The following is a 72,089-nucleotide window of genomic DNA, read 5'->3' as shown; positions in this document are numbered from 1 at the left end:
GCACTTGTGTTGGTGCAGGAAACCACTTTTGCACTTGTATTAGTGTGGAAAAAACACTTTACGCACTTGTGTTTGTGTTGAAAAACCACTTTTCGCACTTGTGTTGGTGCAGGAAACCACTTTTGCACTTGTATTAGTGTGGAAAAAACACTTTTCGCACTTGTGTTGGTGCAGGAAACCACTTTTCGCACTTGTGTTAGTGTTGAAAAACCACTTTTCGCACTTGTGTTGGTGCAGGAAACCACTTTTGCACTTGTATTAGTGTGGAAAAAACACTTTTCGCAGTTGTGTTAGTGTTGAAAAACCACTTTTCGCACTTGTGTTAGTGTTGAAAAACCACTTTTCGCACTTGTGTTGGTGCAGGAAACCACTTTTGCACTTGTATTAGTGTGGAAAAAACACTTTTCGCACTTGTGTTGGTGTTGAAAAACCACTTTTCGCACTTGTGTTAGTGTTGAAAAACCACTTTTCGCACTTGTGTTAGTGTTGAAAAACCACTTTTCGCACTTGTGTTGGTGCAGGAAACCACTTTTGCACTTGTATTAGTGTGGAAAAAACACTTTTCGCACTTGTGTTAGTGTTGAAAAACCACTCTTCGCACTTGTGTTAGTGTTGAAAACGACTTTTCGCACTTGTGTTAGTGTTGAAAAACCACTTTTCGCACTTGTGTTAGTGTTGAAAAACCACTTTTCGCACTTGTGTTGGTGCAGGAAACCACTTTTGCACCTGTATTAGTGTGGAAAAAACACTTTTCGCACTTGTGTTAGTGTTGAAAAAACACTTTTCGCACTTGTGTTAGTGTTGAAAAACCACTTTTCGCACTTGTGTTAGTGTTGAATAATCACTTTTCGCACTTGTGTTGGTGTAGGAAACCACTTTTGCACTTGTATTAGTGTGGAAAAAACACTTTTTGCACTTGTGATAGTGTTGAAAAACCACTTTTCGCACTTGTGCTAGTGTTGAAAAACCACTTTTTGCACTTGTGTTAGTGTTGAAAAACCACTTTTCGCACTTGTGTTGGTGTAGGAAACCACTTTTGCACTTATATTAGAGTGGAAAAAACACTTTTTGCACTTGTGTTAGTGTTGAAAAACCACTTTTCGCACTTGTGTTAGTGTTGAAAAACCACTTTTCGCACTTGTGTTGGTGCAGGAAACCACTTTTGCACTTGTATTAGTGTGGAAAAAACACTTTTTGCACTTGTGATAGTGTTGAAAAACCACTTTTCGCACTTGTATTAGTGTTGAAAAACCACTTTTCGCACTTGTGTTAGTGTTGAAAAACCACTTTTCGCACTTGTGTTGGTGTAGGAAACCACTTTTGCACTTGTATTAGTGTGGAAAAAACACTTTTCGCACTTGTGTTAGTGTTGAAAAACCACTTTTCACACTTGTGTTAGTGTTGAAAAACCACTTTTCGCACTTGTGTTAGTGTTGAAAAACCACTTTTCGCACTTGTGTTGGTGCAGGAAACCACTTTTGCACTTGTATTAGTGTGGAAAAAACACTTTTCGCACTTGTGTTAGTGTTGAAAAACCACTTTTCGCACTTGTGTTCATGCAGGAAACCACTTTTGCACTTGTATTATTGTGGAAAAAACACTTTTCGCACTTTTGTTAGTGTTGAAAAACCACTTTTCGCACTTGTGTTAGTGTTGAAAAACCACTTTTCGCACTTGTGGTGGTGCAGGAAACCACATTTGCACTTGTATTAGTGTGGAAAAAACACTTTTCGCACTTGTGTTAGTGTTGAAAAACCACTTTTCACACTTGTGTTGGTGCGGGAAACCACTTTTGCACTTGTATTAGTGTGGAAAAAACACTTTTCGCACTTGTGTTAGTGTTGAAAAACCACTTTTCGCACTTGTGTTATTGTTGAAAAACCACTTTTCGCACAGGTGTTGGTGCAGGAAACCACTTTTGCACTTGTATTAGTGTGGAAAAAACACTTTTCGCACTTGTGTTAGTGTTGAAAAACCACTTTTCGCACTTGTGTTAGTGTTGAAAAACCACTTTTCGCACTTGTGTTAGTGTTGAAAAACCACTTTTCGCACTTGTGTTGGTGCAGGAAACCACTTTTGCACTTGTTTTAGTGTGGAAAAAACACTTTTCGCACTTGTGTTAGTGTTGAAAAACCACTTTTCGCACTTGTGTTGGTGCAGGAAACCACTTTTGCACTTGTATTAGTGTGGAAAAAACACTTTTTGCACTTGTGTTAGTGTTGAAAAACCACTTTTCGCACTTGTGTTAGTGTTGAAAAACCACTTTTCGCACTTGTGTTGGTGCAGGAAACCACTTTTGCACTTGTATTAGTGTGGAAAAAACACTTTTCGCACTTGTGTTAGTGTTGAAAAACCACTTTTCGCACTTGTGTTGGTGCAGGAAACCACTTTTGCACTTGTATTAGTGTGGAAAAAACACTTTTCGCACTTGTGTTAGTGTTGAAAAACCACTTTTCGCACTTGTGTTAGTGTTGAAAAACCACTTTTCGCACTTGTGTTAGTGTTGAAAAACCACTTTTCGCACTTGTGTTGGTGCAGGAAACCACTTTTGCACTTGTATTAGTGTGGAAAAAACACTTTTTGCACTTGTGTTAGTGTTGAAAAACCACTTTTCGCACTTGTGTTGGTGCAGGAAACCACTTTTGCACTTGTATTAGTGTGGAAAAACCACTTTTTGCACTTGTGTTAGTGTTGAAAAACCACTTTTTGCACTTGTGTTAGTGTTGAAAAACCACTTTTCGCACTTGTGTTAGTGTTGAAAAACCACTTTTCGCACTTGTGTTAGTGTTGAAAAACCACTTTTCGCACTTGTGTTGGTGCAGGAAACCACTTTTGCACTTGTATTAGTGTGGAAAAACACTTTTTGCACTTGTGTTAGTGTTGAAAAACCACTTTTCGCACTTGTGTTGGTGCAGGAAACCACTTTTGCACTTGTATTAGTGTGGAAAAAACACTTTTCGCCCTTGTGTTAGTGTTGAAAAACCACTTTTCGCACTTGTGTTGGTGCAGGAAACCACTTTTGCACTTGTATTAGTGTGGAAAAAACACTTTTCGCACTTGTGTTAGTGTTGAAAAACCACTTTTCGCACTTGTGTTAGTGTTGAAAAACCACTTTTCGCACTTGTGTTAGTGTTGAAAAACCACTTTTCGAACTTGTGTTAGTGTTGAAAAACCACTTTTCGCACATGTGTTGGTGCAGGAAACCACTTTTGCACCTGTATTAGTGTGGAAAAAACACTTTTCGCACTTGTGTTAGTGTTGAAAAACCACTTTTCGCACTTGTGTTAGTGTTGAAAAACCACTTTTCGCACTTGTGTTAGTGTTGAAAACCACTTTTCGCACTTGTGTTGGTGCAGGAAACCACTTTTGCACTTGTATTAGTGTGGAAAAAACACTTTTCGCACTTGTGTTAGTGTTGAAAAACCACTTTTCGCACTTGTGTTAGTGTTGAAAACCCACTTTTCGCACTTGTGTTGGTGCAGGAAACCACTTTTGCACTTGTATTAGTGTGGAAAAAACACTTTTCGCACTTGTGTTAGTGTTGAAAAACCACTTTTTGCACTTGTGTTAGTGTTGAAAAACCACTTTTTGCACTTGTGTTGGTGCAGGAAACCACTTTCGCACTTGTGTTAGTGTGGAAAAACCACTTTTCGCACTTGTGTTGGTGCAGGAAACCACTTTTGCACTTGTATTAGTGTGGAAAAAACACTTTACGCACTTGTGTTTGTGTTGAAAAACCACTTTTCGCACTTGTGTTGGTGCAGGAAACCACTTTTGCACTTGTATTAGTGTGGAAAAAACACTTTTCGCACTTGTGTTGGTGCAGGAAACCACTTTTCGCACTTGTGTTAGTGTTGAAAAACCACTTTTCGCACTTGTGTTGGTGCAGGAAACCACTTTTGCACTTGTATTAGTGTGGAAAAAACACTTTTCGCAGTTGTGTTAGTGTTGAAAAACCACTTTTCGCACTTGTGTTAGTGTTGAAAAACCACTTTTCGCACTTGTGTTGGTGCAGGAAACCACTTTTGCACTTGTATTAGTGTGGAAAAAACACTTTTCGCACTTGTGTTGGTGTTGAAAAACCACTTTTCGCACTTGTGTTAGTGTTGAAAAACCACTTTTCGCACTTGTGTTAGTGTTGAAAAACCACTTTTCGCACTTGTGTTGGTGCAGGAAACCACTTTTGCACTTGTATTAGTGTGGAAAAAACACTTTTCGCACTTGTGTTAGTGTTGAAAAACCACTCTTCGCACTTGTGTTAGTGTTGAAAACGACTTTTCGCACTTGTGTTAGTGTTGAAAAACCACTTTTCGCACTTGTGTTAGTGTTGAAAAACCACTTTTCGCACTTGTGTTGGTGCAGGAAACCACTTTTGCACCTGTATTAGTGTGGAAAAAACACTTTTCGCACTTGTGTTAGTGTTGAAAAAACACTTTTCGCACTTGTGTTAGTGTTGAAAAACCACTTTTCGCACTTGTGTTAGTGTTGAATAATCACTTTTCGCACTTGTGTTGGTGTAGGAAACCACTTTTGCACTTGTATTAGTGTGGAAAAAACACTTTTTGCACTTGTGATAGTGTTGAAAAACCACTTTTCGCACTTGTGCTAGTGTTGAAAAACCACTTTTTGCACTTGTGTTAGTGTTGAAAAACCACTTTTCGCACTTGTGTTGGTGTAGGAAACCACTTTTGCACTTATATTAGAGTGGAAAAAACACTTTTTGCACTTGTGTTAGTGTTGAAAAACCACTTTTCGCACTTGTGTTAGTGTTGAAAAACCACTTTTCGCACTTGTGTTGGTGCAGGAAACCACTTTTGCACTTGTATTAGTGTGGAAAAAACACTTTTTGCACTTGTGATAGTGTTGAAAAACCACTTTTCGCACTTGTATTAGTGTTGAAAAACCACTTTTCGCACTTGTGTTAGTGTTGAAAAACCACTTTTCGCACTTGTGTTGGTGTAGGAAACCACTTTTGCACTTGTATTAGTGTGGAAAAAACACTTTTCGCACTTGTGTTAGTGTTGAAAAACCACTTTTCACACTTGTGTTAGTGTTGAAAAACCACTTTTCGCACTTGTGTTAGTGTTGAAAAACCACTTTTCGCACTTGTGTTGGTGCAGGAAACCACTTTTGCACTTGTATTAGTGTGGAAAAAACACTTTTCGCACTTGTGTTAGTGTTGAAAAACCACTTTTCGCACTTGTGTTCATGCAGGAAACCACTTTTGCACTTGTATTATTGTGGAAAAAACACTTTTCGCACTTTTGTTAGTGTTGAAAAACCACTTTTCGCACTTGTGTTAGTGTTGAAAAACCACTTTTCGCACTTGTGGTGGTGCAGGAAACCACATTTGCACTTGTATTAGTGTGGAAAAAACACTTTTCGCACTTGTGTTAGTGTTGAAAAACCACTTTTCACACTTGTGTTGGTGCGGGAAACCACTTTTGCACTTGTATTAGTGTGGAAAAAACACTTTTCGCACTTGTGTTAGTGTTGAAAAACCACTTTTCGCACTTGTGTTATTGTTGAAAAACCACTTTTCGCACAGGTGTTGGTGCAGGAAACCACTTTTGCACTTGTATTAGTGTGGAAAAAACACTTTTCGCACTTGTGTTAGTGTTGAAAAACCACTTTTCGCACTTGTGTTAGTGTTGAAAAACCACTTTTCGCACTTGTGTTAGTGTTGAAAAACCACTTTTCGCACTTGTGTTGGTGCAGGAAACCACTTTTGCACTTGTTTTAGTGTGGAAAAAACACTTTTCGCACTTGTGTTAGTGTTGAAAAACCACTTTTCGCACTTGTGTTGGTGCAGGAAACCACTTTTGCACTTGTATTAGTGTGGAAAAAACACTTTTTGCACTTGTGTTAGTGTTGAAAAACCACTTTTCGCACTTGTGTTAGTGTTGAAAAACCACTTTTCGCACTTGTGTTGGTGCAGGAAACCACTTTTGCACTTGTATTAGTGTGGAAAAAACACTTTTCGCACTTGTGTTAGTGTTGAAAAACCACTTTTCGCACTTGTGTTGGTGCAGGAAACCACTTTTGCACTTGTATTAGTGTGGAAAAAACACTTTTCGCACTTGTGTTAGTGTTGAAAAACCACTTTTCGCACTTGTGTTAGTGTTGAAAAACCACTTTTCGCACTTGTGTTAGTGTTGAAAAACCACTTTTCGCACTTGTGTTGGTGCAGGAAACCACTTTTGCACTTGTATTAGTGTGGAAAAAACACTTTTTGCACTTGTGTTAGTGTTGAAAAACCACTTTTCGCACTTGTGTTGGTGCAGGAAACCACTTTTGCACTTGTATTAGTGTGGAAAAAACACTTTTCGCCCTTGTGTTAGTGTTGAAAAACCACTTTTCGCACTTGTGTTGGTGCAGGAAACCACTTTTGCACTTGTATTAGTGTGGAAAAAACACTTTTCGCACTTGTGTTAGTGTTGAAAAACCACTTTTCGCACTTGTGTTAGTGTTGAAAAACCACTTTTCGCACTTGTGTTAGTGTTGAAAAACCACTTTTCGAACTTGTGTTAGTGTTGAAAAACCACTTTTCGCACTTGTGTTGGTGCAGGAAACCACTTTTGCACCTGTATTAGTGTGGAAAAAACACTTTTCGCACTTGTGTTAGTGTTGAAAAACCACTTTTCGCACTTGTGTTAGTGTTGAAAAACCACTTTTCGCACTTGTGTTAGTATTGAAAAACCACTTTTCGCACTTGTGTTAGTGTTGAAAAACCACTTTTCGCACTTGTGTTGGTGCAGGAAACCACTTTTGCACTTATATTAGTGTGGAAAAAACACTTTTCGCACTTGTGTTAGTGTTGAAAAACCACTTTTCGCACGTGTCTTAGTGTTGAAAAACCACTTTTCGCACTTGTGTTGGTGCAGGAAACCACTTTTGCACCTGTATTAGTGTGGAAAAAAACACTTTTCGCACTTGTGTTAGTGTTGAAAAACCACTTTTCGCACTTGTGTTAGTGCTGAAAAACCACTTTTCGCACTTGTGTTAGTGTTGAAAAACCACTTTTAGCACTTGTGTTAGCATTGAAAAACCACTTTTCGCACTTGTGTTAGTGTTGAACAACCACTTTTCGCACTTGTGTTGGTGCAGGAAACCACTTTTGCACTTGTATTCGTGTGGAAAAAACACTTTTCGCACTTGTGTTGGTGTTGAAAAACCACTTTTCGCACTTGTGTTAGTGTTGAAAAACCACTTTTCGCACTTGTGTTAGTGTTGAAAAACCACTTTTCGCACTTGTGTTGGTGCAGGAAACCACTTTTGCACTTGTATTAGTGTTGAAAAACCACTTTTCGCACTTGTGTTAGTGTTGAAAAACCACTTTTCGCACTTGTGTTAATGTTGAAAAACCACTTTTCGCACTTGTGTTGGTGCAGGAAACCACTTTTGCACTTGTATTAGTGTGGAAAAAACACTTTTCGCACTTGTGTTAGTGTTGAAAAACCACTTTTCGCACTTGTGTTAGTGTTGATCAACCACTTTTCGCAGTTGTGTTAGTGTTGAAAAACCACTTTTCGCACTTGTGTTAGTGTTGAAAAACCACTTTTCGCACTTGTGTTGGTGCAGGAAACCACTTTTGCACTTGTATTAGTGTGGAAAAAACACTTTTCGCACTTGTGTTAGTGTTGAAAAACCATTTTTCGCACTTGTGTTAGTGTTGAAAAACCACTTTTCGCACTTGTTTTGGTGCAGGAAACCACTTTTGCACTTGTATTGGTGTGGAAAAAACACTTTTCGCACTTGTGTTAGTGTTGAAAAACCACTTTTCGCACTTGTGTTAGTGTTGAAAAACCACTTTTTGCACTTGTTTTGGTGCAGGAAACCACTTTTGCACTTGTATTAGTGTGGAAAAAACACTTTTCGCACTTGTGTTAGTGTTGAAAAACCACTTTTCACACTTGTGTTAGTGTTGAAAAACCACTTTTCGCACTTGTGTTAGTGTTGAAAAACCACTTTTCGCACTTGTGTTAGTGTTGAAAAACCACTTTTCGCACTTGTGTTGGTGCAGGAAACCACTTTTGCACTTGTATTAGTGTGGAGAAAACACTTTTCGCACTTGTGTTAGTGTTGAAAAACCACTTTTTGCACTTGTGTTAGTGTTGAAAAACCACTTTTCGCACAGGTGTTGGTGCAGGAAACCACTTTTGCACTTGTATTAGTGTGGAAACACTTTTCGCACTTGTGTTAGTGTTGAAAAACCACTTTTCGCACTTGTGTTAGTGTTGAAAAACCACTTTTCGCACTTGTGTTAGTGTTGAAAAACCACTTTTCGCACCTGTGTTAGTGTTGAAAAACCACTTTTCGCACTTGTGTTGGTGCAGGAAACCACTTTTGCACTTGTATTAGTGTGGAAAAAACACTTTTCGCACTTGTGTTAGCGTTGAAAAACCACTTTTCGCACTTGTGTTAGTGTTGAAAAACCACTTTTCGCACTTGTGTTGGTGCAGGAAACCACTTTTGCACTTGTATTAGTGTGGAAAAAACACTTTTTGCACTTGTGATGGTGTTGAAAAACCACTTTTCGTACTTGTGTTCGTGTTGAAAAACCACTTTTCGCACTTGTGTTAGTGTTGAAAAACCACTTTTCGCACTTGTTTTGGTGCAGGAAACCACTTTTGCACTTGTATTAGTGTGGAAAAAACACTTTTCGCACTTGTGTTTGTGTTGAAAAACCACTTTTCGCACTTGTGTTAGTGTTGAAAAACCACTTTTCGCACTTGTGTTAGTGTTGAAAAACCACTTTTCGCACTTGTGTTAGTGTTGAAAACCACTTTTCGCACTTGTGTTGGTGCAGGAAACCACTTTTGCACTTGTATTAGTGTGGAAAAAACACTTTTCGCACTTGTGTTAGTGTTGAAAAACCACTTTTCGCACTTGTGTTAGTGTTGAAAACCCACTTTTCGCACTTGTGTTGGTGCAGGAAACCACTTTTGCACTTGTATTAGTGTGGAAAAAACACTTTTCGCACTTGTGTTAGTGTTGAAAAACCACTTTTTGCACTTGTGTTAGTGTTGAAAAACCACTTTTTGCACTTGTGTTAGTGTTGAAAAACCACTTTTCGCACTTGTGTTAGTGTTGAAAAACCACTTTTCGCACTTGTGTTAGTGTTGAAAAACCACTTTTCGCACTTGTGTTGGTGCAGGAAACCACTTTTGCACTTGTATTAGTGTGGAAAAAACACTTTTTGCACTTGTGTTAGTGTTGAAAAACCACTTTTCGCACTTGTGTTGGTGCAGGAAACCACTTTTGCACTTGTATTAGTGTGGAAAAAACACTTTTCGCCCTTGTGTTAGTGTTGAAAAACCACTTTTCGCACTTGTGTTGGTGCAGGAAACCACTTTTGCACTTGTATTAGTGTGGAAAAAACACTTTTCGCACTTGTGTTAGTGTTGAAAAACCACTTTTCGCACTTGTGTTAGTGTTGAAAAACCACTTTTCGCACTTGTGTTAGTGTTGAAAAACCACTTTTCGAACTTGTGTTAGTGTTGAAAAACCACTTTTCGCACATGTGTTGGTGCAGGAAACCACTTTTGCACCTGTATTAGTGTGGAAAAAACACTTTTCGCACTTGTGTTAGTGTTGAAAAACCACTTTTCGCACTTGTGTTAGTGTTGAAAAACCACTTTTCGCACTTGTGTTAGTATTGAAAAACCACTTTTCGCACTTGTGTTAGTGTTGAAAAACCACTTTTCGCACTTGTGTTGGTGCAGGAAACCACTTTTGCACTTATATTAGTGTGGAAAAAACACTTTTCGCACTTGTGTTAGTGTTGAAAAACCACTTTTCGCACGTGTCTTAGTGTTGAAAAACCACTTTTCGCACTTGTGTTGGTGCAGGAAACCACTTTTGCACCTGTATTAGTGTGGAAAAAAACACTTTTCGCACTTGTGTTAGTGTTGAAAAACCACTTTTCGCACTTGTGTTACTGCTGAAAAACCACTTTTCGCACTTGTGTTAGTGTTGAAAAACCACTTTTAGCACTTGTGTTAGCATTGAAAAACCACTTTTCGCACTTGTGTTAGTGTTGAACAACCACTTTTCGCACTTGTGTTGGTGCAGGAAACCACTTTTGCACTTGTATTCGTGTGGAAAAAACACTTTTCGCACTTGTGTTGGTGTTGAAAAACCACTTTTCGCACTTGTGTTAGTGTTGAAAAACCACTTTTCGCACTTGTGTTAGTGTTGAAAAACCACTTTTCGCACTTGTGTTGGTGCAGGAAACCACTTTTGCACTTGTATTAGTGTTGAAAAACCACTTTTCGCACTTGTGTTAGTGTTGAAAAACCACTTTTCGCACTTGTGTTAATGTTGAAAAACCACTTTTCGCACTTGTGTTGGTGCAGGAAACCACTTTTGCACTTGTATTAGTGTGGAAAAAACACTTTTCGCACTTGTGTTAGTGTTGAAAAACCACTTTTCGCACTTGTGTTAGTGTTGATCAACCACTTTTCGCAGTTGTGTTAGTGTTGAAAAACCACTTTTCGCACTTGTGTTAGTGTTGAAAAACCACTTTTCGCACTTGTGTTGGTGCAGGAAACCACTTTTGCACTTGTATTAGTGTGGAAAAAACACTTTTCGCACTTGTGTTAGTGTTGAAAAACCATTTTTCGCACTTGTGTTAGTGTTGAAAAACCACTTTTCGCACTTGTTTTGGTGCAGGAAACCACTTTTGCACTTGTATTCGTGTGGAAAAAACACTTTTCGCACTTGTGTTAGTGTTGAAAAACCACTTTTCGCACTTGTGTTAGTGTTGAAAAACCACTTTTTGCACTTGTTTTGGTGCAGGAAACCACTTTTGCACTTGTATTAGTGTGGAAAAAACACTTTTCGCACTTGTGTTAGTGTTGAAAAACCACTTTTCACACTTGTGTTAGTGTTGAAAAACCACTTTTCGCACTTGTGTTAGTGTTGAAAAACCACTTTTCGCACTTGTGTTAGTGTTGAAAAACCACTTTTCGCACTTGTGTTGGTGCAGGAAACCACTTTTGCACTTGTATTAGTGTGGAGAAAACACTTTTCCCACTTGTGTTAGTGTTGAAAAACCACTTTTTGCACTTGTGTTAGTGTTGAAAAACCACTTTTCGCACAGGTGTTGGTGCAGGAAACCACTTTTGCACTTGTATTAGTGTGGAAAAAACACTTTTCGCACTTGTGTTAGTGTTGAAAAACCACTTTTCGCACTTGTGTTAGTGTTGAAAAACCACTTTTCGCACTTGTGTTAGTGTTGAAAAACCACTTTTCGCACCTGTGTTAGTGTTGAAAAACCACTTTTCGCACTTGTGTTGGTGCAGGAAACCACTTTTGCACTTGTATTAGTGTGGAAAAAACACTTTTCGCACTTGTGTTAGTGTTGAAAAACCACTTTTCGCACTTGTGTTAGTGTTGAAAAACCACTTTTCGCACTTGTGTTGGTGCAGGAAACCACTTTTGCACTTGTATTAGTGTGGAAAAAACACTTTTTGCACTTGTGATGGTGTTGAAAAACCACTTTTCGTACTTGTGTTCGTGTTGAAAAACCACTTTTCGCACTTGTGTTAGTGTTGAAAAACCACTTTTCGCACTTGTTTTGGTGCAGGAAACCACTTTTGCACTTGTATTAGTGTGGAAAAAACACTTTTCGCACTTGTGTTTGTGTTGAAAAACCACTTTTCGCACTTGTGTTAGTGTTGAAAAACCACTTTTCGCACTGTGTTAGTGTTGAAAAACCACTTTTCGCACTTGTGTTAGTGTTGAAAACCACTTTTCGCACTTGTGTTGGTGCAGGAAACCACTTTTGCACTTGTATTAGTGTGGAAAAAACACTTTTCGCACTTGTGTTAGTGTTGAAAAACCACTTTTCGCACTTGTGTTAGTGTTGAAAACCCACTTTTCGCACTTGTGTTGGTGCAGGAAACCACTTTTGCACTTGTATTAGTGTGGAAAAAACACTTTTCGCACTTGTGTTAGTGTTGAAAAACCACTTTTTGCACTTGTGTTAGTGTTGAAAAACCACTTTTTGCACTTGTGTTGGTGCAGGAAACCACTTTCGCACTTGTGTTAGTGTGGAAAAACCACTTTTCGCACTTGTGTTGGTGCAGGAAACCACTTTTGCACTTGTATTAGTGTGGAAAAAACACTTTACGCACTTGTGTTTGTGTTGAAAAACCACTTTTCGCACTTGTGTTGGTGCAGGAAACCACTTTTGCACTTGTATTAGTGTGGAAAAAACACTTTTCGCACTTGTGTTGGTGCAGGAAACCACTTTTCGCACTTGTGTTAGTGTTGAAAAACCACTTTTCGCACTTGTGTTAGTGTTGAAAAACCACTTTTCGCACTTGTGTTGGTGCAGGAAACCACTTTTGCACTTGTATTAGTGTGGAGAAAACACTTTTCGCACTTGTGTTAGTGTTGAAAAACCACTTTTTGCACTTGTGTTAGTGTTGAAAAACCACTTTTCGCACTTGTGTTAGTGTTGAAAAACCACTTTTCGCACCTGTGTTAGTGTTGAAAAACCACTTTTCGCACTTGTGTTGGTGCAGGAAACCACTTTTGCACTTGTATTAGTGTGGAAAAAACACTTTTCGCACTTGTGTTAGTGTTGAAAAACCACTTTTCGCACTTGTGTTAGTGTTGAAAAACCACTTTTCGCACTTGTGTTGGTGCAGGAAACCACTTTTGCACTTGTATTAGTGTGGAAAAAACACTTTTTGCACTTGTGATGGTGTTGAAAAACCACTTTTCGTACTTGTGTTCGTGTTGAAAAACCACTTTTCGCACTTGTGTTAGTGTTGAAAAACCACTTTTCGCACTTGTTTTGGTGCAGGAAACCACTTTTGCACTTGTATTAGTGTGGAAAAAACACTTTTCGCACTTGTGTTTGTGTTGAAAAACCACTTTTCGCACTTGTGTTAGTGTTGAAAAACCACTTTTCGCACTTGTGTTAGTGTTGAAAAACCACTTTTCGCACTTGTTTTGGTGCAGGAAACCACTTTTGCACTTGTATTAGTGTGGAAAAACACTTTTCGCACTTGTGTTTGTGTTGAAAAACCACTTTTCGCACTTGTGTTAGTGTTGAAAAACCACTTTTCGCACTTGTGTTAGTGTTGAAAAACCACTTTTCGCACTTGTGTTAGTGTTGAAAACCACTTTTCGCACTTGTGTTGGTGCAGGAAACCACTTTTGCACTTGTATTAGTGTGGAAAAAACACTTTTCGCACTTGTGTTAGTGTTGAAAAACCACTTTTCGCACTTGTGTTAGTGTTGAAAACCCACTTTTCGCACTTGTGTTGGTGCAGGAAACCACTTTTGCACTTGTATTAGTGTGGAAAAAACACTTTTCGCACTTGTGTTAGTGTTGAAAAACCACTTTTTGCACTTGTGTTAGTGTTGAAAAACCACTTTTTGCACTTGTGTTGGTGCAGGAAACCACTTTCGCACTTGTGTTAGTGTGGAAAAACCACTTTTCGCACTTGTGTTGGTGCAGGAAACCACTTTTGCACTTGTATTAGTGTGGAAAAAACACTTTACGCACTTGTGTTTGTGTTGAAAAACCACTTTTCGCACTTGTGTTGGTGCAGGAAACCACTTTTGCACTTGTATTAGTGTGGAAAAAACACTTTTCGCACTTGTGTTGGTGCAGGAAACCACTTTTCGCACTTGTGTTAGTGTTGAAAAACCACTTTTCGCACTTGTGTTGGTGCAGGAAACCACTTTTGCACTTGTATTAGTGTGGAAAAAACACTTTTCGCAGTTGTGTTAGTGTTGAAAAACCACTTTTCGCACTTGTGTTAGTGTTGAAAAACCACTTTTCGCACTTGTGTTGGTGCAGGAAACCACTTTTGCACTTGTATTAGTGTGGAAAAAACACTTTTCGCACTTGTGTTAGTGTTGAAAAACCACTTTTCGCACTTGTGTTAGTGTTGAAAAACCACTTTTTGCACTTGTGTTGGTGCAGGAAACCACTTTTGCACTTGTATTAGTGTGGAAAAACCACTTTTCGCACTTGTGTTGGTGCAGGAAACCACTTTTGCACTTGTATTAGTGTGGAAAAACCAAAAATTTGGAAACGCTCTGCGACCCTCCAACAGGTCTGCAGGTGTGTTCCATTGTCAATAAACTTGTCGAGTGCTCGCCTAATTTTAAACACTCAAGCAAGCACTGCAAAGAAACGGTTGAGAAGGAACGGCTGGCTTGGCAAGTGACAGCAAGCTGATTGCTCATGGCAAATACATTATGTTGCAAAGCCTGGTCGTCGTTGAGGGCTCGAAGACGGCGTGGAAACCGCTCAGCCACGCTCCTCGCTCGTGTGGACTGCGTGGAAACCGCCAAGCCACGCCCCTCACTCAGCATGCACTGCGTGTAAACCGCTCAGCCACGCCCCTCGCTCGTGTGGGCTGCGTGGAAACCGGCAAGCCACGCCCCTCACTCGGCATACACTGCGTGAAACCGCTAATCCACGCCCCTCGCTCGTGTGGACTGCGTGGAAACCGCCAAGCCACGCCCCTCACTCAGCATGCACTGCGTGTAAACCGCTCAGCCACGCCCCTCGCTCGTGTGGGCTGCGTGGAAACCGGCAAGCCACGCCCCTCACTCGGCATACACTGCGTGAAACCGCTAAGCCACGCCCCTCGCTCGTGTGGACTGCGTGGAAACCGCCAAGCCACGCCCCTCACTCAGTATGCACTGCGTGGAAACCGCTCAGCCACGCCCCTCGCTCGTGTGGGCTGCGTGGAAACCGCCAAGCCACGCCCCTCACTCAGCATACACTGCGTGAAACCGCTAAGCCACGCCCCTCGGTCAGTTGTGTTTTTAATGAGTCGAAATCGATGAACGAGTGCAACTTATAAACGTCTAATTGCTTCACTGCGAGTTGTGTCGTCCTTTAAAAGGCTCAAATATCATATGAAAACGGAGGCGGTTTGATCGAGAAGAAGGAACGAGGTCAGAATACCTTCAAAGCATTAAATTAATTATTTAAGTTGTGATTTTAACAGATTTTGAGGTTGTTTGAAGATGATTAAAGGAAAGTTAATCGAATATTCCCTTTTGGAGAATTTCTCAAATAAATCCGGAATGAGGGAAACTCATGTGAGCTCCATGGGATGATGAACGGAGGCAAGGAGACGGTACAGAGCGGGAAAGAAAGCACAAACGTTTGGATGGATCAGAAAGGCATGTCCTCTATGAGGTCCGCCTTTTCGGCATATAACGCGCGCAGTTCAGCAACTTGATTCGGCTATTGAACGGTCACGACCTCGTTGTCTTTTGTTTTTCAATGCTCCCATGTGGGACTGTTTGTTTACATGTGAGGTGCGGGAACGGTCTGCCCCTCTCAGGCTCGTGTAGTAGTAGAGACCTGGGAGTATAGACAGGATTTCCCTCATCTTTCCCATGGGACTTACCCCTCCCCCCCTTCCCCTCCTCTACCCCCACCCCCAAAACATTAAAATAAAAACAGAAAAATGAGGTGCTCAGTATCTCTGCACCATGAACCCCACATTGACCTCAGGTTCTCTGCACCATGAATCCCACATTGACCTCAGGTTCTCGGCACCATGAACCCCACATTGACCTCAGGTTCTCTGCACCATGAACCCCACATTGACCTCAGGTTCTCGGCACCATGAACCCCACATTGACCTCAGGTTCTCTGCACCATGAAACCCACATTGACCTCAGGTTCTCGGCACCATGAACCCCACATTGACCTCAGGTTCTCTGCACCATGAACCCCACATTGACCTCAGGTTCTCTGCACCATGAACCCCACATTGACCTCAGGTTCTCTGCACCATGAACCCCACATTGACCTCAGGTTCTCTGCACTATGAACCCCACATTGACCTCAGGTCCTCGGCACGATGAACCCCACATTGACCTCAGAATCTCTGCACCATGAACCCCACATTGACCTCAGGTCCTCGGCACCATGAACCCCACATTGACCTCAGGTTCTGGGCACCATGAATCCCACATTGACCTCAGAATCTCTGCACCATGAACCCCACATTGACCTCAGGTTCTCTACACCATGAACCCCACATTGACCTCAGAATCTCTGCACCATGAACCCCACATTGACCTCAGGTCCTCGGCACCATGATCCCCACATTGACCTCAGGTCCTCGGCACCATGACCCCCACATTGACCTCAGAATCTCTGCACCATGAACCCCACATTGACCTCAGGTTCTCTGCACCATGAATCCCACATTGACCTCAGGTTCTCGGCACCATGAACCCCACATTGACCTCAGGTTCTCTGCACCATGAACCCCACATTGACCTCAGGTTCTCGGCACCATGAACCCCACATTGACCTCAGGTTCTCTGCACCATGAAACCCACATTGACCTCAGGTTCTCGGCACCATGAACCCCACATTGACCTCAGGTTCTCTGCACCATGAACCCCAAATTGACCTCAGGTTCTCTGCACCATGAACCCCACATTGACCTCAGGTTCTCTGCACCATGAACCCCACATTGACCTCAGGTTCTCTGCACTATGAACCCCACATTGACCTCAGGTCCTCGGCACGATGAACCCCACATTGACCTCAGAATCTCTGCACCATGAACCCCACATTGACCTCAGGTCCTCGGCACCATGAACCCCACATTGACCTCAGGTTCTGGGCACCATGAATCCCACATTGACCTCAGAATCTCTGCACCATGAACCCCACATTGACCTCAGGTTCTCTACACCATGAACCCCACATTGACCTCAGAATCTCTGCACCATGAACCCCACATTGACCTCAGGTCCTCGGCACCATGATCCCCACATTGACCTCAGGTCCTCGGCACCATGACCCCCACATTGACCTCAGAATCTCTGCACCATGAACCCCACATTGACCTCAGGTCCTCGGCACCATGAACCCCACATTGACCTCAGGTCCTCGGCACCATGAATCCCACATTGACCTCAGAATCTCGGCATCATGAACCCCACATTGACTGGTTCTCGGCACCGGTGAGGATTTTGCTCTCACCTCTATTTGTCTCTGATTAGTTTACAATTAGGATTAAAAAATAAACATCGCGTATTTAAACGTGAGTAAAACGTGAAACGGAACCCAAGTGCATGGATTTCTTAACCTCAGCCATGGCAGATATCGTGGTATTTGCATTGAGTGATGTGATTGGCTGCATCCATTTTCAAATCAGGTTAACAACTTTGGGTAAAAGAGAGAATGCAGAAGAGGCAACAAATGGGGAGGAGGAGGGGGAGGGGGGTATTTTGGGTCCTCAGGGACTTTTGGGTATTTTTGGTCCTCGGGTATTTTTGTGTTTACTGGGCCTTTTTGGTCCTTGGGGTCTTTTGTGTCCTCGGGGATTTTTGTGTCACCTGGGTCTTTTAGGTCCTCAAGAGCTTTTGGGTCATCTGGGCCTTTGCGTCACCGCAGATTTTTGGGTCATCTGGGTCTTTTGGGTCCTCGAGGACTTTTGGGTCATTTTGGTCTTTTGGGTCCTCGGTGACTTTTGGGTCTTCTGGGTATTGTGGGTCTGAAGGATCTTACGGGTATAAAAGCATCTTCAAAGGTCGACGGTGTCTCAGCAGTCTTAAGAGTTAAAAGGTGCATTTCAATAGTAGACCAGACGGATATTCTGAGAAATGTGAATGTTCGGTGCATTTTTGGGTAAAAGTTGGGAACCTCAGTTTTTAACACGAGAGAAATACCCGTGGAGACAGGTGGGAGGCCAGAAGCAAACAGGCAATGCAGATACGGTGAATGCTAAAGCATGAAACCAATAAATTCCACATTCCTGTAGCACCTTCAGTCGCAAATCATGGAGAGCAAGTTCGTGAAGGACTTCCATGAAAAACGTACCAGTTCGCAAGCAAACGGGTCCGTTCACGCACAGAAACATCGATCGTGGGACCGTGGCGAATCTGCATATGGCGATGGCAAAATATAAGAAATTGAAGGCTTTTTATTTTAAACGATTCATATAAACATCCGTTGAATCATATCACATGCAAATCATCAAAATCTAAACAGTATCTTGAGAATTTCAATAAAAGCCACATCATTGTTCATATCGGTAAATATTATTCCATCGTGTTTCAAATCGTGATCGATACACTATGATCGTGATGATCGTGATGGTGAATCGTGATCGATAATCGTGTTCACAATCGCTATGTCGTATGTACTCCCGATACGTGCACCAAATTCCCGATACGTGTAACTGTACCAAATCAACAGTTAAAAGGATTTTGAGCCGATAGGTGTTACGGCCTTGGCAAGATCGATGGAGACAGCGATCTGTTAGATAGGATCCTCCTTCATGCAGAAGTGCAGATCCTTCTTCATGCCACATCCGATCGATGCAGCCGTGCAGCGATCGGTGCAGTCGTTTGTGCGGCACACGGTGCAGCGATCGGTGCAGCCGTTTGTGTGGCACACGGTGCAGCGATCGGTGCAAATGTGGCCTCCCACACTGCCACATCCTGCTAATACTTGCTCCCGCATGACGTTTCGCATGACGGATGTTTATATAAATTGTTTAAAAGAAAAAAAGGCTTCAATTTCCAATATTTAGCCTTTTCATTTGGGCCTCCCAATTGAAGCCCCGCCCATAGGGCGGGTACCGTTGCTCGACGTAAGAAGACGTCACAATGAACGTCGTGCAAACGCGAATGTTATACGGGAGTCCAAACCTGAGAATGCTGGAGACTAAAGCTGAAATTGGGAAAACTAAATAGCCCATTTTACTCCTGTGGATCCCAGGATTACCCACCCAAAATATATTTGCAATTGTTCAGCAGTTTTTACGGTACCTTCGAACGGACAGACAGACATTTGGTGAATTATAGTAAGATGCTGAATTCGATTAACCCGGTTCCCAGGCCGAATTTCGAGTTTTTGACCTTCTAATTAGCAGGAACAAAATGGCCGTCCAATTGCCATTTTTGGACAATTTCTTTGAACAAACATTTATAGAACATGTATATACATTGTTACAGGTTCCTCTACGATCTCCTGGTCTCGGTAAACCTCCGAACCTCGAGAGGAGCCCCGGCAGAAAAATATGTTATTCTGTTTTAGAAATCAATAGTGAAACCACACCAATGATTATAAATGAACAGATATTGTATTAAAAATCACACACAAGAATAACGGTACAACAAATGGCAATTAAGACTGCACTCTATATACCGTATCGCTTCGGATGGTACCATCAACTAAAGTCAGATAACTCACTGCGCTCCCATCGAGTGAAAAGGACACTCCTCAATGTCTCTATAACCTTTTCCAAGGAGAAGGTGATTCGCTCCAGCGGTCGCTAGAACGATATCCAGTCGATGCCCGAATCTCGCTCTCCAGTCGAGAACCGAATCGCGTACAGATGGCAATGGCAATCGCCCCGCCGAAAACTGTACAAAGGCGCCCTCCAGAGGAGCACCTTCACCGCTCAATCAGCAAACCGCAACGTAATTGGAGACGAAGCGGTCGCACACACACACATCCCCGACAGACGGTAGGATGTTGGGGGTAAAGCTGACGTGAAGCAAAACCTTTGTAGGTGTCCGAAGCACGAGGTTCAAAATGGCCGACGGCTCTTACTTGAGTCGATGCGACTAGGTGAGGATTCGTCAAAATCACAGCGCCCAAACCTGACTACGCAGATTTCTCAATTCCAGCGATAATTACTATCGCTGGATGTCCTTTCAAGGAACTCGAAATTCCCTCGCGACTTTCGGTAGACCACGCTCGCTATGGAGGCTCGACGTCACGCGTCTTCTCCGACCATGCTCGCCACGCCTCTTCCTCTTCTCTGCCGTCGTCTTCAGGTTCGGTTTCCGGTATCATTTTAAGTTAGCCTTTTTAACTTTAGATAACTGTTCATGAATAATAAACCTTTTGAGAATAATAATAGTACATAACATCAGAAATATGTCAAGTGGGTGAAAACCACCACAACGGACGTTACGAATCCGTAACAACATGCAGATCTTTTACTTTAACTTTACAACTTTTACCCCAAAATGCACCGAGAAGCTGATACATGGCCTTTTTTCATAAATCAGTCTCGTCTATATTATGGTTGGCGACATATTGAAAGAGACATTCAAACTGATATTGGACACTATAAAATGGGAAATGGTTTTAATAAGACAATGTTTCGTACAACCATTTATTCTAAAATTAAGTATACATGACCATGAAGCACAAACATACAGGAATGTCACACATGTTGTTTTGCCAAACAACATCAAATTCATACAAGGGGTCTGATCATCACTCTGTTGCTGACAGTAGTAAGGGAAACATATGAAAATCTGTTAACTAAATTGTTACCAAAAAATTTCTTCACCAATATGTTTGTAAAGGTGTGTAATAACATGTGTTAAAATGTTGAAGGTCAACTCCCGTGGGAAACCCAGAAAAAAAGCTGTTGAATTCGGGTACCGAAAAATTATTTTCGAGAATTTTTATTTTTTTTAATCAGCCCTTAAGTAACTTATGAGGGGTCAAATAAGGGTTTTTCATGATTCTGAGTTGATTGTTAACATTTATATTTCACCACAGACACTCCTTTGTGGAAAAATAATTTCTAAATATATCTCATTTTCTACTTTGCAGGACATGGAGTCTAGCAATATGGATGAAGACGTTACTCCACCTGTGCTCAATTGCTTCATCTGTGCACGCTCGGATACACCAGCTGAAAGGCTCATACAGGCAACTCCAAAGGGATACTCAACTTTATTGAAACAAGCAGAAACTGTCGAAAATGTTACTGTTGTGGAACGTATGAAGGAGGCTCAAAACGAAGGAAAACTGAGGTACCACCAGAAGTGTAAAAATGATCTGCACAACAACTTTGTTGCAACCACCAAGAAGTCAGCTCAAGCATCAAAGGCAGAGAAAGAGTCATCAAAGTTGAAGAGAAGACGCACTACTTGTGAGTTCAGTTCATCAACTGGCTGCAGTTCTAGAAGATCACAGTCAATTGACCTCCTGTATAAGGATGTATGCATTCTTTGCAACCAACCAGCCCAGCTCTACAAAAATAATCCAGCACAAGCTAGAAAGAAATACAGAGTGCCAGATAATTTGACTACAGATACACTGAAGGCAAGATTGCTGAAGACAGCACGGAGTCGCGGGGATGACTGGGGCACTGAAGTCACTGGACGCCTGGAAGGGATCAACGACTTGGTAGCAGAAGAAACACTGTACCATTTGCGATGCAAACTTATGTTTGCGAGAGGTGACAGTTTGTCCAAGACTGATGAGGAAGGAAAAAGGAAGCGAGGACAGAGGAGTATTGATGAGGAGCGAGAGGCAGTTTTTATTGAATTCTGCGAATGGTTAGACTCAGAATTAGAGCATGGGGTAATGAACATGGACCAAGTCCATGAAAAGCTGCAGGAGTTTGATCAGTCACCAGAGAAGAGCCTTTCTTATTCAAAGCATTGGCTAAAGATAAAACTTCTAGAGAAATACGAAGACACCTTGTATTTCACAACACAGGAAAGAAGGGCAGATGTACTCTGTCTCAAAGATGGCACCGACAATATTCTGCGAGCGCATCATGCTAATCTTGACCATGGAGATGAGAAGACTCAGATCATAAAGACGGCACTCAAGTTCATATCCAATGATATTGCCTTGATTGATTTAGGTCCAAAGTCATACCCCACCACAGACAGTATGACTGACATCGATAGTCAGCTGACACTCGTTCCTGCAAGCCTTCAGATGTTCTTGAGACCGATTGTCAAGACAGACGAAAGAGTTGCCGTTTGGGGGCAGAATTTTATTAAGGCCTGTCGACCTCGGTCTGGAGTATTGCCACACCAAATGGGGCTTGCCATACAACTTGATCATAGATTTGGGTCAAAATGGATGCTCAACAAGTTCCACCGGCTGGGATACACTGAGTCTTACACGGAGACACAAAACTACAAATACTGCTTCCTTAATAGTAGGAGTGGAGATGATGTTCCAGATACTTCTGGCACTCTTGACACCATTGTGGAGGAAACCGATGAACAGATCAATGATGAGGTTGCGGTTGATGCTGCGCTTGAGGATCAATCAGTGATGACAGCCAAAGTGCCAGCCAGTGAAAGTGAATTGTCAAGTAATGATCAGGTGGTCTTTATGGAGGTTGGGGAAACAAACAATGCAGTCACTCAGTTTGTTGGAGACAATATAGATTTAAACATTGTCTCTATTCACGGAAACACTCCCTTTCACTCAATGGGTTGGATCGAAGTCACCTCTCCGGCACCACCTTTGCCAGATCCACAGACAACAGCAGCTTTCCCCCGGGTGAAGTTGAAGGCACTCGACAAAGCTAAGATCCTGAGAGGAACTGAAGTAAAGATTATTCCATTTACGAACAGGAAACAGATAGGAACGAACGCGATCATGTTTCTCCCCCTCGCTGAGCTTTCCTCCTCCCTGGCTCATGATCAGCCACTCCTCACTCCAGGTGACACACTCTGGGCAGCGGGGTGGGTGATCAAAGCCAACGATCCTGAGTTCCCACACTCCAACTGGAATGGCTGGATGAAGAGAATCCATGCTAATGATGCAAAGCAGAGCACACAGATCGACTTCCTCCCAGTTATTGAAGGAGACCCTAATGACCTCAACACCATCTTCACCACTCTGAAAGAGTGCATACGGCGCGCTGGGGTCGCTATAGTGACCTTTGATCTTCCGATTTGGCTGAAGGCTGTGAATATAATAAAGCAGGCAAATCTACCCGTCATTCCAAGGTTGGGTGGTTTTCACCTGCTGAAGTCTTATCTTGGATCAATGGGTAACATCATGGAAGATTCTGGACTACTAGATGTGAACCAGTTGATCTATCCTGGAAGTACGACAGCCAACCACATCATGGATTGAGGATGTTTTGACAAGGCAATCCGTGTTCACCTCCTCATCGATGCAGCCATCTATCAACACATCATGTTGATATGTCTGTTGTCAACTCTGTGAATGTCAACTCTGTTGTTCAGAGCATGTCTCTGAACCCCAGTGACTATGGATGGACAATAGTTGTGCATGGGTATGAGCCAGTTCCAACACTGGACGCCATGGCTCCTGAGGAGCTATTGCAGTTCACGAGCTGTAATTGTCATGGAGATTGCAGCAACCGGCGATGCAGCTGCAAGAAGAATGGGGTCACGTGCATCTCGGCCTGTGGAGTCTGAAATGGCATTACATGCAGAAACTGCAGTCATGATGTTGTTGAGTCTGAAGAAGACATAGACAATGACTGTTGAAACTTCTGACATTGTGAATGAGAAATAACTCTTGAGTATTATATATGTATGTGAAATAAAAGCTACTTTGTGTGTAAATGTAAAAGTGAAAATATAAATGTTAACAATCAACTCAGAATCATGAAAAACCCTTATTTGACCCCTCATAAGTTACTTAAGGGCCGATTAAAAAAAAAAAAAAATTCTCGAAAATAATTTTTCGGTACCCGAATTCAACAGCTTTTTTTCTGGGTTTCCCACGGGAGTTGAACTTCAACATTTTAACACATGTTATTACACACCTTTACAAACATATTGGTGAAGAAATTTTTTGGTAACAATTTAGTTAACAGATTTGTGAAATATCTCATAAAATGCCCTTACTACAGCTACACATTGATGTGCACCTCAACTCTGGGACACAAGTGCCAAGTTTTCACACCTGCGGACAAAGGTTTGCGCATGCCTTTGCAAAGATCTGGAAACCTACACGAGTGTAAGAGTTCACACGTGACATGAACAACGTGGATCACGTGATAAACACAACAAAAACAAGCTTTGAATGACGGGTGAAACCAATATAGTTACAATATGAGATACTCAAACAATTATTCGTTTTAAATGATAACAAAAGTATAAGGTACAGTTTGTACACCTGTGTGCCCACCTTCTTAGAAAACGGTTTTCAATAACAAAGGTAAACCTGTGCACCCACCTCTTGGAGAACCGTTTTAAGTCCTTTCTTCACCTTTCTATCAGGTTCGGAGAATCTTTCAACATTTGTTTTCCTGGAAAGGTGTGTGACGTTTAAACAAGCTGAACGTGGTATTACCTGTCACTGCCACGTGGTGGCTGAACATGGTATTACCTGTCACTGCCATGTGGTGGCTGAACGTGGTATTACCTGTCTCTGCCATGTGGTGGCTGAACGTGGTATTACCTGTCACTGCCATGTGGTGGCTGAACGTGGTATTACCTGTCACTGCCATGTGGTGGCTGAACGTGGTATTACCTGTCACTGCCATGTGGTGGCTGAACGTGGTCTTACCTGTCACTGCCATGTGGTGGCTGAACGTGGTATTACCTGTCTCTGCCGTGTGGTGGCTGAACGTGGTATTACCTGCCTCTGCTGTGTGGTGGCTGAACATGGTATTACCTGTCTCTGCCATGTGGTGGCTGAACGTGGTATTACCTGTCTCTGCCATGTGGTGGCTGAACGTGGTATTACCTGTCTCTGCCATGTGGTGGCTGAACGTGGTATTACCTGTCTCTGCCATGTGGTCGCTGAATGTGGTATTACCTGTCGCTGCCATGTCGTGGCTGAACGTGGTATTACCTGTCACTGCCATGTGGTGGCTGAACGTGGTATTACCTGTCTCTGCCATGTGGTGGCTGAACGTGGTATTACCTCACTCTGCCATGTGGTGGCTGAACGTGGTATTACCTGTCACTGCCATGTGGTGGCTGAACGTGGTATTACCTCACTCTGCCATGTGGTGGCTGAACGTGGTATTACCTGTCTCTGCCATGTGTGGCTGAACGTGGTATTACCTGTCTCTGCCACGTGGTGGCCGAACGTGGTATTACCTGTCTTTGCCATGTGGTGGCCGAACGTGGTATTACCTGTCTTTGCCATGTGGTGGCCGAACGTGGTATTACCTGTCTCTGCCATGTGGTGGCTGAACGTGGTATTACCTGTCACTGCCTTGTGGTGGCTGAACGTGGTATTACCTGTCTCTGCCATGTGGTGGCTGAACGTGGTATTACCTCACTCTGCCATGTGGTGGCTGAACGTGGTATTACCTGTCTCTGCCATGTGTGGATGAACGTGGTATTACCTGTCTCTGCCACGTGGTGGCCGAACGTGGTTTTACCTGGCTTTGCCATGTGGTGGCCGAACGTGGTATTACCTGTCTCTGCCATGTGGTGGCTGAACGTGGTATTGCCTGTCTCTGCCATGTGGTGGCTGAACGTGGTATTACCTGTCTCTGCCATGTGGTGGCTGAACGTGGTATTACCTGTCTCTGCCATGTGGTGGCTGAATGTGGTATTACTTGTCATTGCCATGTGGTGGCTGAACGTGGTATTACCTGTCTCTGCCATGTGGTGGCTGAACGTGGTATTACCTGTCTCTGCCACGTGGTGGCTGAACGTGGTATTACCTGTCTCTGCCACGTGGTGGCTGAACGTGGTATTACCTGTCTCTGCCATGTGGTGGCTGAATGTGGTATTACCTGTAATACCAGCACTTGATCTCTGTAATACCGGCACGTGATGTATGTAATACCGGCACCTGATATACGTGATACCGGCACCTGATCTCTGTAATACCGGCGCATGATCTCTGTAATACCGACACCCGATCTCTGTAATACCGACACCCGATCTCTGTAATACCGGCACCCGATCTAAGTGTCAGCCCATCCAATGCTTACATCTGTTTGTCTAAGTTTGGCCTTCTGTAGGAAGGGACAATGGGAGGTGTTGTCGTTATGGCCCAGGGTTTGCTATGTCTTTAGCGCAGATTCTTGTCTGATATTTTGCTATAAATGAAATGACTTTTTGCTTATTTTTTAGCGAGTGTCTTGAGAAATTGCCCGCTGCGTGTTAGGCGGTGCATTCTTGAGCCTCGCTCCACACTGTGTGTTTGTAATCGATCCCATTAAACATTGTTGCTCTGATTCTTCTTCTTCTTCCTTCCCTTGAGGTCTTCGACCGACAATTTTGGTGTCAGGAGTGGGATCATCCAAGTGTGCAGACGAGGTGGATCCTCACGTTCTAGGTCGGGAAGGAGGCCTGCCGGCACCTAATTTGGGTAAGCAATTTTTGCACATCGAAATTGAAGCCTCCTGCCTTGCTTTGGACGTGTGGACCTCTGTCGGCTGTACCACCTGGCTTGCATTCCGAACCATATTTAATGTAAACCAGAGCAGCAGTGGGTAATGAATCGATTATACAGGGCGCCCGAGATAAGGAGGGATATCCCTCAGGTAAGCTTCCTGCGTGGGAAGCAGGTAGACCCATATGTGGGTGATAGATAATAGGTGTTAAGTTACTCCGGCGTGAGAACTGCGTTTAAGGTTAGGAATCGGGGGGCGACCCGATCTTAGGACTACCAGGAGGGACTAGCCCAAGAAAGGTAGGACGATGAGTATTTTAAGTTAAGCTACGCACTGGATGTGTTGGAGTGAGCACAGGTATTTGTGTATAAGGGAATGAATGATCTGTCATTGCAGCGTGTATTTGTGTTTATGGTGTGAGTCATTGATGTGTGTCATGGATTGACAAGGAGTTCCCCAAATTGCCTACGGGCGTTGGGCAATCCGGATGAGTAAAATTGGGAGTGAAAGTCAAAAATGATAGGCTGTCAACCGACTGGGTGTTTATTCAACGGCATGGCCGGGGCTTGTATTTGGCCGACATGGGATGGCAGAATGCGTTGAATGAAGGCAAGAATGACATGTGATGCTGACGTGAGTCCAATCGGAAGGATGGATGGTTATGGTTTCACCCGGTCCGTTTATCTGTCTGTCTGTCTGTCTGTGAATGGAAATTGAACTGGACTTCGACAGAAGGCAGGTGGGTGGTCACCTGCTGTGAATTGTGGTGGAACATTTGTGACGTCCCCTAATACGAGGGGACGAATTGGTTTGTAAATGTGTTGAGCAGGTACTTTCTCTGTAGGTAGCCAAATTCTACCTGGGATAAGTTCAGGTGGAGAGGGGAGTTGTCTCTGATGCCTTGCTCCACGGGGCAGGAATATTGTTGTCAAGTCTCATGTAACCTTGGTTAACGTATATCTACGGACAAGAGCTGCACTTTATTTTAGTAAGTGACTGGGAAAGTTTGTTTTAAAAGGTGCCAGCGGAGTTGTTTAGAGTTATGGAGGTCACAACTCGCTGGAACCTCTTTATTTATGTTTGGCTGACTTACATTGGCTAGTGTATGACAAAAGGGGGACTGAAAATGCTTTGATTTTTTCGTGGATTGCCCATTGGGCATGTTTAGGATTTAATAGAGTGGTGGAGTTCTGTGAAATATAATGACGTTGTCTTATGGACACTTTGTGAGTGGCTAGACACGTGCCTGAAAAGGGAAATTGTATTCATAACTCATGTGGGTTGTGTCTGAAGAAAAGGTTTAAAAGGAAGTGAGAAGAAGGTCATGGAAAGTGCAAAGATGATTAAATTGGAAAGTCGAATCAGATGGATTACTTGTCAATGACAGGTGACTGCAGGAATTGATGAGAAAGTGGAGGAAAAGGTTATAAAAGTTGATGGAAAAGACAAGAAATAAAGAAAAGTGGTTAGTTATGGACTGTTGTTTTGTGATAAGAAGGTGATTGGGGGCTGGTGAAGATTGGATCACGGCTCTGCAGACCAGGTGAACAGAACTCCACCAGGTATGTGGGAATCACATCAATTAAATTATTGCTCAAAGGGAGGTGATAGAGCAAAATGAAGAAGATTGTCATGTGGACCGCAAGGCTAACCTCCGCTCTTGCAGGGAAATGGCTTTGGGAGGCTCGTTATTTTTCAGATAATTTTTCCAGTGGGTTTATACTGGTGTGAAATTCGCGTATCTAGGAAGGAAGGGAAAAAATGTCCAGGTATTGATAGGATAATAGTGAAATTTTGCAGTGTTAGTGTGTTTGTTGCGATTTTTGGGAATGGCAGGGTATTGTCGTACATGGATAATTGACTATGCGTTACTAGCAAAACCTCTGTATGAGGCGACGAAAAACGACCAGCCACGGATGGTGAACTGGACGGACAATCGAATACGCTGCTACGAAGGACTCAAACGAGCCCTGATAACGGCCCCAACCTTAGGCCTTCCCGATTATAAAAAGGCCTTCACACTTTTCACCCATGCAGTAGGGGGATTCGCACAATCCGTGTTAACTCAGACTCATGGAGATAGGGAACGTCCAGTAGCCTATTTCAGCAAAAAGCTTGATGCGGTAGAACAAGGCTTTCCGCGGTGTTTACAAGCCGTGGCGGCTGCCCGATACGCAGTTGAGCGGACGGCCGACATAGTTATGGGACATCCGGTCCTTTTACAGGTACCGCATTGCGTCCATACACTACTACAACAGCGAAACACACAGCATCTCACAGCCACTCGACTGATGCAATACGAAACGGCATTAATTATGGCACCCAACGTGACGGTGATGCGGTGTACCATTCTTAACCCAGCGACACTTTTGCCAACAAAGGAGGAGGGAATCCCGCACGTTTGTACGGACGTGGTGCAGTTAATATCAACAGTAAGGCCTGACTTACAGGACACACCGCTACAGGAAGCCGATCACACCTATTACGTCGATGGTTCAGCCAAACGGGCTTGGGACGGATCCCTGTTATCTGGGTACGCAGTATGCTCGGATACGGAGACGGTCGAAAGCGGCCGCCTCCCGCCCACCTGGTCAGCACAACAAGCTGAACTGTACGCACTCACGAGAGCGTGCGAAGTAAGCGAGGAAAAAGCAGTGACAATTTATACAGACTCGGCATACGCACACGGAGTGGTCCACGACAAAGGGGCCATATGGAAAATGAGAGGGTTCCTCACTTCAGCGGGAGCACTCATTAAAAATGGGGACTTAGTGCGAAATCTGCTTCATAGTATTATGCTTCCACGTGAAATAGCTGTAGTTAAATGCCGAGGTCACCAGCGTACAGACGACGCTGTGGCCCGTGGAAACGCCCGAGCCGACGGAGCAGCAGCACTAGCGGCAAACCAACAGGTTGGGTATAATATGCCAGTAGTTACGCGCAAACAGGGCGCTAAAGCGACTGCCCAGACAGACGTTCCGACATCCGCACCTACAGAGTTCGATGTAATACAATTACAAGCCGCGGCCTCAAACGTAGAACATCAAGATTGGATTAAATTGGGAGCTCAGCGCCCCGCAGAAGGACAAATGTGGACGATTAATGACAAACCCGTGGCACCGCGAGCTTTATTGCCATGGTTGGCACGCATGGCGCATCAAAATGGCCATGTGTGCCATAGGGGGGTGATGAGGCAGGTCACTTCCACCTGGGCAGCACCAGGCCTTTCGACTGTGGTTACCATGGTCTGTCTCTCGTGCGCTATATGTCAACGGTATCGGCGCCAGTGGATATGGCAGCCCTTGAATTACCTATCATGGATGACATGTTTTTAAAGTTTTGCATAGGTCTATCCCATGTGGCACGCAGCATACATGAACGCGTTCGGGAGGCCCTGCCGGAGCCGCAAGCAAGCCTATCCACACCGTCGAGGCAGGAGATTACGTGCTGGTGAAGCATTTCACCCGTAAGACTGCGCTCGAACCAAGGTGGACGGGGCCATACCAAGTTCTTCTGATCACACCAACAGCGGTGTTTTGTGAGGGCAAGTCGTCCTGGGTACATGCCACACATTGTAAGTTGGCCATACCCACAAACACAGACACCTCAAACGCACCACCACAGATCGAGGATGCTGCACCACCGCCTGTTAGGGGTGGCAATCACACTTAGTTTAATATACTGCTTTGCCAGCACTGGGGACATGAGGGCATGGGCGAACACGGAGACATATGCATATGGCGACCAAACCATTAAGGTCTACCGGCAGAGAGTTATCTGGGGTCAAAGGATAAATATACCCTGCTGCCATGTGAAGGAAGACGTATGGACACGGATAATGTGGAGGGCGTTGTACACAGACTCACATGGAAGGAAGACAGGTTTTGCTGCCCTCAGTCGTCTGAAGCAAGCGCCACGACAAGGCAGCGCACCAATAGTAAACATGGCCAGGCCAGGTTACAAATGGGGAAAGGACTCGAACAATTTAACCACGCATGTATTACTGAACAGCGGCACTACTCTGATACTACAATGTGAATTCATGACGTCACAAACCCCCTACGACTATAGGCCACCATGCATCTCATACATATTAATTCCGCACCGACGGATCGAAAGCAGGAAAAAGCCAAAGGAAAATACGTATTGGACAGTGACCCGTGCAATGGCGAAGGTACAGAACCGATCACGTTGTTGGATGTGCATGCATTTTCCCCACACCAGTACGACAGGGATAGAAATGGTAGTGCTGCCCCTGTCCCTACGAGATATGTGCTCAGGACCCTTGCGTACCCCATGTCTGACCACAACCTTGGAACTGATAGGCCCAAAATCCCCAGCAGTGTGTTCCCGGGAGTTTCGATATACCCCACCCATTAAGCAGGCTTTGTTAGACAAACCACCTGATCCAGTCTGGGTGACAGAGCAAAAGGGACGGGTGTGTCTTATAGGAAAGGGACACGTTCAGATGGGAACCTCGGAATGTACCCATACCCTGCCATCCGACACCAGAGGGAGAGAAAAGGGAGGCCCCCTTGTAATAACCATAGATGACCAAGCCCAGCATAACGTAACCAAGCTAACCATATCTTGGGGAGCACCAAGCGCCACCCGCGTTGAGATCGGTAAATGCATGGCCTCGGCCCTTATCCCACCCCATGGAGTAATGTTTATTTGCGGAAATAAAGCATATCCATACTTACCCGACCAGTGGGGAGGGACTTGTTATCTGGGATCCATTTTTCCCAAGGTAAATTTGGTAAATCATGTATTATTAGATGTAGGGAAGATGATTAAAAGGAAGGTATTTTCGGAAATTGGTGAAAGTAAATATGGCATTTGAATTTCCAGACACGACACAGGAAATGCGGCTATGAATAAGCCAACCATCTGAGAGATAAGGTAACTAAATGCCAATTGGTGGGACGGGGGGCTAGGAATTTGATCATGGTGTGTGTAAGAAAGTATTTTTCAGGATGGACGATGAAGAAACCGCCGTCGGAAGACCATGATCCTGACCACAAAGGCCGTCGACCTGAATGGGCCCTTCAACAAGGCAGTTGTGACCAGCGCTCCAGAAAATTGTATTGAATTTTGTGATGACTGTGATACTTGTGTTGATCCCATGTGGGAACTGGCTGCTGCCTGTATTGAATTTTGTGATGACTGTGATACTTGTGTGGAAAACCCCTTGCGTGTACTGGCTAACACCTCTTATGTATTATGAATGATTGGCTAATAGATAGTCTCGCATTAGTAATGGAACGAATTGGAAACGAAACCCGAATCGCAGAACTACAATTGGAAAACGAATTAGTGCATATGCGAACGATGGTGATGCAGAATCAAGTGGCTTTGGATATGATATTGGCAGAAAAGGAAGGAGTATGTGGGGAAAACGATGAACCTATTGATGCTTGGGATTCTGATAATGATGATTTTAGTTGGGATGATTATACCTGTGATTTAGAAAGTGTAGGTTCTTTTAAAGGTTATTGCTATTATGCCAGCAGTAAGGAGCGGATGGCAAACATGTATCCGGAAGAACCACCCTCACCACCACTTACACCACCCAGCAATCACATGTACAAAGCTTGATGGCATTGGACGTCGATTGTTTGCCCTAATTCGCGAGGACCACGCCTGCATAAAGAGGGCCCCAAATCTGGCTGGCAACTGGGTCGCACCTACGCCGTGACGAGGGTGGATTCGGAATCCAGCCGGGCGGCAGCAATCTCTTAAACCAGGCGCCGTCGTCGCGAATTATGGCTAACAATTCATACGTTGAATGTTAAACGGCCAGTTAGGGCCGATATCTTTCTTGAGCATGCGTGACGCTATGTCGTGCCTGGCATGTGACTAATTGGGATGCTGACCACTGGGGTATACGGTGTCTTTCCAAGGAGTTGTCTTGTAAAGACAAAGGGAGGAACTGTCAGCCATTAGGGTTTAAACCCCATGACTCAATTGAGTATAACATCTGAAATTATATATCGTGCTTCTGAAAAACTGATTTGAACTCAGCTGCAGGCAGAGGCGAGTGGACAAAATGTGGTTTCGAGGCTCGACGTGCAGGGTGGATCCTTAGCCCAGTAAGCAAGTCCTTGAATGTATGTGCCAAACAGTAGATAATATGCTCGCGACCCACGTACAGGGAAAACATGTCGCTAAACGCCTTCTTCGCAAAGGGAATAATTAATTATATATCTTTGTAGTTTCTAGTATGTCTCCTAAAAACAAAGACGTAACCAACCTCGGGAGAAATATAGACATTACATATCCTTGATTGTTAATGTATTCAGCACGTGTATCCAATCATTCATCTACCATTTAGCCTAGTGTATGAGAATATTTACTTCGGCCTGCGCTCGGGTCTGATATGTTTAGATAAAGAGCCAAAAAAGCTCAGCCCATCCAATGCTTACATCTGTTTGTCTAAGTTTGGCCTTCTGTAGGAAGGGACAATGGGAGGTGTTGTCGTTATGGCCCAGGGTTTGCTATGTCTTTAGCGCAGATTCTTGTCTGATATTTTGCTATAAATGAAATGACTTTTTGCTTATTTTTTAGCGAGTGTCTTGAGAAATTGCCCGCTGCGTGTTAGGCGGTGCATTCTTGAGCCTCGCTCCACACTGTGTGTTTGTAATCGATCCCATTAAACATTGTTGCTCTGATTCTTCTTCTTCTTCCTTCCCTTGAGGTCTTCGACCGACATAAGTAATACCGGCACCTGATCTCTGTAATACCAGCACCTCATCTCTGTAATACCAGCACCTGATCTCTGTAATACCAGCACCTGATCTCTGTAATACCGGCACCTGATCTCTAATACCGGCACCTGATCTATGTAATACCGGCACGTGATCTATGTAATACCGGCACGTGATCTATGTAATACCGGCACATTATCTCTGTAATACCGGCACCTTATCTCTGTAATACCGGCACCTGATCTATATAATACCGGCACCTGATCTATGTAATACCGGCACCCGATCGATGTAATACCGGCACCTTATCTCTGTAATACCGGCACCTGATCTATGTAATAACGACACCTGATCAATGTAATACCGCCACCTTATCTCTGTAATACCGGCACCCGATCTATGTAATACCGGCACCCGATCTATGTAATACCGGCAACCGATCTATGTAATACCGGCACCCGATCTATGTTATACCGGCACCCGATCTATGTAATACCGGCACCTGATCTATGTAATACCGGCACTTTATCTATATAATACCGGCACCATCCACAGTCCACACAATAGACCTCAGTGGTGGTGACTGCAGAAATCTGTTGTCGGATTGGCGCACACTCACACCCCGTTAACAAATAAGAATGGACAGGATTCTAACACTTTCTCCAGTTACCATCGTGATCGATGACGAAACTGTAATCGATAGTAATTTATCGATTAAAAATTTGGAAACGCTCTGCGACCCTCCAACAGGTCTGCAGGTGTGTTCCATTGTCAATAAACTTGTCGAGTGCTCGCCTAATTTTAAACACTCAAGCAAGCACTGCAAAGAAACGGTTGAGAAGGAACGGCTGGCTTGGCAAGCGACAGAAAGCTGATTGCTCATGGCAAATACATTATGTTGCAAAGCCTGGTCGTCGTTAAGGGCTCGAAGACGGCGTGGAAACCACTCAGCCACGCCCCTCGCTCGTGTGGACTGCGTGGAAACCGCCAAGCCACACCCCTCACTCAGCATACACTGCGTGGAAACCGCTAAGCCACGCCCCTCGGTCAGTTGTGTTTTTAATGAGTCAAAATCGATGAACTAGTGCAACTTATAAACGTCTAATTGCTTCACTGCGAGTTGTGTCGTCCGTTAAAAGGCTCAAATATCATATGCAAACGGAGGCGGTTTGATCGAGAAGAAGGAACGAGGTCAGAATACCTTCAAAGTATTAAATTGCTTATTTAAGTTGTGATTTTAACAGATGTTGAGGTTGTTCGAAGATGATTAAAGAAAAGTTATTCGAATATTCCCTTTTTTAGAATTTCTCAAAGAAATCCACAATGAGGTTAACTCATGTGAGCTCCATGGGATGATGAACGGAAGAAAGAAAGCACAAACATTGGGATGGATCAGAAGGGGGTGTCCTCTTCGAGGTCCGCCTTTCCGACATATAAAGCGCACAGTTCAGCCACTTGATTCGGGTATTGAACGGTCACGACCTCGTTGTCTCTTGTGGTCAAAGCACCCATGTGGGACTATTTGTTTACGGTACATGTGAGGTGCGAGAATGGTCTGCCCCCTCAGGCTCGTGTGGTAGTGGCGACCTGGGAGTATGGACAGGATTTCCCTCATCCTTCCCATGGGACTTACCCTTACCCCAAAACATTAAAATAAAAACAGAAAATTGCGGTGCTCAGGTCCTCGGCACCATGAACCCCACATTGACGTCAGGCTCTCTGCACCATGAACCCCACATTGACGTCAGGCTCTCTGCACCATGAACCCCACATTGACCTCAGGTCCCCGGCACCATGAACCCCACATTGACCTCAGAATCTCAGCATCATGAACCCCACATTGACTGGTTCTCGGCACGGGTGAGGATTTTGCTCTCACCTGTCTAGAAGCCGAGATAGCGCAAAATATGTATTTAATGGCGGCCATTTTGAAAATCCAAAATGGCAGCCATGCAGGTGTCTGTGCACATGCCAACATTGATTTTCGGATTCTCCATGCTGATTCCAAAAATGTACAGGTTTGCTGATCTCCCAAATTTTTGAACGAAATTATATTTGTTAACATAGTGAACTTGACTCGACATCAAGGAATCAGATCTTGGAGTAAAGTTTCTGTTAAGCAGATCACGTCTGGTTTGTCAGAAGCAACCTGTATAGAGAGATCAATCAGGTTTGCAATTCTTGCAAATTTGCAAACGATGACGTTGCAATTTAGATGGAGGCTTTATTGATCGGTGCATACTGCGAAGCCATTATGGTGGTCTCTTCTTCACCCCAATACACATGCCACACCCTCTAGTACTATTTACCTATATATTACATGGTTCTTGGAAGTATTATGAAGGCAATTTGTGTTCCAAGGTCTTCAATTATATGCATAATTTAATTTAAATAAAGGTGTAAAGCCATATAAATAAATAAATTCTGGGTTTTACCACCAATTTCCCCAGTGTCTATTACACCACCATATCAAACATGTTACATTAAGTATTCGTGCCTGTCGTTTGTGTCCTTGAAAACCGTTTATAAAGTTTAGAACCAAGTTTCGTGTTTGGAACTATTTTTATTTACATTACAAATACAACATTCGATTTAAATAATCTGTTCCTCGATCATAAACTGATAATACGGACAGACGGACGGCCATGAGCCAATTGCTTAATGCCGCATTTCACTTCGCGCGCATGGATAACCAGCATTTCCAATCCCAGTTCCAGAGTTCGGAAGCTCAGTAATATGCACCGGTGAAATCATCCAAACAAAACAGATTTGAAATTTGTGTGAAAATTTTATTTTTTCAAATGTTGGCCATTATCTGTCTAAAACTTCCTAGCATTACAGCATTAAATGATAAATGTGTGAAAAATACAATCGGAAAACTCCAAACGCCACAAACACCATTTGGAACACTTGCACATTGTTACAGATCAACTTTAAACGATAAAGTACAACCACATTGTACGATTATGATGGGTTGGGCAAAGCAGTTAATCAGCGGCCAACCGAAGATTACATACCGTGACATACCTCAAATCACCTGCATGTACTTATTGCAGAACATTTTGAACAAAATTTTAAGTTGGAGACCAAATCCAGGCATAAAAGCCTTCCATTTCACTCATTTCTCCTGAAATGTACAGACTCGTATATTGCGTCTGGCCTCGTTGCCTTTAAGGGTGTAGTACTGGTGAACAGGTGATGTGTTTTTTTTAATTAGCACAAGTTCTTGCATCTGTTCAAAATGTTCTGCAATAAGTACATGCAGGTGATTTGAGGTATGTCACGGTATGTAATCTTCGGTTGGCCGCTGATTAACTGCTTTGCCCAACCCATCATAATCGTTTATTTATGTGCGATCTCCAATGCTGAACATCAATCAGTTTGTCGTTTGTGTATCAGCAAGAACACAACCGCACGGTGCACTCGATTGTGGAAGAGGTGGAAATTTTTAGACCAATTTGGTTACTATCAACAACACGTTTATTTCATGAATAATTAATGTGGTGAACAGAAGAGGCAAAATCTACACAAGTCCAAGCAAAAGGCGCAGAAACCAGAGAAGGATTTCTGAACAAAGGGAGACGTATTAGTGCGAAAGATACATTGGGGGTGAAAACAAGGGCAAAATTGAGAGGTACTGACTGTCAATTGAAAATACAATCAGAAATTTCCAAAAATCTGCTTTTTCTTGCCCCAGTCCATTTGTGGTGCTGTTTTAATGTTGCGCTTAGCCTGGATCATTTCCTTGGCAGCTGCCGCACTCAATCCAAAAACCATGCCCACTTCTTCAAAGTCCTTTGGGGAGAAGGTTGGAGATGGGCTCTCGGTTTCCGACAAGCTGCTTTGTACCCCAGGTGAGACCGGCTCGGGGTCAGGACAAGCCTATGGCAAAAGGAAAATGGGGGTTAAAGCTGAAGGAGCTGAAGTTTGTCTCATTGGTTTGTCTGAGAACGACTAACCTCAATTAACAGTCTTGGTGCTGGTCAGACAGAATGACCTTAGCACACATTAAAATGCCTTGTGGTCACCAACAAAAATGATCACAAATATCAAAATCTTACATTTATTTTCATTTATTTCTTTCCAGTGTATTGAAGACTTACTATTTGCAATTGTTATTTTTAACAATTTTTTTTTTTCAATTTCACTTTTTATTACTATTTTCAACCAGTTGGCACTGACGACATAACACATTTATATTGAGCGAATACAGTACTTTTGAAACGATGTATTCTGCCCAGAATGCTCGGCGCGCATGCGCAGAAACCCCAGGCGTTCAGGACACCATAAAGTGTTGTCAGAGATAAGTATTTTTACTTCAAATAGCTCACAAAGCTTCTGAAATAAGCTGAAGATAATCAGAAAAGTACCTGAGAGAAAGGGCTGTGCTTCTGCATAACAAAACACTTGGGAAGCATCCCAAGCTTGCCAAACGCGCAGCTGCTCATAGTGCAAACTCACGACCATGTGGGCCAGTGCAAAGCTCAAGTGCACGGGCGTGTGCTATACAAACTCCCGACAGAGCGCTACCAGTCAATGGACTATCAGAAGTAGTTTCTTCTGAACACCAATGGGAAGGTCATATCTGGGGCTTGTGAATGTAGAGGGTAAGTTTAAAATGATGATATTTACTATGAATCATGTTGGGATGAAGAGTGGGAGCTATGGGAGCTGTGAGGGCCATTATAAATATCGATACGTCTATGGGGGTAGATAAAAGAATACCGGAGAGATAGAACTGTATAGGCAGTAGCATGGACCACGTGATGCGTAGTAGCATTTTGATGTATTAAGTAGGGAGATTGTAGCTTAAGGTTGTTTAATTGTGCATCATGCGAGGGGTGATGCCGTGCTAATTAGCTATGTCGTTTAAGGCTAGTTTTCCCCTGTGCGTCACACTCTCTAATTTTCCCCGAACGTTTTTGCTGCAACAATCCTTTAAATTACAATTACCACCGACAAAAGACAAGAACGAGCAGACTAAACCCCACCCCATGGACCCAATAAGGAAAAGGCCCCACCCAGTAGAGGCGGAGAGAGAGAAAGGCCGGCAGGCCACGCAATTATTGGCTTTTGGAGGTGGGAGGAAGAAGAGTGCACTTGGTTCTTGCTCGAACAAGACGCTAGCCATTTTGGTGTGCAGATTATCTTGGTATTCCCACTAGGGAGAGCGGTTTTTCTGGACCGGGGTGAGGGAGGTTTTGGCTGTGGTGTTCTTTGGAGGTGGAAGAGGCCACGAGCGAGGCAGTGGAGGAGAAAGGAGGCGGTCCTCACCAGCTTGCCACAGGCTCGATAGCGAGCGTCTGACGCACAGTGCTGCCACCATTTTGAGCTTCCCGCAAGGGAGGCTTTGAACATCGTCACCACCACCAATCGCTAAAAAGGGCCATTTGGGACACAGATAAGTGCTGGCACGAAAAGGGATTTAATTTTCATTTTATTTCCCCCTGTGTGTGTGGTTGAGACTGAGGAGGGGATCCTCACCTCAACCTTTATTCCTGAGCAAGATTTATTTTGTCATTAAATCATTTGTGTACATTTTACTGCCGTGTTTGCATGGTGTTGGTTTCAGAATAAACCTTTGTGTTCCGTTCAGTTCAGTTAACATCTCGCATCCCTTCATTCCCCACACGCACCGAAAATAACCGTCATCTTCGGAGGTCGCCTCGGAGTTAAAGCTGGTTCGACCATCCGTCTCGGGGAATATTAATCGCCAGAGACGTAACACTATGTTTGTTTGTTTGGTTCTGGAACAAGATCAATTATGCTAGCTTTTTGCATCTATTGATAAAAGTTGAAGTGTCCACATGTGTTTTTTGTTCATTGCGGCCACTAATGCATTAGTAGGAAATTATAAGAAATCAACAAGTTTGTCTATTCTACGGATATTTCTTGTGTTTCCTATATTTCAGCGAGTCCGATTTTTTTTTTTTTTTTAATCAAAGAACACAACAATTATGGTTAACCATCGTGAAATTGCTACTTTTGTTTAAATGCTGAAAATTATGTTGAAAAGACTATTTGAATTAGAGATTTCGTGTTAGCATCAGCAGGTTAAAAGTGCCCGGCGAGCAGAACCGAGTCAATGAAAACAGCGCATGCGCAAATGACCTCGTTTCGCATTCATATACAGACAAGGCATTTAATATGGAATATTTTTTTTGTGGGGGTGAACTTACTTTTCAAGATGTCTTAGAACCAAAAGTTCATTGGAATTATGTTGAAATTATTCTAGATTTTGTTAATGTGACCTTTAAAAGAAACAAAAACCACATTTGACATTTCGAAACAAATAAATTGATCCTTGAAAGTGATGTAAACTGATATCGAACTCAATTCATGGACAGTACTGTGTTAAACTTCTGTACGTTTTCCAGAGAAATCTCTTCATTGTGCACATTAGCCAAATTTTTTTTAACAAAAACAAAAGTTAAATTACGACTGGGATTACGGACAGTAAAAATTACAGTTCAGTACTTCGTGTAACCCCCACGAGCATTCAGGAGAGCACGTACACGTCGAGGCATGCTGTTCACGAGATTTGCCAAGGTTTGGACAGGAATCGCTTGCCATGCAGTGACAATAGCCTGCTGAAATTCACGCACAGAGGTCGGCTGCTGGTCCAAGTGGTCGATTTGACGCGGTAATTCTGCCCACAAGTTCTCTATCGGATTCATATCCGGGGACATGGCAGGCCACTCCATATGCTCTACACCACGGTCAGCAAGAAAGTGTTGGATCATGCGAGCACGATGAGGCCGTGCATTGTCATATTGGAAGACAAAGTTTCCTCGAAAGGCTGCATGAGCAAATGGAAGTAATGTTTCTTCCAGAATGGCCCTGTACTTGAACTGGTTCAGGTTTCCATTCAGAACAACCAGGTCAGTTTTGCCCCCTGCATGAAAAACATCCCAAAAGGTCACCCCACCACCTCCAGCTTGGACTCTTGGCACTATACAATCTTTGTTGTAGGCTTCATGCACTTGTCTGCGCACTCGGACGCGGCCATCTTGATGATGGACCAGAAATCTAGACTCGTCACTGAAGATCACGTGATTGCAGTGTCCTGGCTGCCATTGACGGTGCTCTCTGGGCCACTGCAATCGGCGCTGGCGGTGTTGTCTGGTCAGGCGTGGCTTTCTCAGGGGACGCCTGGCATGATAGCCTGCTTGAACCAGTCGTTGGTTGACTAGCCTTCTGGATACAGGCACATTTGTCAGTTGCTGCCACTCAGCCCTAAGCCGATTAGCTGACTTGGTATGGCTATTGCGGACTAACCGGTGCAGCTGGCGATCATCCCTCCTTGTGGTTCTGCGGGGACGTCCTGGCCTCGGTATTGGAGTAGGGACACCCCTCTGAGCATTTCGTTTCAGGATGAAGACACCTGACCTCGAGTGATGCCATACTGCCGAGCAATAGCACGCTGTTTCATGCCGTACTTTCGTATAGCCACCACTCCATGACAAACAGCATTGTCGAGTTGACGGACCATCTCCAGAGGAAGCGGCAATAACTTTTGGAGACGTGCAGCAGTTGTTTTCCACTAATACAGAACGCAACAACCCTTGTATACCCGACTGTGAAGCCAATCATCAAATGCACCTGTCCGTACATTTTGCCACGCCACCTGTGATATAATCCTGTTGTTGACTTCTTGCTGCGACAGACAATCAGTGACATGGTTCTTTTAACAAATAAATCACCAAAGTGTAAAAGAAACTCACCAGATTGATATACTGAGTTAAGAAAGTAAACCCAAGTCAAGGAAAAAAAATATTCCATATTAAACGCCAAGTCTGTATATTGGTGGCACATGCATGAACAACAACACCAACATTTTTCATTCCCAAGCAGAGATATACATTTATTATTTCTTTTTTTTAGACAGGCCTAACCTGAAAGTCTGTTTCCAGTATCAACCTTTCACTTGAATTGACTGGCAGCAGCTCAGTTCGCAAGGTGTCTTCGTTTACCTAAGGGCAGCGACTCATTAAAAACCATAAAATACCCATTTCAACAACCAGACACTGCTTCCCTTCCACCAAGGAGAAAAGGAGCAGAACACTCAAATTCCAGGACGGCATGTGCAAAATGTACTTCAATTGCACAATATATTACCAATACAGCATTCCTGTAAACCGACATAATTTGCAAGGCATCACTTGATACAGCATTCCTACAAACGCCAACAAAAGGCTTCATAAAGAATGACATTCCCTCAATGTGCCAAAGTTTGAAACAAGTCAAGCGAAATGGTGTACTGATACCAGTGAGTTGCCCGTGCCCACATGTAGCTTTGTGATACCCAGGGTTCGTCATAAAAAATTGCATTGGTGTCAAAGCCAGTGACCAATTGCAAGTTAATGGTAGGATGCAACAAAAATCAACAAATGAAACCTATTTGGAAAACGCAGCAAAAGACGCCATTTTACTTTGATTGTAGCCATTGCAGGGCAATTTGTACTATGGTACTGATTGTGCTATTAAACTGCCTTGGAATAATGACGTGTTCCCAATTGCCTTCACCCTTTTGCTCCCGACATAATCAGCTTTTCTTTTTTTTTGTATACAGAATCGAGGCTCGTGAAAGAGCTAACATTTATCACACAAACAAATCAAACAGACAAACAAAGTATATAAAAAGGGGAGCGGAAGACAAGATGGGGAGAGAAGGGGAAGCACATAAACACAACATTTGAGAGCAGGGACATCGGGAATGTGTGGGAGGGAGAGGGCTTGGGGGGGGAGGCGGCGTGGGAAGGGGGGGGGGGTGGGACAAGTATAAACACAAGGACACCAAGGAATTCCAGGAAAGAAGTTGGTATTTCAAAAAAGTGGATTTGGGGTGAAATTAGCAGGGGTAGAAAAGATCAAGGTTTTGGATGGGGGAAGTTAAGAGATGGTGGTGAACAGCTGTTTTAAAGACCTGGAGGGAGGAGAGGGATTGAAGAGTGAGGGAGTTTGTTCCAGAGGCGGGAGAAAAGAGGAATGAAGGAGTGAAGGTGAGCAGAGAGTCCTGATTTTGGCAGTTTAACCATAAGAGGGTTGCAGGCAGATCTTGTGTGACCTGTAGGAATATTTGGGGGACAGAGCCCAGAGAGCTAGAGGAGCAAGGCCAAAGAGGAGTCCGTAGAAGACAGAAAGACCACCAACCTGCCTGCGGTGAGTGAGTGAAAGGCCCTTGGAGTTAGCTTCATCGCGGGAAATTCCAATGATTCTGAACGCTTTGGTTTCAACAGCGTGTAGACGAGCTAGGTGTGAGGCAGGAGCACCAGCCCAGAGGGGAGAACAGTATTCCATTGGGCTGGGGATGAAAGCCTTATATGTGGAGAGGAGCTCAGGTGTGCCAAGGAAGGACTTCGCACGACGGAGGATGCCCAGTCGGCGACTGGCTTTGGAGGCCAGATTTGAAACGTGGTTTTCCCAGGAAAGATCATGGCAGATAGTGCCCGGCGAGCACTTTTTCACAACATTTATTCTTTTTCGCAACATTTATTCCTGATGTATTAAGTTAATATCCATTGTTCAAAGCAAAAAAAAAAAATTCAGATGGAGAAAAAAATAATTGCCTCAGAACAACATGGTGAGATATTTTGAGACAAATGCAAAACTGCAATGCTCGTCAAAAATGTCGGGTTTTAATAAATATATTTCATAATTAGTCACCATTGCAAATTAAATTGGCCAAACAAGCTGAATTCCAAAGTCCAACACACCTGGCTTTTTGGTCCGCCATTGACCACTCGTTCTGGTAGAGGACCTGCAGACATAACATTTTGGAGGTGAGTAGTTGTATACAGTCCCTGATCTTGCTTTGCAAATCGAGAGACTAAATAACAACACTTACTGACCCTCACCCACACTCCCCAACCCCCTTTCCCCCCACATCACGTCACCTTACCGATTATTCTTACCCCTCCATATTTAACTTAACATTTTAAATATTTTATATCGCAGAGAAGCTATCCTATTGGTTTACAATAACCTCGACAAAATGTGAAGTTAATTTTTAATTCACTAGCATATTTAATGCTGCCATGCAAAAAATAAAAACGAGAACGACACTTCTACGTCATGACGGCGACCAATATACCTCTGCCCACATTATTACATCATTATAATACTTCTACCAAGTTTGATTTAAATCCATTCAGCTGTTATCAAGTGATTAAATTTTTATGTGACATGAACTCTGACCTTTGATCTGTTGATGCCATAATGCAATCAGTTCATCTTTGCATCAAAAATACTTATCCTAAGTTTGTTCAAAATCCCATCACTTCTTCACAAGTTGGCACAGCAACATAATTTTTACTTAACATGACCTCTGATCTTTGATCTCTTGACCCCAAAATCGAATCAGTTTATCTTTGCATCATAATATATAATTATACCAAATTTGGTGAAAATCCCATGACTGGTTCACAAGTTAGCTCGGTAACAGAATTTTTACCTGATGGGATGTCTGACATTTGACCTCAAAATCTAATCATTTAATCTTTACTTCATTATACATACCTGTATCAAGTTTGAATTGGATCCCTTCAGCCGTTCTCACGTTAAAGACCTATTACAGACTTTGACCTTTGACCTCGACCCTCAAAATCAAACAAGTTAATCTTTGCATCATAATTTATACTTGTACTAACTTTGGTCAGAAACCCATTACTGGTTCACAAGTTATCGCAGTAACAAAAACCTATCAGACAGATGTACGGGCGGGTAGCCGGACAGACAACCTGAATACATGACGTCTCCGGCGACTTCGTCGGTCATAAAATTCATCTCAAATTTTTTTTCATGCTTCATGCCACCTTTCAACTTCGTTTAGTGCGAAGCATAGACAGATCAGATTACAATATACTCCCCCCACCCCCCATTTTTTTTTTCTTCCAAAAAGCGTGGGGAAAATAAACATTTAGAAACCTTCTTACATATCAATGAATGGTCAAGAGTGCAGTGAGTCGAGCATAAAAGTGACAAATCAATGTCTTGGACTCAAAAGTCCGACATCAATGGCATACGCACATCAAGAAGTTCGACCTAAGTGATAATTAAAACGGTCCGGAAAAAACAAATTTCAGCGTTTTTTAAATTTTATACAGTGATGACATTCATAGAGGAGATAGAACAGAGAACTGATAATGACATAACATAACTAGAACAGCACTCGGTAGAGCGCAAACCTCCGCCAGGCTGAACAGTTTATGATTTGTATCCCACCGATAGGCCGGATCTGGATTCGGACCTGAACCAAAATCTAATCGGCTTGTTCTCGTCACCTAAACAAATGGTCCACCAAGTTTAGTCAGAACTCGTCCACAACTTTTTAAAATATCACATTATATATATATATATATCTATATATATAAAACACTGTGTGTGTGTGTGTGTGTGTGTGTGTGTGTGTGTGTGTGTGTGTGTGTGTGTGTGTGTGTGTGTGTGTGTGTGTGTAATGTTACCAATAGACTCCGAAACGGAGAGGCTCACGTACTTGATATTTGGCACAGACATGGCCATTGAGCCTGGGACGAACATGGCCGACCTAAAAATTTATTTCATAATATGTTTTTACCTTTTTATCTCAGCGCGAAATATTATGACCGGAATCTGACCGGAAGCAGAGCAGCGCGCTGATTCGCTCAGAGCGATCACGTGATGTTCGTTGCCGCCATTAACTCAGTTACGCGTTCGCACGTATTTCAGAGCGATTGCGTTTTTGCCGGGTACTTCTGCATGATTAACATTTAGCATGATTTAGCATGTTTCACATAGATTTGTTTTCAGCGAGCAGAAGTACCCGGCATTGTACGAATAATATATCGATAGTGCCGTGTAGGGCGGAGTGATGCCGCTGTGGGAGGGACCGACCAAGGTCGCTGTGGGCGGGACCGAGCGAGGTCGCTGTGGGCGGGCCCGGGCGAGGTCGCTGTGGGCGGGGCCGAGCGAGGCAGCTATGGGCGGGGCCGAGCGAGGTCTGCGTTAGTGCGTTGCCGTTGTCGTTGCCTGGTATAAAAAGATGGTGCTTGATGCTCTCTGCGTCAAGATACGGACTTGATGTCCGTATCTTTACAACAGACATTCCAATGATGATGATAAATGTAATACCACTCAAGGAAGGCCCACAACTCAAGAGAGTGGAAAAATACAATAAAATGAACAAAAATACGGGGAAGGAGAAGCAACCACTCAGAAGAATGACAGAAAATCATTTCCCTTAAATGTACCGTGTTCACCAACTAGCACAACCAGATACAGGATACCAAAATAATTTCCCTTACACATATCGTGTCCACCAACCAGCAAGACCATACCACTTACCTCTGGATTAAACTGTATTGCAAATATTCAAACGGTTTTTACATGCTGCCGTCTCCTAGCAACCAATTAAATTTTTCAAAAATATTGTAGCTTCACTTTTCACGGCGATGAGCGTTCTATATATTTTCAATTCAGTGCGCCCGACTCGCTCACGTACTTGATTTGTGGCATAGACATGGCCATTGGGCCTTCACGGTGTAATTTGTAAGAGGCTTTTGTCCGAGTGAGCTTGAGTCGAGAGGGCGAATGTACGGGTTGGGAATGTACGGGTCTCCCTTCCCACGCCCGGCAACGCCGGTACTGGAGGGCGTCACAGGATCGGTGAGTCTCCAAAATCCGCTTCGTGCTGTTGTTGCGAAGATTCAGGACAATGTCGTGATTGTTGTGCTGCTCTCCGACCATGAGAACTGCAACGTCATTGTTGACTGGCCCTCCCCTTCCCTCCCCCTTCCCCCTCCCATCCCATCCTCCCCTCCCCCTCCTACCCCCTCCTCTTCCCCCTCCCTTTTCCCCCTCCCCCTCTCCTCTCCCTCCCCCTCCCCCTCCCCCCTGTTCTCCCTCACGTTTATACACGGAATGCCGGGTACTTCCCCCCCCCTCCTCCCGTTCCCCTCCCCTCATCTTCCCCCTCCCCTCCCCTCCCCCTATCCCCCCTCCCCTCCACTTCCCTCCTCCCCCTCCCTCCCGCTCCCCCTCCCTTCTCCCTCCACCCTACCCTCTCCCCTCCCCCCTCCGCCCTCCCCCCATGCCCCTCTTTCCACCTACCCCTTCCTTTCTGCCCTACCCCCTCCCCCCATGCTCCTCCCTTTCCCCCCTACCCCTTCCTTCTCCCTACCCTCTCCCCTTCCCCCCCTCCCCCCATGCTCCTCCCTTTCCCCCCTACCCCTTCCTTTGTCCTACCCCTTCCCCACCCCCCCCCGCCCCTCCCCTCCACCCTTCCCCCTCCCTCCTACCCTCTCCCCCCCTCCCCTTTCCCCCTCCTTTCTGCCCTAACCCCTCCCCCTCCCTTTCCCCCATGCTCCTCCCTTTCCCCCCTACCCCTTCCTTTCCCCTCTACCCCTTCACCTCCCCCCCACTCCTCCACCTCCCCCCCACTCCCTACCCTCTCCCCTCCCCCTCCCTTTCCCCCATGCCCCTCCCTTTCCCCCCATGCCCCTCCCTTTCCCCCCTACCCCTTCCTTTCTGCCCTCCCCTCCCCTCCCCAGCAATGCCGGGTACTTCTGCTAGTGTATATATATATATATATATATATATATATATATATATATATATATATATATATATACTGTATATCTATATATATCTATATATATCTATATATATCTATATATATCTATATATATATATATATATATATATATATATATATATATATATATATATATATATATATATATATATATATATATATATATATATATATATATATATATAGTTGTGGATTTGAGAATCCTGTTTGTAAATATCACCCTGTGTAAATGTAATGATCCTTGTAAATACCTCCGTTAAGTGTAAAGATCAAAGGTCGTCCCCTTAGTTAATCCATCGCATGCACGTAGAAAATCATATACCCTTCTAAATAGTTATTTCTTATTCTATGTTAGTTTAAGGCTCTGTTTCCCACTAGTTGACTCTGCATTGCACCAAATGACATAAGATAGTTCCCTTTTCAAGTTTCCCCCAATCCTCTCGTCGAAGTGTCAGTGCATTGGGCGGTTTTCTTCACCCCAACCTCCATTACGCACGTGGTCAGCTTGGAGAAGAAAGGCGTGTCTCCACCTTGTCATGAGAAGGAGGAGGGAGCCAGCCCCCGATCAACCAACCAAGGATGAGGGGTTTGGCCTGAAATGGCGGAGAGAGAGCGTTCGAGGAGGTTCGCGAAAGCTCCATGGGCGTGGTTATATAACCCGTCGCCCGGAGCCTCCCACCGCAGTCCACCGGAGCCCAGTTCAGTTAAGGAGGAGCTGTGAGTCCAGTCCAGTTGGAGCAGATGACCGAGGAAGCCCCCCACAGCGGATGAGTAAGGAGTCCACCGCAGCTGGGTGGAGTTGGCTTTAACGGCAGTTCGACCCGCGGCCGCGAAGCAACGCCGCCGTACGAACGAAAGTGTGGAGAGTCGGTGGCTGCTCACCCTCGGCCCGGCCGTTCTCCTGCGTCCAGCTGAACCTTTCAGCCCTGTGGTCCCACCTCCTCATCCGTCCAGCCATCCACCTCCTGCCATTCCTGTCATCATCCCCGTGTAAGTCTGACTGTCGTCTGTTTGTCCGTGTTGCCCCTGGGAATAAGTAAGACTCTATAGATAAGTAGAATTGCACAGTGTCTTCCTCTTATGTCATTATTTTCGTTTCTTTCCTTCTCCTTGGTTCCTTTGGTTTTGTACAATAGTAATTAGTAATAAATTCCTGTTCTTCCTTACTCTGCCTTCTTTCCTTCACATCCGATCGTCTTTGTGATTTCCCCATTGAATACCTGTGGCACGATTTGGCCAACGTTTAGGATCGGGTTTAGTATTGCTAATGGTTTGAGCCGCGGGCTGCTAATCCGCTCGGCAAAATAACATCTTGTCCGCGGTCTCGAACGAGGTTGCTCACCTGCCTCGTGGAGGGAGCTGGGCAGCTTCAGGAGCGGAGACGGCCAGTGAAAATAAAAGGGGGGATTAACTCCCCTCTTGCTAAGGGGAAGAGCCGTCCCCGTATCCGTAACAATATATATATCGCTTTTCGCCCGATCCCTCAATGGTGAAGAATCACGTTAAAAATTAAATAATTCTCGTATCCGCATTCATATTCAGATCTTCACCAAAATCAAATACATTATGTCTTCACACACGCAACCTCTCCACCAAGTTTCGTCCAAAACGAAGATATCATGCCATATAATCGTTTTTGGCCCTATCTCCCAATGGTGAAGAATCATTTTAAAATTCTAGTTGTTGGATCCGGATCGTCACCAAAATCTAATCATTTCATCCTTGTCACATACGCTACCTCTCCGCCAAATTTCGGCCGAATCCGTCCACAGCTTTTTCAGATATGTTGTCCACAGACAGACGGACAGACAAGACAAGACAGACAGAGGTGAAAACATAACCTCCATCCACCTTCGGTGGTGGAGGTAACTAAAGGAACAGCAGGGAGGGGGACAAACATCAAGGTTGAGGGACAAAATAGAGGGAGACTTGGAGGAATAAAGGATGTGGGGAAGACCGAGGACACGGGGGTGAACAAGATGGAGACACAGATGAAAACTCAAAAGTGGAAGGCAAAACTGGATACCCAAATAGAGGTGGGCTTGTACATAATAATTGTGGATGGGACCTGAGATTGGTGTACAAAGTTTGGAAGCAATAACTCACCTGAGAGATGCTCGAGTCCAGGTGAGACCTGACAGCTCTCAAAAAACGCAGCCCCTTCAGGTCCGACCACGAGGAACTCGACTTTGTTGCCAGCATCCCGGATGTGTGCAACGACCTCAGCATGCTTCTTCCCCAGAACATTGGTGCCATCCACCTGCCCATTCCACCATACACACAGCATTACTAAAAATAAACTGGAGAAAATGGCATTCTTAAAACTAACAAGCACCTGAGGAGTAAACAGGAGACCCAACTTCCAGGGCCAAATAGAGCTACGGGGAGAGTAGCAGCAATCTTTCATGGTCAGTACACCTTCGGTGTTGATGACAATCCCGAACCAAGTGTTTGAAGGTATTACACATGTTAGTTCAATACAACACAAATTTTTTTTTTTTTTAACACATGTTTGTTCAATGGGAGTTGCCTGGCAACTTGAACTTTTAATCCCTCTTCCTCAAGTTTGTGATGTCACCCACTTTATAAAACAGACAATTTTTACTCGATAGGTACAAATATTTGAGCATGGCATTTTATTCTTCACAAACAAGGTGTGTCAAGTTATGGCCTTCAAAAATGCAAATTCATCACCAAATTGCTACAAAACACTACAAGAGTGCAAGGTAGAGCTCGGGCTGGTGTAAACTATTCAGGCTCTAACTACACAAAGCTCAAAGTCCCAAATGCTGAGGCCACGATTCTGGTCGTTACACATTAACTTTGTTTTGCAAACCTCATCACTGCATTGGCGAGGAATTGTACTCGAGGAGAAAAAGCAAATATTAATAAAATAAAGCAAGAAAAATAAAAAGTCCTAGCCCCTGCTGTGGTTTTAGTAATTTTGCTGTATGGAGTTAAAGGCCGCCAATTGGCCATCTTTGGTCGGATGACAAAACAAAATATTCTGCACATGTATACTCATGTATTGTGCCAAGATTGAACAAAATCAGTCCATGCATATTCAATAAATGGTTGGGGACACGTTTAAGTAACAAAATGGCCGCCAGTCGGCCATATTGGATCCGATCGCAAAAAAAAAAAAAAAAGTGTGCATATGTAAGACATAATTCATTATCTCTGTGCCAAATTTGAACACAATCGGTAAATGCATGTCTGAGAAACGGTCGACGTGTTCAACATCGGGGTTTTTTTTCTTTTTACAACTAAAATGGCCGCCAGTCGGCCATCTTTGATCGCACCCCGAAACAAAATGATGTGCTTATGTATACCGTCATGTATAGTCGTTGTGCCAAGTTTGCACAAGATCAGCCCATACATCTCCGCGATATGGTTGCGGACGCACGGATGACCATGCAGTTTTGAACCAAGTCCAACGGGAGCTAATGGGAGCTAAAAAAAAAAGATTACAAAGGAGAAACTAGTTCATATGGAAGCTGGATCACACACGCACAGTAATTTTATCTTCACTCAATTTCCAAAAGGAAAGTAATTGAAGGCTCTTCCCTTTGCTGCTATCTACCATGACAATGTTGAGGATTGTTATAGGAAGTACTGCTGTTTTAGCAACAGCGGCATGAATCTTCTCACTCAACTACGAGAAAGATAAACTTCTCATCTTTCAAACCAACCTTTTGAATCCTGAGCTTCTTGGGGAAAAATCACTGCAAACTTGAAATTTGTTTTATTCCGGTATTCTGCCTGTAAAACAGGTTTTTTTTCTAGCCTTGGAATTACAAATAAATGATATTTTGAATCATAAACTGCCTTACTTTCTTCTTTTTTGACTTAGTCGCCAATACTCGATTTTGTGGTGCCAGTCAAACAAACCAGCAGTTATTGCCCGGCTTTCCGATACACAATAATTCTCCACAAAACCCTCCATCGTACTCCCCGAGCAATTAGCGGCGACGTAGATCGAAGATTCGGTGTAATACAATGGAGCCACCAACTGCTCAGGAAGTTGTTCGTGATATGTTTGTAAACAAGCTCCATTATGAGCCATAGTCCATAAAAATAAATAAATAATTGTGGTGGCCGGACGCCAGGGTATGTGCGCGTTTGAATAGCGGCCAGTTTACCGGCCACTGGTGTTCAAGGGGTTAAAAACAGAAATCAGTGCCACTTGAAAACAAACTATATACAGCCCAATGTGGACCATGCTCCATCTTGCATGTAATATGCATGCTGTACAAGTTCCTTCAGGAGTCGGAACTGAATTTTTATATTCATATACAATGTAATCCCAGGGTTAGACAGGACAACAAATAGTCATTGGAAAGAATATAAACGTTGGAGGGGAAGGAAAGGGCGTTTAACATGAAAGGAAAAGCAGGAAGGAAGAGGGGTGGATTGGACAGAATGTGGACGGTGTGGTAAATATAAAGGGGATCAAGGAATCGACAGAGTACGAGAGGTGTGGGAACAGAGCGAAACGCTGAATTAGCTCAGCACGCATGAGAGCAGAAGCCCCGAGAAACAGCGGTGTTCGGGGCAGGTGAACTTGTATTGTGCGGGCACAATGAGCGTTACCTGAAATGGCTGACAAAGCTTCAAAAATAAGCCAGGAATATTTGTAAAAGTACCCGAAATAAAGCGGGAGTGGACGGTGCACCTCTGCACAACAAAAGAGTTGGAGGGAAAGCTTCTGGATACCGATGGAATGGGCATATCTGGGGCTTGTGAATGCACAGATAAAGTTTAAATCAACTTTTAAAATGAGGATATTACGATAAGGAGAAATGTGTGCATGTGCATGTCTGCTTGCTTGGATCAACAGGAAATGCTGGGAACTCGACACCTCATCCACCGGTATTTCTTATATTTCCTATATTCTCATATGTCTGATTTGCAGTCAGGAACAGAATTATGGTTACCCCCCCCCCCCCCCCCCTCATCTTGAAATTGCCACTTTCGTATAAATGCTGATTTTTTAAATTTTTTTAAGGCTATTGGAATCAAAGATTTGGTGCCAGCAATGGCAGGTTAAAATATCCCCAGTTAGAAGAAGCAAGTCACTGAAAATGAAGACAGCAGATGTGCAAATGGCAACCGAACCTCAACCAAAATCTCAAGTTATTCTCGGCACCGACCCAACTCATCCACATCCACCAAGTCTCGGCATAATCCATCCACGTTTTGAGATGTCGTGCTACATATCGTTTTTGGTTCCGTCTTTCAATGGTGAAGAATCACTCTGGATACGGATTCGGATCTTCACCACAACTGAATTCGTCCTCGTCACACCAAACCTGTCTACCAAGTTTTGTCCGAATCCGTCCATAACCTTAAGATATCCTGCCAACAGGACAGGACAGATGTGTTTCCTCCATCTTTCCACCTTTCCTTTTGTTCCGTCTCGATCTTTTCTATACCCTAGCTCCTCCACGAGCCTAAACTTTTTCTAAAAAAAGTAGCACAATTATCCAAGTCTTTCCTTGGAAAAAAATCAGAGCTGCTCAGTCCACAAGGTCTTTTTGTATATATTGTAGTACTGCTCTCCACCATGGGCTGGTACACCAGTTCAACATCCGTCTCCTGTGGATTCCAAAGCTCTCGAAATGATTGGAATCTAACGTAATGAGACCGATGCCCAGTCTATTACTCATCACAGGCAGGTCGGTAGTCATTCTTTTCTACAGTATTTTCCAAAATTGCTCCCTCTACTCTCTAAGTCTCCCAAGCAACTACAGCATTCTTCCAATAACCACCTCCTAATTAAACTTCCAAAATCTCGGCCTCATGGTTAAACTTCCACTGTACACCTCAACTTTATTCCTCGCTTCTCTTGTCCAAGGAACTACCTTCCAGAGGCTTTTCTGTCACATTATTGTCCCCTCACCCCAGGACTTCAAGCAAGCAATGCACCATCTATCGTCATCCCCAATTCTGACCCACAGTCTTCATTACACCCATTAACCTTTCCTAACTCAACCATGTTACTTGCTCGTTGCAGTTTTTCCTCCCCGCCTCCCTCTTTTTCCGTTCATTCATTCATTCCGTTAATTTGTCTCTGTCAGTTCTACATTGCTCTTCCAAGAGCTAGAGCTCCATCTCCCCCAACCTTCTGCCTCGCTCTTCCCCCTCCTCAAATAACACCTCATTGTGCCTCACCCAATCACCATCAAAACTTTTGTCCGCCCCATCCTTCCCTTTCTCCGAGCTATTCTGAAATCTCTGACACACCTTCAACAGCTCTCCCTACCTCTTCCACCTCTTCCACATCTTACCCTACCCCTCCTCCCCCCCTGTTCTGTATCTGATGCTCCCCCTTCCTCTTCATTAACGGTATGGACCTCAAACATCCGGGGCCTTCGTTCAAACTTAACTGATCTCTCCATACAGGTTGCTTCTGTCAAACCAGACGTGATCTGCTTAACAGAAACTTTCCTCCTTTATGATGTCTCTGATTCCTTAGTATCTCTCCCGGGCTACTCCCTCCTCCGGTATGATAGACCTGAGCCTCGTCCTGGAGGCGGGGTTGCTATCTTTATCAAAAACTCTTCTTCACTCGCCCTGCACTGCACTCTCTCCACCTCACCCCCAGGAATACCTCTGGCTACGGCTTCCCCTTCGCTCCCACCTCTTGTTCATAATGTGTGTTGTACCGTCCACCAAACAGTGATGACTCCATCTACATCTCGCTGTCTGATAATATGGACCAACTTCTATCTACTCATCCCAACTCTCTCTTCCTCATATGTGGTGATTTCAACTGTCATCATGCCAGTTGGCTGGGTGTGGGTACCTCTCTCACCAGCCATGGCTCCTCAGCAAAGGACTTCTGCGACTCACTGGGACTGACACAATCTGTCAATTTCCCAACCCGGATCTCAGTCAACGGAACATCTTCTCTTCTGGACTTGGTTATGACTAACTTCCCTGAAAATGTCTGTTGCTCTTCTTCTGCTCCAATCGGATCATCTGATCATGTCCTTGTTAAAGTGGACATCTCTCTGACCATCCTCAGGGAGCCTGCTCAGCGTCGACGAGTCTGGCATTTCACTCAGGCCAACTGGCACGGTCTTCAAGCAGCCATCAATCATCTGGACTGGTCTCCCATCTCCACCACCTCTGACATCAACTCATCCTGGGAATTCTTCCAAAGTAAATTGCTCTCTCTGATGCACAGATTTATCCCATCTCGTCTTCAGTTGTCATACCCTTCCTCCCGTCCATAGTACACGGAATCTTGTGGTGAGGCTGTTGCCCAGAAACAACTTGCCTTCGTCTCCTGGAAAGCAAATCCAACGGAAGGAAATCTCATTTCCTTTCACAAAGCCCGAAACAAGTGTGTGTCCACCCTCAGGAGAGCCAGGAAACAATATCTCTCCGCACTCAAGACCGAACTCTCTTCTCTGTCTCCCTCTTCCAAATCCTGGTGGCATCTGGTCAAATCCGTTTCTGGTGTTTGTTCCCCCTCCATCCCCTCCCTTACCTCAAACGGCTACACAGCTGACTCCGCACGTGAAAAAGCTGAATGCCTCAACTCTGTGTTTGCCTCTAAATCTTGTGTCCCAAACCCATCCCTCTCTGTACCCACCATACCCAGTCATACCCTGCTGCTCCTGGACTCAGTGTCCTTTCCTCCTGACAAGGTGGAAAAGTTTCTGTCAACCCTCGACTCTGATTCTGCAACTGGACCCGACGGCATCAGCCCACGGGTCATAAAATCCTGCTCTGCTGCTCTATCTCACCCTCTCTCTGTTCTCTTCACCCTCTCTTTTGCTCAAGGTCAACTGCCATCTGCTTGGAAATCAGCCAACATCACCGCTTTGCACAAAAAAGGTGCAAAAACAGATCCTAGCAACTACAGACCAATCAGCCTTCTCCCAATTATCAGCAAAGTCATGGAATCCATCATTGCTTCGGATATGAAATCTTTCCTCTTCTCCAATGGCTTGATCTCTGATCATCAATTTGGTTTCAGACCAGGTCACTCTACTCTGGACATGCTGCTTCTGCTGTCTCAACAATGGATGGAGGTCCTCAATGCCAAACAGGAAATTAGAGCTGTCTCCCTCGACATATCACGAGCCTTCGACACGGTCTGGCACCCCGCTCTGCTCACCAAACTCTCCTCATTTGGTATCCATGGAAATCTCCACGCATGGCTGGCGGACTTCCTCTCTAGTCGTCGTCAACGTGTGGCCCTGAATGGGTTTCTCTCATCTCCTCTTCCTGTTCAGGCTGGAGTTCCCCAAGGCAGTGTTCTGGGCCCTGTGCTTTTTCTGGTCTTCATCAATGATCTCTCTGACTCTCTTGAAAATCCTCTCTATCTCTTTGCTGATGACTCTACTCTCTGCCGCTCCATTCCTCTTCCCTCAGATCGGCAGTCTGCAGCCTCCTCACTCTCTGAAGACTTGGACAAAATCACAGACTGGTCAAACAAGTGGAACATGTCTTTCAATCCTGACAAATCTCACACTCTTACTATGTCTCTCCGAAAAGATCGACTGGACAACCCTCCCATCTACTTTCTCAACAATCCTCTCCAAGAAGTTCTGTCGCTCAAGCTTTTGGGTCTCACTATCTGCCATGATCTTTCTTGGGAAAACCACATTTCCAAGCTGGCCTCCAAAGCCAGTCGCCGACTGGGCATCCTCCGTCGTGCGAAGTCCTTCCTCGGCACACCTGAGCTCCTCACCACATACAAGGCTTTCATCCGCAGCTCAATGGAATACTGTTCTCCCCTATGGGCCGGTGCTCCTGCCTCACACCTAGCTCGGCTTCACGCTGTTGAAACCAAAGCTTTCAGAATTATTGGAATCTCCCGCGATGAAGCTATCTCTGAGGGCCTTTCACTCACTCACCGCAGGCAGGTAGGTGGTCTTTGTCTTCTACCGACTCCTCTCCGGCCTTGCACCCCCAGCTCTCTCTGTGCTCTGTCCCCCAAATATTCCTACAGGTCGCACAAGATCTGCCAGCAACCCTCTGATGGTTAAACTGCCGAAATCTCGGCTCTCTGCTCACCTTCACTCTTTCATTCCTCTTTTCTCCCGCCTCTGGAACAAACTCCCTCACTCCCTTCAATCCCACTCCTCCCTCCAGGTCTTCAAAACAGCTGTTCACCACCATCTCTTATCTTCCCCCATCCAAAACCTTGATCTTTTCTACCCCCGCTAATTCACCCCAGATCCACCTTGTTTGAAATTCCAACTTCTTTCCTGGAAGTCCTGGCAGTGTCCATATGTTTTATACCTCTCCCACCGCCCCCTTCCCATGCCCCCCCCCCCCCAAAGCCCTCGCCCTTTCTCAGATCTCTCGATGTCTCCATGTCTCTCGGTCCCTGCTCTCAAATGTTGTGTTTGTGTCCTTCCCCCTCTCTCCCCGTCTTGTCTACCGCTCCCGATGTTATATGTTTTATGTGTCGGTTTGTCTTTGTGTGATTAATGTTCGCTCTTTCACGAGCCTCGATCTTGTATACAAAAAAAAAAAAAAAAAAAAAAAAAAAAAAAAAAAAAAGAGACAGCTCCATTAAATAAATAAACCATCAGGAGGACATTGAAACTAAGCACCGCAACAGGCGACCCTCACCGCGATGAGGCGGTCTTCAAGACGTAAACCAGCTCTTTCGGCAGGAAGGCCAGGATCGATGGCGCGAATGTACTGCCCCAGTTTACCCTTCTCGGTGTGGAGGTTGAAGCCAAAGCCCGCGTCACCCTTGGTGATATTACAGAGCCGTGGGCGCAGCCTCGAAGTCTCGTCATCCTAATGTTCACACAAACAACAAAAACAAGTCAATGCAAAGCCTGGAAGCAGGCCAACAGTCATTCTTGGATCACGAGTTTGCACCTTTCATTTATTTCAAAGCAGGAATGGCAAGTTCAGCCAGGGGCTTCAATATGTATTATGCATGTAGGCCAATAACAACCAAAAACATGCATTTTTATACAAATCACAAGGATAGACAAACCAGCACAGTACTCAACATTTCAAGTATTCGAAATATACAACACAGTATATTTGACAACAAACCAGGCAGCATTGAACTTGGGATTCCGTCAATACATGAGTGCTCAGATGGGAATGAAGAGACAAACCAGCCGTAGGTTGGTAACCATTGTGCAGGCTTGATGCACCGAATGGCCTTGCATGCCTTTGCACACACTTATACATAATGGGATCATTCAGTGTGCAGTCCTAAAAGAATGATAAAAATTTGCAAAATCCCAAATACTCTGAATATTTTGCTTCAACATGTTTCTAAATTCCGACGACGAAGAAGAAGAAGACGAATAATAAGAAGAAGAAGACGAGGAGGAAGAAGAAGACGAGGAGGAGGAAGAAGAAGAAGAAGAAGAAGAAGAAGAATAAGACGACGACGAAGAAGACGAAAAGACGAAGAAAACACCGAGGGTGCTGGGTGGAGACCGGTTTGGTAAAATTAGTTCATTTCATGGAACTGCATCTGGAATGTCGACCAAAGTAAAAGGTTTCTAAATGTGAAAGAGGGATTTAAAAAAATGAATGCAGAGTCCAGGTGAACCTGTTGAGAGAGGGTAAAGACTGTGGATAGCCAAGTCCCTCGACAGGACCTCAAGCAGCGAAACGGAGACAGATGGCGACCGTCAAGTAAATAAAATAATTCATGCAAACTTCGCAAAAAGTGCATACTCCTTACAAATGTTGTACCTTACAAACTCAACCCAAACAAATTACTGGGAAATTAAATGAAGTATTTTGATTTATTTAAACACACGGCAGAAGGATAAGGTGAAAACACCTTTACATAAATAGTCACAAGACAATCACTGACAAGAAGAAAACAAGTATCGATCACCTCCTCATTGGCTGGCAGCATTACCAATACCTGCATAGTCCGAGCCTGGTATTGGCTTAGCGGTTAAGGTGGCTAGCTTAACATTTTAGGGTTGCCTGCCATATACAGTCACGTGAAAAAGTAAGTACACCCCATGTAAAGTTTTGACTTTTTCAACATATTTCAACATACAGCTATTTGATCTTCATTTCAACAATATTGATAGATAAAGGTGATATAATACAACAAATATCATGAAACATTCACATTTCGTCGTCCATTGTATAATTTAAATAAACATAAATGCAAATTTCACATGTGGAAAAAGTAAGTACACCCCTACATTTATCACTACTTCAAATACCTAAAATTAGAATCAGGTGCATCAGCTCAGGTGCAAATGATGAGAACATCGTTAGTTAGGATCTTGGAGGAACGTGTCTTATTTAAACCTCAGACATTTCGTTTGGTTTGCTCTTTGTTGTTGAAGTGTGCGGCGTCACCATGCCTAGATCAAAAGAGCTATCTGAGGCCTTCAGAAAGAAGGTTATAGATGCCTACGAGTCTGGGAAGGGATTTAAAAAGATCTCCAAACAATTTGAAATCAATCATTCGACTGTCCGGAAGATCATCTACAAGTGGAGAAGATTCGAAACAACTGCCAACTTGTTCAGGCCAGGCCGTCCCAGCAAGTTCAGCCCGAGAGCAGACCGCAAGATGCTGAAAGAAGTCTCTAAGAACCCCAGAATGTCATCACGGGACCTACAGGTAGCTCTTGCCACTGTTGATGTCAAAGTGCACGAGTCTACCATTATAAAGAGGCTGCACAAATTTGATCTACATGGAAGGTGTGCGAGGAGGAAACCTTTGCTGTCCAGAAAGAACATCAGGGCAAGACTAATGTTTGCCAATGAACACCAAGGCAAAGACCAGCACTTCTGGAACAATGTGCTCTGGACAGATGAGTCAAAGGTAGAGCTATTTCACCACAGTACCAGAAGACTTGTTTGGCGAAAACCAAAGACAGCATTTGACCATAAGAACCTGATACCAACTGTAAAGCATGGTGGTGGAAATATTATGGTTTGGGGCAGCTTTGCTGCATCAGGGCCTGGGCAGCTCACCATCATAGAATCCACGATGAATTCTTAATTGTACCAGAGGGTGCTTGAGGATAATGTGAGGCCATCTGTCGGAAAGTTGAAGCTCAACCGAAGGTGGACCTTGCAACATGACAATGACCCTAAACATACCAGTAAATCCACCAAGGAATGGCTGAAAAGAAAGAAATGGAGGGTTCTGGAATGGCCAAGTCAAAGCCCGGATCGAAATCCCATCGAGATGTTGTGGGGGGATTTGAAACGAGCTGTGCGAAACCATCAAACATCGCACAGCTGAAAGAATTCTGCATGGAGGAGTGGGCAAAAATTTCTCCCAGTCGATGTTAGAGACTGGTAGACAGTTATAAGAAACGCCTACTTGCGGTTGTTTCTGCCAAAGGGGGCAATACCACCTATTAGAGCCAAGGGTGTACTTACTTTTTCCACATGCGAAATTTGCATTTATGTTTATTTAAATGATACAATGGACTACAAAATGTAAATGTTTCATGATATTTGTTATATTATATCACCTTTATCTATCAATATTGTTGAAATGAAGATCAAATAGCTGTATGTTGAAATATGTTGAAAAAGTCAAAACTTTACATGGGGTGTACTTACATTTTCACGTGACTGTAATTACAATAACACCAGGTGGGATTATTCAGCCAGGCATCCTTCCAAGGTCGACAAAATGGGTATCAGCTTACCTGTAAAGATAAGAATGAGCCATTACAGTATCCTGTGTTGGAGTGGTGGACTATCCAAGATTGTGCCCCCTGGCCAAGGAAAAACCTTCTTGGCAGCTCCGTGTCTAAAGACACTAAAGGAATGGCTCGTCTGGACATGCTGCCCTCTAAGGTCTCAGCTATAAAACCTGGGTTCGATTTTTAGCCCAGTTATACTCACCCCAATGTTTCACAAGCAGGGCAAGGAATTTGTGTGTGAGGACGAGAGTGCGTAAGACACACACACACACACACACACACACAACACATGTGTGTTGGTGTGCGTGAGACAGTGTTGGTGTGCGCGTGAGTCAGTGTTGGTGTGCGTGCGAGTCAGTGTTGGTGTGCGCGCGAGTCAGTGTTGGTGTGCGCGCGAGTCAGTGTTGGTGTGCGCGCGAGTCAGTGTTGGTGTGCGCGCGAGTCAGTGTTGGTGTGCGCGAGAGTTACTGTTGGTGTGCGAGAGTCAGTGTTGGTGTGCGCGAGCGTTGGTGTGCGTGAGTTAGTGTTGGTGTGCGCGAGAGTTAGTGTTGGTGTGCACGAGAGTTAGTGTTGGTGTGCACGAGAGTTAGTGTTGGTGTGCACGAGAGTTAGTGTTGGTGTGCACGAGAGTTCGTGTTGGTGTGCACGAGAGTTCGTGTTGGTGTGCACGAGAGTTCGTGTTGGTGTGCGCGAGAGTGAGTGTTAGTGTGTCAGAGGGAGCAAGTGGGCTGTCCATCGGATGAACATTAAACGGTGTATACTCTCTTCCTCCGACCCCAATTATTACCACATTGTGTCAGCCAGAGAATGAACCATGGTTTTCATGAACCAGTTAGTCAGAGCTGACACTCAAATGAAGGTTCTAGGAATTTGCAAATTGTCCAGGGTGCCAGCGACAACTCGCCCACTCTTCATGAAAGCCACCCTGAGATGTTTAACGCTCACCGACCTTTGCTGGCAGAAGGAACATTCACCTCAATGTCCTTCCGAGTAACGTCACTCATTGATGCCTCGCTGTGCATGTGAAACACCAGGGTGGCGGTTTATAGCTGGGTCACGTTAGAAACCCAGGGTGGACAGTTTAGAGGTGCGTGTGCCCACCTCCAGGTTGGTTGTCTTGCGTGTGCCCACCTCCAGGTTGGTTGTCTTGCGTGCGCCCACCTCCAGGTTGGTTGTCTTGCGTGTGCCCACCTCCAGGTTGGTTGTCTTGCGTGCGCCCACCTCGAGGTTGGTTGTCTTGCGTGCGCCCACCTCCAGGTTGGTTGTCTTGCGTGCGCCCACCTCGAGGTTGGTTGTCTTGCGTGTGCCCACCTCCAGGTTGGTTGTCTTGCGTGCGCCCACCTCGAGGTTGGTTATCTTGCGTACGCCCTCACATCTATATATATATATAGTTATAGACCAAAGCAACTTACCGAGGCAGTTAAACGCAAGTCACCGGCGTAAACAGGGAAATGGAGGCGACAGCGAGTTACAGCACAGAGCGGTGACCAAGGGTCACGCATGTTGTTAAAAATTGATGGTTACACCAATCAAACTAACTTTAACAACCCATCACCAGCTGTTCTCATGGAAAAAAAAAAAAATTGCCAATATACTGTACGCACCGTAAACAAAAAAAGTGCCCAACCATGCGTGTTCCACAGACAAGTCCGTGCACTTAAACTTGACTTGTTCATTCAAACCGCACCGGCTTCGCAAACCTGGAAACCTGAAACTAGTTCAATGACAAAACTTCAAAATGTCACACGCCGATAATAATAATCAATCACTCACGAACCGCCACCATCACCCTCGAGTTTGCAAACAAATAATTATTTCATCACGCAATTTGAAAAAGTAAAAAAAAAATCCACGACTTGCGTTTCCATTATTAATTTTTTGGTTCCAATCTGGAAATAAATAAATAAATGAAAACTCGACATTAGGCCAAAATAAATAAATACACATGGTAGGTATCCTGGAACAAGGGAATGAAAATGGAACCTGGAACCAAGAGGACATTTGTTTGGTCCACCATGCCTGTGCCTTATCCACACCCACCAATCAAATGTGTCAGTTTATGCAGCTCTCGACGGAATCCTTTAATCTCCTCTCCCCGTCAAGGCTGGAGTGCCCCAAGGCAGGTGTTCTGGGCCACCCACACCCTTCCTATTCCTCTTCATCAATGATCTCACCGACTCGCTGGAAAATCCTTTATATATCTATCTTTGCTGATGACTCCACTCTGCCGTGACATCCATCATCCTTCTGACAAGCAGCAGCCTCTTCCAACTCTCCGACCTTTGACAAAAATCACAAACTGGTCAAACACTTGGAATGCGTCTTTCAATCCCAAGAAATCCCACACACGCTCTTTCCGAAAGGACCGTTACGCAAACCCTCACATCTACTTCCTCAATAACCGTCTTGGAGATTCAGTCACTCAAACACTAGGGCGAGCCACAATCCAAGGTCTTCTACATGTGGTCTTGCACCCTATGCCCTCTGCTTTTTCGCCCCGAGGTATCCGCAGGACACATGCAGGTGCAACCAGCAACTACCTCCTAGTGAAACTGCCTAAATCGAGAACCACTGCTCACCTGCACGACACCTATTCCAACATACCTAGGTGCTTTATTATTTAATTTTGGCACAAAGTGTGAAAGGGTGAAGAATGAACAAACATGAGATGAGCTCATTCACCATTCAACAAGACTTATCAATAACACCCCAACAACAACACCACCACCACCTCCAACAACAACAACAACAACACCAACAACAACACCACCACCTCCAACAACAACAACAACACCACCAACAACAACAACAACAACACCACCACCACCACCACCACCACCAACAACATCATCATCACCACCACCCCGCTCCCCAACAACACCTCACCCACCCCCCCCCCCCCCCCCCAAACAACAACACCACCACCTCCAACAACAACAACACCTCCAACAACAACAACAACACCTCCAACAACAACAACAACACCTCCAACAACAACAACAACAACAACAACACCCCAACAACACCACCTCCAACAACAACAACAACAACAACATCACCACCACCACCCCGCTCCACAACAACACCTCACACCCCCCCCCCCCCCCCCCCCAAACAACAACCCCACCACCAATCGAGGGGGAAAGTTTCCATTCCCATCAGGTAGGTATGTCCGACTTCATAGATTCGGGTTGGGTGGCCAGGTAAACCCGCCCATAACTCTCACCTGGTCGGCGTGGTCTTCTCTGCACTCATGGTCGTGTTCCGCTGCACTGGATCTTCTTCCTGGGGAAAGTTTCCCCCAGATTCCTTGTTGCTCGTTTACGGCTGCTTCCTCCTCGGTGTCCGTGCGATGGCCGTTAAAGGTCGCACCTCCATCGCCGGAGTACTTTGGGTGACCCTCGAGCTCGTGCTCCTGGTGACCCTCGGGGTCGTGTTCCCGGTGACCCTCGGGGTCGTGCTCCCGGTGACCCTCGTGGTCGTGCTCCCGGTGACCCTCGTGGTCGTGCTCCCGGTGACCCTCGTGGTCGTGCTCCCGGTGACCCTCGTGGTCGTGCTCCCGGTGACCCTCGAGGTCGTGCTCCCGGTGACCCTCGAGGTCGTGCTCCCGGTGACCCTCGAGGTCGTGCTCCCGGTGACCCTCGAGGTCGTGCTCCCGGTGACCCTCGAGGTCGTGCTCCCGGTGACCCTCGTGGTCGTGCTCCCGGTGACCCTCGAGGTCGTGCTCCCGGTGACCCTCGAGGTCGTGCTCCCGGTGATCCTCGAGGTCGTGCTCCCGGTGACCCTCGAGGTCGTGCTCCCGGTGACCCTCGAGGTCGTGCTCCCGGTGACCCTCGGGGTCGTGCTCCCCATTAAACTCGAGGACCTCTCCATCATCCTCTCGATGGATGTCGATGCTCGTCTCCCGGTGGAATTCGCGCCCTCGGTCATCCTCATGCTGCAGGACCTCCTCATGGTGCTCACCCGAGTCCCGACGCGCTTCCAAGTCAGGTATTCCGGTCTCCACCATGTCCTCGGTGCATTTCAACTCGAGCCGCTTGAGCAGGTTATCGGTCTCGGGGTCCACGACCAGCAGGTACACCTCTGCAGGACGCGCGCCGATCCTGCGCACCACCTCACGGTGCGGTACCCCCTCCACGTTTTCCCCGTTTACGGCCACCAAGCGGTCGCCGGCCCGTAACCCCGCCAAGTCTGCGGGGGAGCCGGGTTCCACTTCACCTGTGAAGTTGCCAAGGCCACCTTTTTCCCCGTGCAGATGGAAACCGTAACCACGCTCGCCGCGCACGACCTGGCACAACCGCGGCCGCAAACCTCGCTGTGTTTCCATGCCGGCGATGCTACCTTTACCTGCTCTACGGTCCCGTGACCTCACTCACGCAAGCACGAGTCCCCACGCGCCACTTTTGTTGATCTCCCGGCCACGCCTTCGAGAAAATGGGCGTGGTCACGCCTTCGGGAAATGGGCTTGGCAAAGTCTTCTTCCTCCTCGATCAAATCACAAAATATTACCCTGAGACGATCAATAAACGAGTTGGTTTCACTTTTCGAATAATTATCCTTTCCTTCGTTAATGACGATATTTCAGCTAAATTTATTTATTTACATCCATTTCATATAATAATAGGAGAAGGATGAGGAGAAGGAGAAGGAGAATTAGGAGTAGGCGAAGAAGAATGAGGAGGAGAACAAGAATGAGGCAGAGGAGAACAATAATGAGGAGGAGGAGAAGGAGAAGGAGGAGGAGGAGAAGAAGAATGAGGCGGAGGAGAACAATAATGAGGAGGAGGAGAAGTGGAGAGGGGGAGGGGAAGTGGAGAGGGGGGGAGGGGAAGTGGAGAGGGGGGGAGGGGAAGTGGAGAGGGGGGGAGGGGAAGTGGAGAGGGGGGGAGGGGAAGTGGAGAGGGGGGGAGGGGAAGTGGAGAGGGGGGGAGGGGAAGTGGAGAGGGGGGGAGGGGAAGTGGAGAGGGGGGGAGGGGAAGTGGAGAGGGTGGGAGGGGAAGTGGAGAGGGGGGGAGGGGAAGTGGAGAGGGGGGGAGGGGAAGTGGAGAGGGGGGGAGGGGAAGTGGAGAGGGGGGGAGGGGAAGTGGAGAGGGGGGGAGGGGAAGTGGAGAGGGGGGGAGGGGAAGTGGAGAGGGGGGGAGGGGAAGTGGAGAGGGGGGGAGGGGAAGTGGAGAGGGGGGGAGGGGAAGTGGAGAGGGGGTGGGGAGAAGTGGAGGAGGAGAAGAAGTGGAGAGAAGGGGATGAAGTGGAGAGGAGCGGGAGAAGTGAAGAGGAGGGGTGAAGTGGAGAGGAGGAGGAGAAGTGGAGAGGAGCGGGAGAAGAGGACGAGGAGGAAAGGTGAAGGGGATGATGATTGGAGAGGAGGAGGAGGAGAGGTGGGAGATTGGGAGAAGGAGGGGATGGATGTTAAAATGGCGTCTCGTGTGCCAGCATTCGTTGGTGGATGTTACTGTTACATATCCCACGGTGTCTTTCGCGAAGAGTAGGCGAGCCATCGCCGGCACCCTGACCAAATTTCAAAACCCTGCCCGAACCTACAGGGGCACTGCATCAGGGACCAGACTTACCAACCATCTCCCATTTTAGGGGAACGTCCCGCTTTTCAACGGAGTCCCGTATCCCGTTTCAGACCTTCTCAGGACGGCATTTGTCCCGTATTTCAGTATGCTCATTTCCATCATGATGCCGAAGGATATTTGGAAACGAAAGGCTCGCACAGCAACCGCGCACGCCTCCATCATGGCACTTATACACTGTTAATAACGCCCAGCAGCAGGGAACCCAGAAACGACATCTTCAGATTCATCGTTCGGGCGTGAGGGAATCAGGTAACCGTACACGTGCGCAGTTCACCTAAGAATAGGACGACCGCAAAATGGATGTGTGTATTTCGTGAGGAATGGCAATTTCCACCACTTATGATTGCTTGACTCAATATACTGACAATGAATGACGTCATCGAGCTAACCTGTCCGATGTCGTTCGAGCGGAGTTGATTTTCGACAGGAATTTGTAATTTCAGGGTGCCGGAGATAAGTGTCGTACTCTTCGTGCAAGACAACTCTGTTTTATTTAACGTCCAGCGACGAGTAATGCTCGCACTAGCAGTTGGGACATCCGGCTTAACGTCCATCTCCGACTGAAGGTGCACTTTGTGATGCGATCGCCCACATGAAACATCAATCTGGGTGTTTACTTACATTGGGGTGGGGAATCGAACCCTCAGCAAAAGCATCAGAGACGAGACAGGTTAAAGGTGAGTGCAGTTACCTGTACACCATCCGGTCAGACGGTGTTTATGAGAGTCAAGGCTAAAATAAATAAATAAACAAGAAGACGTCATGCGGAGCACGATACTTGCAAAATCCGCCCCCCAAACCCCCTCCCAAGAAAAAAAATCCCATTGATACAGCAAATGGTCCATTTCATCAAGATTAAAATGGACAATCTTGATCAAAGCTCGGGTCAATAGGAAGAAAAGTGATGATTTTTCAGATGAAAAATGATGATTTTGGAAGGTTGATCTTGAGTTGACCTTTGACCTTCAAAATAGTTGGTTTCCCTATTTAGTGACTCAATGTGCAAATGCTGTTCAATTTTCAAGTCAATCGGATGAAAATTGAGGACTTAAAAAATTTGGCCTATGTTGACCTTTTGGCCTATGTTGACCTCAAAAATAGATGGAGATTGAATTCAGTGACCAGATATGTAAATCCTCTTAGAATTTCAAGTCAATCAAATGAAAATTGGTGATTTTCGAAATTCGGCCTATATTGACATTTTGGCCTATGTTTACCTAAAATATAATATGTGGTTGAATTCAGTGACCAGATATGCAAGTCCTCTTCAAATTTCAAGTCAATCGGATGAAAATTGAGGATTTTAGAAATTTGGCCTATGTTGACCATTTGGCCTATGTTGGCCTCAAAAATACTTGGTGGTTGAATTCAGTGACCAGATATGCAAGTTCTCTTCAAATTTGAAGCCAATTGGATGAAAATTGAGGATTTTAGAAATTTAGCAAAGTTGATGACCTTTGGCCTATGTTGACCTTTTGACCTATTGACCCCAAAAACAATAAACCTCTTGCTTTTGACCAACTCTACCATTTGGTGAAGTTTCGTGAAGATCGGTTGAAAATTATGACGTGTAGGCCGGTGACAAACAAACAGACAAACAGACAATGAATGACAGAACCACATAACACATACTGATACTGAGCTTCAGGCAAAGACAGACGCCGACTTGACATCCTCCATCAGACAAAATCCTTCCTTGGCACACCTGAACTATCCACCTGCAAGGCTTTCATCCGCAGCTTGATGGAGTATTGATGTCCCCTCTTGCCTGGATCCTCTGCCTCACATCTTGCTCAGCTTGACACCATGGAAACCAAAGCCTTCAATATTATTGGAATCTCTCAGGTTGAAGGTGAGTCTGCACAGGCTTATCACTTTTCTGTCTTCTTCCTCCTCATTTCTGGTCTTGCACCCTCTGTCCTCTCTGTACTTTGTTCCTCCAGGTATCTGCAGCAAACCAGCAACCCCACCCAAGTGAAACTGCCTAAATCCAGAACAACTGCTCACCTTCACTCATTTATCCCTCTTTTTCCCCACCTGTAGAACCACCTCCCGTACTCTTCAATATCGTTCTCTCCTCCAGGTCTTCAAGACAACTGTTCACCACCATCTCAGGTCATCACCCATCCAAAACCATGTTCTTTTCTACATCCGTTAAACCACTCCCAATCCTCCCAAATTTTTTGCCATCCATCTTGTTCATCCCTGCCATTCTCCTTTACCACTCATCGCTACCTGCATTCGTTGTTTGTCCGTCTCGGTCTACCTTCTCTGCCCTGCTGTTCCCTTTGTTATGTTGTGTCCTGGTCTGTTCTGTATCACAGCTTTTCCACAAGTTCTTCTTCCACAAATGTTCTTCATCTTCAGGTTCTTTTTCGCTCCACCTTTTGACCCAAATCCAAGTACAGTTTTCTCTTGTCTGCACAAAAGTTGTTTACGAAGTGATGTCCCTTGCTATAAATGACGACAAAGTGGAATTTGAACCCTTCGGCAAGAAACACAGAAACACCCACAAAGTGAAAGAGTTGCGGACACGATGTACCCGATGTACCAATTTTTTTTTAACCTTTCGGGTGACGTTTTTGTGTTTCTCACCTATCTGCGTTCATAACGCTCTAATCCCAGGTTCAAATCTACAATCTACAAGTCTGTCTGATCCATGTGTGACGTACACCGATATACTTTCGTTACAGATCAGATAGTAAGTAGGTGCAATCGAATCTACCTACTGTACGTTTATTCAGTTATACCTTGGTATCTGGGTGCCTGGTTTTGCTCATGACACATGAACAACATAAGGGCCCCCATTGTAAATAAATAAATGAATAAAGTCCAATCTGGGTTCAATCAGAGACTAAAATTGCTTTTCTAACATGAAACGGATTTTCTGGCAGCTGTTCAAAACAGCTATAATTTTTGGATACAGAAATGCAGGCTCATGGAGGAAGTAGAGGACGGAGATAACTTTGCATACTCGAGAGAGCATCAGGGGTATTGATCATCGTCATCAGGGGTATTGATCATCAGGGGTATTGATCATCATTAGGGGTATTGATCATCATCATCAGGGGTATTGATCATCGTCATCAAGGGTATTGATCATCAGGGGTATTGATCATCAGGGGTATTGATCATCATTAGGGGTATTGATCATCATCATCAGGGGTATTGATCATCATCATCAGGGGTATTGATCATCAAGGGTATTGATCATCATCATCATCAGGGGTATTGATCATCATCATCAGGGGTATTGATCATCATCATCATCATCAGGGGTATTGATCATCATCATCATCAGGGGTATTGCTCATCATCATCAAGGGTATTGATCATCAGGGGTATTGATCATCATCAGGGGTATTGATCATCATCATCAGGGGTATTGATCATCATCACCAGGGGTATTGATCATCATCATCAGGGGTATTGATCGTCGTCATCAAGGGTATTGATCATCAGGGGTATTCATCATCATCAGGGGTATTCATCATCATCAGGGGTATTCATCATCATCAGAGGTATTGATCATCATCAGGGGTATTGATCATCATCAGGGGTATTGATCATCAGGGGTATTGATCATCAGGGGTATTGATCATCATCAGGGGTATTGATCATCATCATCAGCTTCAGAGAGCATCATGGAGGAAGTCGAGGACGGAGATGACTTTGCATACTAGAGAGAGCATCAGGGGCATTGGGAGAATGTAGGACATTGCACATCAGTGGACGAGTGGCACAAAGTGAGGAGGTGGTAAGAAAAAGAGGGAGAAACCAATGGGCAGGGTTCCAGAAGGGCTGTGTCAGAAGGATGAGGCAACAGATACCAGGAAATCGATGCAACAGAAGAGAGAATGGAAGTTCAGCTTCAGGTTTGAAGAGCGTAACCAGGTGTGCTGTGTGGGGTTCTGGAAGAATGTGTGCGAGCTGGGGGAGGATGGAGCGAAGAGGCCAGAAGTGAGGCGTTACTAGCAAAAGCTGATAAAATTAAACTTCTCTCCCCCACATCAGAAAGTGTGATGGATGTTAAAAAAAATCCCAAGGAATTTTTTCCCCTGAAATAAGGAGATCATTGTACGCCTCCTTTGGCTGAGAGAATCAATCAAATGAATTTGTTGTACATATTAAAATGTGAACACTCATTTTTCAAATACCAGCTCTCCTTGCAACTTGAACAATTCCTTCCCATATTATGTAACAAAAAGAAAAAGAAAAAAAAGACGGTATTCTGGCTTCCTGTAAAATCAGTGCAAGTTGCAAATCAAACATTCCTTTGTTGAACTAATGTTTTCCACCTTGTCTCATCAGCAAAACCTTTTCCATGGGGCACATGCAAGGGGATCCTTCTACGCTGGACTGCAACCCATCAGTGGATGGTGCAGGAGAAGGGTGGGACCCCTACTCATTAGACAATGACCTAATGAAAAGAAAAGGAGGAAAAAAAATAATCATCAACCACAAGGAGTGGACCGGCATCGCACGGAGTCCAGACAAGGTTCAGACATATTGTACAAGAACAACAGTGCTCGTGCCATGCACTTCACAGGCATCACAACTGGTTCCTCCACCGCACGATGTCATCGCCTCCCCATTACATAAGCTCTTGCTCTTTGTTTACACAGAGTTTCTTAAAACCAGTTCTCCGTAACACCAGCAGATTGCACTTCCAAGGAATCCTCCCCTGCATCGTCAACATGGCGGGGAGCAATATGGTTGTCGAACACCACATTCCTAGAAAATCCCACTTTATCCCAAATGGTTTTTGAGCCCAGTGACCAACAGGAAGCGACAAAATTACTTCAAGTCGCGCTATGGAATGGGAGTTTAAACGATGCAAATAGCATCTGATCTGGGTCTACTTTTTCCTACAATTGGAAAACTCCACCCAACCTGTCCGTGTATTCATGTCCACCTTTGGGAATAAAGTACGTCGAGTATTTGGTGTCAATATCCCACATAAAAGTTTCCCACAGCAGCAAACACTCTTGTGGTTGATAAATCTATCATCTTATCTGCTCATTTTTACAGATTTCTGATTAATATTATATGGTCCTAAACAGAGGAACTAATGGGATTCAACTCTTACAGATCACATATTCGAACTAGATGGTATTCATAGAATACTTACCCTGCAGTCTTGAGAAGGACTTGGTACAAGCCACCTCCTCTTGTTTTTTTTCTTTCATCCAATATGGCTGCCAGACCAGTGACCGATGACATCACTTTTATCAAACTATATTTCCCATGGGTAGTTGATCAACAAGTTAAAGTTTCACATTAATCGGTTAAGCAGTTTCAGAGAAGATTTTCAAAGATTTTCACTTACATCCAATACGGCTGCCCAACCACATGACCTATGGAATCATAAATTTACACTGGCTTCATTTTGGTAGCGGATAAGGTGTGAAGTTTAGTGTTGATCGGATAAGGTTAATTTTTCTATCCAAGATGGCTGCCAAACAATGTGACCTATGACATCATTTTCACCCTTTATTCAGCAATGGTGTTGGATGATATGTGGAAAGTTTCATTTCGATAGCTGTTTCAGATTTTTTTTAAAATTCCTTTGATCCAACATGGCTTCCAGACCATGTGACATGATTTGTTCATGAACACCATGGTATCCCCAAGGCTTGGGGAACAAGTTTTTGAAGGTTTCCCTCAATCTGTTCAGCTATTCTGAAGAAGAGTTTTAAAGGTTTTAGGTTAAATCTAATATGGCTGCCAGACCGTATGACCTGATTTATTAATGGAACACCCTATATTCTCCAAGACCAGAAGATCATGTGCATGAAGTTTCGTATCGATCTGGACAGCCATTCTAGAGAAGATTTTAAACGTTTTTTAAAATGTTCAATCCAAAATGGCTGTAGAACAACAAGACTTATGATGTCATCAATTTAATTATGTTGAGGAAATTATCCCGAGATGACCCTCAAAATTTTTCATACTGATCTATCTATAATTCCAGTAATCTCTGTCTGTACGTTTGTACGTTTGTACGTTTGTCTGTGACCGCTGTTTCTCGACAACCACGGGTCCGATATACTTTTAACTTGCCAGGTATATTGCTGGGGACCCGAGGATGTGCCTTTTCAAGGTTTCATATTAATCGGACAATTACTTACCGAGCTATGTCCAAAAAACGATTCAACCAATCAGAGAGCAGCGAACGATCGCGTGTGCCGAACGTGGCGGGCACACTCTGCCTCGGATGGCACATTTGAGAGCGTATTCATTTATTTCACGTTTGCAAACTATGTTGGCGTTAAACTATGTTTTACAACTAATAAAAACGAATTTGCGATTCATTCGCTTTCCTGCGCGTTTGTGCACGCGATGGCGATTTCTTTACCAAACTCCGGAAGCCGTTCGCTTTGGACCAAACCATTGCATGTAAATAGAGGGGGGGGATTGTCACCACTCGCAAGCCGTTCGCTTTGGACCAAACCATTTCATGTAAATAGAGGGGGGGGATATAATTTTAGATATAGATATAGTACGGGCATGCCCTAGTAAAGGATAAAGCACTGTACTTGTCGAATTATGACGGCATATTGAAGGCATCGATAACATCATCAATAACATATCTTATTCACCATGGGGAGTACTTGACAATGAGCCACGTTTCAACTTTTTCCATGGAGCGGTTTCGGAGATAAAGTTGTAATTTTTTTCAAAGATGGTGCCTGTACCACGTGACCTATGATGTCATAATCATCACTAAATATTATACAGGAGATGCTCCTATGGTAAAAATTGTGTCAATCGGACCAACAGTTGCTGAGAAAATTAATTTTTAAAATGCAGACACGCATACGACGTACGCACGTATAGAAGCAACCGATCGCTTAACAACCCCCCACCTCACCGTTCCCCACGCCTCCTCCCCCCAAGCCCTCTCCCTCCCACAGATCTCCTGATGTCCCTGCTCTCAAATGTTGTACTTGTGTGCTTCCCTCTCTCTCCCCATCTTGTCTTCCACTGCCTTTATCTTATGTTTTATGTGTTCGTTTGTCTTTTTGTGATTAAAGTTAGCTCTTACATGAGCCTCGATCTTGTATACAAAAGAGGAAAAAAAAACGCTTTTCGCTAAGTGAACGCAGCGTAACTACCTTCCAAAGCCAGATTGGAAGACCACATGAACTCCCTTTTCTGTTATAGTCCTTCATTTGTATTATATTCTCACAACCAATCCGATGGTTTGAGCCTTCTACCGTGTCCTACCTGGCCTTGCACTATCCGAATCCAACACCATAAATGGCACGTGCTTGGTATCCCACTTTGGGTAAACCTCCAAAGATAGGTTGCAAACAACTGGACTTCGTCGCATTGCCCGGGTGTTGCAGATCTTGTCAATGACTCTGGTGACCCTGCCAGAGTCGGTGACGGGTTACGACGCAATTATCTGACACATGATGGCTTACTCTTGTGAAAGACACCATGGGATCTTTAACATCAAGCAGCCAATAGTGGGAGATGGGACATCTGGCTTAACGTTCCTATGAAGGATGGCACACTCAAAG

At 44.6% G+C, this 72,089-nt stretch overlaps 1 protein-coding gene across 1 annotated transcript; it reads right to left on the bottom strand.

The window, feature by feature from the left end:
* Positions 1-35,547: 35,547 nt before the first annotated feature.
* Positions 35,548-63,384, bottom strand: LOC137422470 (Na(+)/H(+) exchange regulatory cofactor NHE-RF2). Its single transcript, XM_068109224.2, has 6 exons — positions 62,208-63,384; positions 55,947-56,120; positions 48,456-48,609; positions 42,496-42,539; positions 40,675-40,752; positions 35,548-36,661 (listed from the first exon to the last, which is right to left on the bottom strand). Exons 1-6 carry the CDS (start codon positions 63,306-63,308, stop codon positions 36,440-36,442), a joined length of 1,773 nt encoding a protein of 590 aa, XP_067965325.2. The 5' UTR covers positions 63,309-63,384; the 3' UTR covers positions 35,548-36,439.
* Positions 63,385-72,089: the final 8,705 nt, after the last annotated feature.

Source organism: Myxine glutinosa, chromosome 1 (assembly GCF_964187855.1).
Source record: "Myxine glutinosa chromosome 1, kmMyxGlut1.1, whole genome shotgun sequence".
Classification (NCBI taxonomy): domain Eukaryota; kingdom Metazoa; phylum Chordata; class Myxini; order Myxiniformes; family Myxinidae; genus Myxine; species Myxine glutinosa.
This window is presented reverse-complemented; position numbering and strand designations above follow the sequence as displayed.

What these genes read in the sequence shown, in the direction of transcription:
- LOC137422470 (XM_068109224.2), bottom strand. Translation starts at nt 63,308, where the DNA reads ATGGAAACACAGCGAGGTTTGCGGCCGCGGTTGTGCCAGGTCGTGCGC. An exon ending in ATGGCGGACCAAAAAGCCAG is followed by an intron (nt 40,753 to 42,495) that starts GTGTGTTGGACT and finishes CGCTGCCCTTAG; the next exon opens with GTAAACGAAGACACCTTGCG. An exon ending in TACTGGAAACAGACTTTCAG is followed by an intron (nt 36,662 to 40,674) that starts GTTAGGCCTGTC and finishes CTTTTGCCATAG; the next exon opens with GCTTGTCCTGACCCCGAGCC.